Source organism: Pistacia vera, unplaced genomic scaffold (genome assembly GCF_008641045.1).
Source record: "Pistacia vera cultivar Batoury unplaced genomic scaffold, PisVer_v2 Contig1057, whole genome shotgun sequence".
Classification (NCBI taxonomy): Eukaryota; Viridiplantae; Streptophyta; class Magnoliopsida; order Sapindales; family Anacardiaceae; genus Pistacia; species Pistacia vera.
The window spans coordinates 18,465-90,553 of record NW_022195090.1 but is presented as its reverse complement, the minus strand read 5'-3'; the positions used below and the strand labels follow the sequence as shown (position 1 = coordinate 90,553).

Genomic DNA, 72,089 nt, shown 5'->3' with positions numbered 1-72,089 from the left:
GAAGTTTTAGGGTGACCATAAGGATTCTTTCACCATAATCGATGCTATCAAAAGTGTTTGAGAGATAAAGCTATGGCCTTAGGAATGTCACAGCATCCTACAGCAATAGGAAGTTGGCGAATGATTGGGGCCTCCTTAGATCTATTTTCAAAGACGTTCCTCAAGTTCTCAACACTGTTTGAAGATTGGATTACAGAGGGTTATGCAGAAGGTTTTTGCTTGGTTGTTTTGTCTCATTGGTAAAGAGTTTGATTTCGTGTTTTTCTTTAATGATCCTAACCTAGGGAGGTGTCCTATGGTAGATGGGATTTTTGGTGTTCTCTTTTCTTTATTCTTGGTGTTTATCTCCCTTGTGGTTTTAGAAAACGCCTAGAGTGGATGGCTGTTTGTAGGCTTGTTTCTTTGTTTCCTTTTTCGGGCATGTCCCAAAATAGGCTGGTCGCCTTTATTAGGCCTTTGTACATTCTTCTGTTTTTTTTAATATGATTACTTACTATCAAAAAAAAAAAAAAAAAAAACACCCGCATGAGATCGGAACTCGTCCACTAGTGGGACCTAGGGGTTTAAAGGCTTATTGCATACACTAAATGCAATTGTGTTTATCTCCCTTTGTGGTTTTAGATAAACGCCTAGAGTGGAGGCTGTTTGTAGGCTTGTTTCTTTGTTTCCTATTTTCGGGGCATGTCCCAAAATAGGCTGGTCGCCTTTTATTAGGCCTTTGTACATTCTTCCGTTTTTTTTAATGATTACTTACTTATCAAAAAAAAAAAAAAAAAACACCCGCATGAGATCGGAACTCGCCACTAGTGGGACCAGGGGTTTAAAGGCTTATTCATACACTAAATGCAATTGTTCAAACTATGGAAATGGTTTAGTTAGGATAGATTAGTTAGGATTAGATTTTATCGCTTTCATTGCTAGGGACTAGCAATAAGCTGGTTGAGGGTTGTGTTAAGTGATGAAAAGGCGGATATATTGTGATTTGGGTGAAAATTGTAAGGAATCAAGGTTTAATGCATTATTTAGGATAAGTTTCCTTAGTTGTTTGTTATCTTCTAGAATCACAGGTTTTGTTGTGTTTTCGGGTATTCAGGTGCAGAAAGATGGATTGTTCATGCTTGTGTTGGTGTTTGGACATCTTGGACCCGTCGAGTGCAGATAAATCAGGCGAGCGAAAAAAGAGTAAATTCCAAAATTACACTGTAGAACATTTTTCTAAGTCGTGGAGTGAAGACGACACACTCAGATTGTCCCCGGCATAGAAATCATGGCATTGCAACTCAACATTGGCAAAATCTACGTCACGGCTCAATTCAAACATGCCGTGGCATGATAAGGTTTTTGTGAAGCAAAAATCACCTGGAACCGTGCTGCAGCGCAAATCGTGATATTTAGAATACTTCGCATTCCAACCCTATTTTGGAGACGATATTTACAATTTTGGCTCATGTTGCCTAAAAACTATATAAAGGCAACTTTAGTCCGATTTTTTTGGAGTTTTTACATTTTCAAAACACATTTTGTAACGTTGGGAAGCTTGGGAAGGAGTGATTGATTGTTTGAGGATAAATCTTGATCATTGTGAGTGGATTTCGCATCCAAATATTTATAGGTGAGATCAAGGTTTGTTTCCTTGTTATTATGAGTAGCTAGACTCTTTCCTAGTGTATCCAATGTAATCTTATTAGACAACTTTATGTGTATTGTTTAATCTAATGTTTTATTGATCCAATGATATCTTAGTTTCATTCATTTATGCTTATTGAGTTGATTAATCATTATTATTGCGTGATTGCCTTTGACTTATGGTTGAATGGTTGTATGAGTCAAGGTTAGGCTATACGCCACTAGCTAACCTTGAATATCTTTTGATCTTTGATCGTTGTTGATATTTGATCGTGTTTAATAGTTGATTGATTGACTATATGAGTTGGGGTTAGGCTATACGCCACTAGCTAATCTCAAATTGCTCTACTGAATGATTAATTTATGTCTGTGCGATGCCCTCGACTAGTGTAAGTTGGTTTGTGTTCGTTTTTAGTACTTTTGTGCATAATGGGTTTTTGTTATTTAGACTAGGCTACACACCACTAGCTAGTTTGGATGATGAAAACACTAGATTGATCCAATTGGCCACTGCATGACCTTACCTTGGTAAGTATTGACCTTAAGATTTGGATCGAGAAACATCGGTTAGATTAATAACATAAAGTAGGATAATTATGGTGAAATTGGATACACTAGACCATTTCTCATTGTTTAAGCATTTGTTTAGATCTTTTTTTTATCTTAGTTGTTATTTTTAGTATTTTTGTTATTCTTACTTGAATTTTAGTTAATTTGGATTTTATTAAGTTGTTGGGTATTTTTATTATCTCATTTGATTTCATTATTTTAGTTGGTTTTGCACAATATTAGATTAATTGATATCTCTACTCTCTGTGGGATTGACCTTTGCTTGTGCACTTTACTGCAATAGTGACCTGTGCACTTGCAGAGGAATTAAAGTTGTTTTTAACCGAACAAGTTACTAAAGGATTTGGAGATACAAATAGGTAAACCCGTCATCTTACATTGTGATAGCAAAGCTAACAATGACATTGTAGCAAATCATGTATTCCATGAAAGGACAAAACATATCAAAATTGACTGTCACTTTGTCCGAGACAAAATTCAAAAAGGATTTATTAAGACTATGCATATCCGAACTTTAGAACAACTAGCAAACATTTTCACAAAGACATTGTGTAGTCGACAACATTCATATTTGTTTCACAAGCTTGGAGTTTTTGACATCTACAAACCACTAGCTTGAGGGGGAGTGATGCAAGATGGAATGAAATTGAATGACTACTGGAATTATGCATCCTGGAATCAAGCAGATTACAAGATATTCAGAAGTAACTTCAGCAATTGCTTTATTCAAATTATTGTGTAATTATAGCTTTGATTACATTCCTTGTATTGTTCTTTAATTTATTGCATAAATACAATACAAATATACAGACTATTGAGTCTTGTTCCATTCTGTTTCTTCTTCCATTCTTCAGCAACTTAGTTTGCTCATTTTTGCATCTTGCTGCTTAGTTTCTGAAAAATTTTGTTTGTGAAATCAAAATTTTATCTAGAAAATAACTTTTGAAAATGTCATTTTTTTTAAAATGTACAATTTTAACTGAGAAACGCATTTTTTTGGCTCCTCGAAAGCTCCCAAGCTCCTATGGATCTTGGCCACCAAATTCTCCTATGAAATCTATGCAGTTTTAAAACAATTTTTCCCAAATCAAACTTTAGCGCAAAGTTATCGCATTCTGAACTTTTCCTTCCATTCCAAACCTTTTAGGGCCTAATTAGAACTTTTTACATACTATAACTTTGCCCACGGGGGGCTAATTTAACAACTTTAGGTCTAGGGTCTCTTCCTTTCCTTTCACGCCTAACACAAACAACACTCTCTCCACTTGCACTAATCCAACTTTAGTGCAATGGTGGCCCCAGATCAAGGGACCCTTCCTTTCTTTTCAAGCTCCTTTGATGACGACAAAAGCCAAAAGGTAACGCACACTCCCCTCTTTTATTATTATTGCCTCATTTACAATTGAGAGAACAATATTTTCTCAACCAAGGTTTGGTGAAACGACACTTTTCCACCCATCAAGTTTCAAAACAACACTTTGCCACCCACCGTTATGTTTTGTTAGAAAAATCCATTACTATTTTACTGTAAAGACGAAAATACCTTTGGGTGCGCTTGTTTTATTTTTTCATACCCTGTTCTCAAAATACCTGTTTGTTTAATTATTTGGGAAATACTATTATATTTTTTAATTACTTTTAGATCCCTTAAGTTTATTTATTTAACACACCCCTAGAAAAAAAGTTTAAAAACTAACAAAAACACCCCCACCCACCCATAGTTGCCAGATTCCAGCAACCACCGAGTTGCCGAAATCTGTCACAACGGCGTAGTGGATCTGGCCGAAAAAGGCCAGATCTGGCCGTCAACGACAGCCAAAGATCCGTCAACGACGACCAAATCTTGGCCATTGTTGATCGACAACGACGGCCATATCTTTAGCCATTGCTAACGACCAAATCTGGCCTTTTGCGACCGTCGACGACTAGATCTGGTCGTAGATTTGGCCGGAAAGGGCCATGTCAACGCACGACCGGCCAGATCTGACTGGTCTGCGTCGTAACACCATTTTCTGGCCAGATTCTGCCGGTGGTGGCCAGAATCTGGCACTATGGGTGGGTGGGGATGTTTTTGTCATTTTACAAAAATTGTATATATTGGGGTGTTTAGTTAAATTAGCAAACCTAGGGGTTTTTTTTGTTAATTTTTAAATTTTACCTCGTAATAGTCACCCTATTCAACTACCCAATATTATTCCCAAAATCTTATCCAAAATAACAAAAAAAACGCACCCTTTGTTATTTGACTAAATAATTTTTTATTATTTGATGTCATGTCAACAATCAATTACCAATATACCCAATCTTTAATATGAAATTGTTTATAAGCCCTCAATTTTATATGGGAATGTAAATTAACAATTTATCCCTCTAGATTTTTATTAAAAATAATGTCCAGTTGTTTTGTTTCAGGCCCCATTAGCAGTGCTTCCTTTGTAGAACTTCGATCACTTCCAGTAATAGTTTTGGATCGGAATAATTTGTTGTTCTGGTTCTAGAATTTTTAGCTAAATTCATGAATTTGACCTCCTTATGTCTCATTTATTGTGGGTTATGTGGAACATTTCCACAAAAAAATCTTCTAGTTACCAACACTAGAGAATCTTGATTTATCAAAAAACGAATTAGGAGTGAGCACGGGTAGCAAGTAGAACCAAGACCTACAGGTAGAACTGGAACCAGAACCAGAACCTACGCGGAATTGACACTGTGCAGGTAGGTTCTTGTTCCATTTTTTTGGAACCGACACTGTGCGGTTCTGGCTCCGGTTCCTACATGTGGAGGAATCGGAATCGAACCTGGAAAAAAGAACCTGTAGTAGGGGTGGCTCGAAACCTACAACGAGTACCCTGTTTTGGAACCTGTGCTGAAATAAAATATCTGTGAAGAATGAGGGGTCTATTTTAATTTTACATATAAAAAATTTAGAATGGAAAAAGTTAAATTTTTACAATAACCTAATTAAATAAATATACAATTATACTTATTACATATAAACTACTCCATATAAAAAACTTTAATATATTAATATCAAAGTTTTGATTAATTAAGTGTATAATTGGACTAGGACCAATTAAAAATGTTTTAATGTTATTAAAATAATTATTTTTTAATAAAACAGTATATTTGATTGAATAATAATATAATATTTAGTTATTTACTTCAATTATCAAGTTCTAAGTACGTATATCTGTAGTAAATTAGAAATTAACTTAATTATATATAATAAATTGATAAACATAATACATTACTAGTTAAATAATACTTAATCAATTATAACATTACATTATAGTTAAATGATTACTTAATAATTATAAGTTTATAACATACATTAGTAATTTAGTATATCACTTAATTAAATAATTAGAAATTTAATTAATTATAACATCACATTATAGATTTATAATTAATTAATTATATAACATTACATATAAACAAATGATTACTTAATAATTATAACATTCCATTATAAACATTAGTATAATACTTAATTAAATATTAGAAATTTAATTAATTTTAATATTACATTAAAGATTTATAGTATGATTACTTAATTCATTAAACATTCTGTTATAGTATGATCACATAATTAATTATAAAATACATAATTAAATGATTAGAAATTTAATTAATTATAACATTCTATAACAAACATTAGTACAATACTTAATAAATGATTAGAAATTTAATTAATTATAATATTACATTAAAGATTTATAGTATGATTGCTTAATTCATTAAATATTACATTATAGTATGATAAATAATATATAACATTACATAATTAAATGATTACTTAATTAATTATGAAATATTATTATAAACATTAGTAATTTCACATTAGCACAATACTTAACTAATGATTAGAAATTTAATTAATTATAGCATATATTATAAATTTATAGTATGATTACTTAATTAATTATAACATACTATAAACAAATGATTAATAACTTAAATGTTACTTAATTAATTATAATATCTATTATAATATTAGTACAATACTTAATTAACTGATTAGAAATTTAATTAATTAAATAATTACATTATAATAAATAATTACTTAATTAACTTAATTAAATATTTATAATACTACTAATTAATTATAATATTAAATTATATAAATCACTTAATTATTATAAAATTACCTAGTAAATGTTACTATTAATTATAAATTTATAACATTAATTATAAACATTAGTAATTTACTACATTAGTACATTACCTAATTAAATGATTAAAAATTTAATTAATTTAAACATACATTATAGATTATATCGATTACAATTAATATAATATTCCATTAAAACATTAGTACAATATTAATAATTATTAGAATTATTAAATTATATATAAATTATAGATTTATAGTATGATTGTTTAATTAATTAATTAATTGTTTTGGTTTTGGTTTTGATTGAGGAATTTATGTGAAGTGTATGAATTGATTGAATCAAGTGTTGCCTAGAAATTAGAAGATTTATGAGTCACATTGAACACACATAAATAGTAATCAAAATTTTTTGGGGCTGAATTTGTAAACTTAAGGTATTTTTTCTTTTAAACTATAGGGGGGTAATTGATTTTATAGGGTACCCAGGAAAGGAATCGGAACCTGCATTTTAGGTTCCGGTCCTTGAATTAAGAACTGCACGTGCGATTCCGGTTTGTTCTTTTTTTTGGAAACTGCACTGTGCGTTCCGATCTGGTTCCTCTGAAAAATGTGGGTACCCGGAACCGCTCACCCCTAAAACGAATTACTTTAGGTTCTTTGCCACACTTCCCTAGAATCAATCACTTGGGAACCTATGCTCAATTCACACATTCTTGGGAACACTACCAAATCCATTGCCAATCTCAAAAATTTGTCAGAATAGAGATAGCAATCTGCAATTTTCAGAGAAATCCCACTTCGATGGTATTCTCACCCAAACAATTTATTTGGATCTGTCAATTAACAGTGTCATTGGTCCAATCCCATCTTTCACATGTCCGGAAACCTCCCTTACCTAGAACTCTCTCATAATATGTGACTGGTGTGATCCCATCATTAGGATAGCTCAGAATCTTGCCTGTGTTGACTTGAGGTTAACTCCTTAATGGTAGTATTCCCTCATCTCTGTTTGCAATCCTATCATTGCAGAAGCTTCAGCTTGCCAAAAACCAATTTGGGGCCCCGTTCCTAAATTTTCAGATGCTCCTCCCTTGATGGATACCCCTTGATTTGAGTGACAACGATTAGAGGGTTCTATTCCCGTGTCAACCTTTGAGCCAAAAATCTCAATATCCTACTTTTTCTTCTAACAAGTTCAGTGGCAGTTCAACTAATAAGATTCGAAGGCTTGACTTTCATACAAAAGCTGCAACGAATGGTGTTAGTAGTGGCTCTTTCCCTGCCCAGATTAGCTTAGAATTAATGATATTATTCAACTGACCAAAAAATAAAAAATTGAAGTTCTGCAAAGGAAGTTGTTGAGTGTTAGAAATGCGAATTTATATAGTGATTCGAGGGTGAAACTGTAAGGAATTTAAGGTTAATGATTGATTTATGATGTGATTTCTTGGATGTTTGTTATCTTTCGAATCATGGATGTTGTGTGTGTTTTCAGGTGCAAAAAGATGGATTATTGTGCTTGTGTTGGTGTTCGGAATCCTGGACTAGTTCGAGTGCAGATAAATTAAGGCATGAAGAAAAAGAGTAAATGCAAATCGCACCGCAAAACGACTTGCACCGTGGCACAAATCAGTGTGAACTAGTCAGCCGCAAGCGAAGATTGACACGCGAACACAAAACGGCGAAATCTGTGGCGCCACAGCGCTATTCAACTGCGCGCGGTGTGATACGGTTTTTGTCGAAGAAGAAATCGCCTAGAAACGCGTCGCGGTGCAATTCAACCACGCCGCGAACAAATCGCGTAGAATGTAAAAGTCGCATTTCCAACCTAATTTCGACAACCAATATTTAAAGTTTTCAATTTTGTCTAAAAACTATAAAGGCAGCTTTTGTCCGTTTTTAGAAGTTTTTGGGTTTTACAAATATACTTTGGGGAGATACAATTTAGGGCTTCTGGAAAGGTGGAGCTGGAGAGGAGAGGAGGTTCTCTCCTCTCCTCCTCCCTTGTTCTTCACGGTTATGGTTCCAGGTGAATTGTTTCTTTCCTGTGTTGCAGTTTGTTTTTTCTAGGGATTTGATGAATCTAATTGAAGGCTGTGTTTTATTGTTATTCATTTATTGATCCACTCTTTATGTTCTAGATTCATTCATTGCATTTAATTCAATCTTTAGTTGATATTAGGGCCTGATCAACCTTGATGTTTGTTAATTGATTGTATGAGACAAAAATGTGTATGGAATGACTGATTGTAGCCCTGCCCAGGTATAGATTGGTTTTTGTCTTTAGATTATCTTGCGCTAATGGGTTTTCGTGATTAGACTAGGCTATACACCATCACAGTTTAGTTGATGGAAATGCTAGGTTATTTCAAATGGTCGTGGTAATACCTTAGAAACAAGAAGCATGTGCCTACCTTGATTAGCTATGTGAATGGATGATTTGTGTCTATGCGAATTGGTCCTTTGTTATTTAGACTAGGCTATACGCCACTAGCTAGTTTGAATATTGAAAGTACAGGTTGAACCTGATGATGTATATCTAGAATGGAGTGGAGAGAACAATAGTTTGACGGTGAACTGTAGCCTGATGATTATGATGAAATTGGGTTAGTGTATGCCTAGGAACCAATCGTGTTGTCAGTTTCAGGACATTATATCTTGTAAATATATTAATAATAGAAAGTGTTCTTATTTCACTGTTGATTTACTGCTTCGTTTATATTATATTAATATGCATGTGAAATGTTGGATAACACAAATTCAGAAGATCAAATCATCGAAGAATTCCCTACGCAGTAATGTTAATTGGTAATAACATTGCATAGTGGCATGCTAAATCTTCATTGAAATCATGTGATTGTATTAGTGGTAGGTGTTAGTAAGAGTGATAGCCACTAAGACATTAGCATGGATAAAAGGTTAGTAAAAGTTTATCGAATATGACTGATTACGATGAATCACATGGATGTGGTCAATGATGCATCGTATCTGGTATGTGCTAGATACCACTGATCTTAGACCTGAGACATCACAGTTGGAATCAACATAGGATGCATATGGTTTATTGGTGTAGCCGAGACTAATCATGTCTTGTGTAATAAGCCGATTGGTCATATGTAATTCATTTGCGAGGACAAGTGATGGCAAGATAGGATCTGTTAACTCAAATAGTCAATTTCGAGTCTTAGACGAATGTCAAAAACATTGGAAAAGGGAAATCTCTGGCCAGAGTATAATGAATGTCAGATGAAATAGTTTCATGTTGACGTTCCATATCGATTGACAATTCGATTAAGAGAAGTTAAGGGTTTTGACTACTAGAACATTCTTAATTGGATAGATGACGGAGGGATTTTACTACACGGTACGTACGATCAGAAAAAGGTTCATTGGAGTTTACACTTCATTGTGGTTTAGGGTGTTAGGAAGAACCCGGTTGCGCAGCGGAAAACAAAAATTACAACCATGGATCGTTCCTTAGAACCCAAAATCAGGGCATAGAAAATTACAGTTATATTTTATAAGAATCTGCAGAAAAATAAATCCAAAGGTTTAGATTCATACCCACGTTTGGAGGGGTCACCAATGTTGTCCCTGAATGTGTTTGCTACCGATCCAAGTGTAGGATCGAACCGTAGAGGTCCACACGAAGACAATCAACAAGAACCAAGGAGGGATTTGCTAGATCCTCCTTGGCCTTAAGAAATCAAGAAGAAAAAAAAAATGTTTGTTTTCAATGGAATAGTGAAAGGGGCGTGGGAGTGAGTGTAAAAGGGGCTGCTGTGTGTTTTTATCAAAAGGCAAAAAAAATGAATTAATTTTTAAATCACACAAACACTATTCCTTTTATAGGCAAACCAAGTTGCCCTATTCCACATGGAATGGGCTTGGGCTCAACCCAAACACCCCATGTTGCCAAACACTCCAATTAGATATTTTAATTTAATTCATCATTATCTTAATTAAAATCATATATATATTTAATTAACATTTAACAGTAATGATGATTAACTAAATATGTGCGAACACACATTTAACCGTAATTTCACTTATTTAATTTTTTTTTAACAAATTAATAAAAAGGCTACGACCTCAGCAAATTTAATTGCACTGTAAAATTACCAAAATACCCCTTCGCCCAAAAAGACGAAAGACCTTCTTTCTCTTGGCTCTTAATATTCTTCTTGTGTGTGACCCATAGGCTCCTATCATACCGTAGTGTATAGTATGCGATTAACACCAATTAATCGTCTCACTAAAATAGACCAAGATTGGCCCCTAGCAAGGCATCAGGCCACCGATAGATTCAGATTCAGCAAAGTAGCTACCTGTCACGATAGGTTCCGTAATACACGATCCTTTCATCATACGTTATCTCGAGAGACGAAGGCATAGAAATAGTGTCAACCTTCGGTTACTCTCGATATTATATATTCAGTTTCGGACCAATGACCGTAATAATCTGGATAGAGCAACAACTCAATCCACTGTGGCCACAGTTTCAGTGTCATTGCCATATACGAATTACGCCGTGAGATAACTTCTCCCGTACCCGGGAGTGATGAATCCTTTGTCAATCCACCATAGTTTTGATACACTCCTTGATATAGCCAATCACCACCGTACTGACAGCTCTGAATAGAATTGCGTTAGGCTAGTATCAAACTGTACCAATCGGTGCACAGGCGCTCCGTGATCTCAAGTCTAAGGATCACATGCACCACCATTCGTTAGAGGTATGTTCCATAGACACTGGGGTTACCATCCATATGGAATCCTCTGGTGGGTCAGTCCAGTGAACTGCTTGGTATATCCGCCTACAACAAGCACCCATGTGTTGCACCAGGTTGTCACCAAACAACCTTGACAAATGAGATCAGTCCATGCCTTTCGACAGGGTCGTTCACACTAGATAGCCTTACCGTATTATCTGTGCCCTTACTTCAGATAATACTGGGGCTACGGACGTTTCTAGAATGGCCACCATATGTGCTCATAGGGTTCTCACTATCAAGATTGAAACACTTGATACCCTGTCACGGTTCTACCATTCTAAGGACATATATCATACATATTGCAATAATAATGATTTACGGATATAGAATAAAATGCCTTTTATTATTGATTAATGAACATTATTACAAAGAGTCAATTCCACAATAATTGATTGGCTCTAGGGCATCTACTCTAACAATCTCCACTTGCACTATAGCCAATCATTCATGTATTTAATACCAAATGATTGCAAGTGCCTTTCCATGCTTCTGCTGCGACAGAGGCTTTGTAGTGGATTTGCAAGATTGTCATCAGTATGCACTTTACTAATCTGCACGTCTTCTCTCAACTATCTCTCTGATGAGATGGAATCGTCTGAATATGTGTCTGGACTTTGATGAGACCGTGGTTCCTAGCTTGAGCAATTGCTCCATTGTTGTCACAATAGATGTCTATAGGATCAACAATCGTAGGAACCAACCAAGTTCAATGACGAACTCTAATCCAGACTGCCTCTTGGCCGCATCTGACAATGCAATATACTCAGCCTCCATTGTAGAGTCCGCTACAGTGCTTTGCTTGGAGCTCTTCCAGCTACTGCACTGCCCCTTGAGACAATAAAAACCCTGATTGGATCGATAATCATCTTTGTCCGTTTGGAAACTAGCATCACTGTATCATCTTACAGTGAGCTCATTTCCCCTCCATAAACCAAGAACATATCCTTATCCTCTTCAAGTACTAAGAATATTTGATGCGTGTTTACTACACATGCGAAAATAGCAAGTATACTAGTCGCAAAAAGTAATAAAGTGATGAGTGAGTATGTTCCCAAGAGGATAGTGTTACTAATTACCGATTTTCTAGTTTAAGTCCTAATTGAGAGCAACAATAAATTGGATTGATGGAAGATTAACAAGCTAAATAAATGCAAAACCCAACAACTTAACTAATTAAACAATTCTAAACAAATGCTAGGGTGTGAATTCACCTAATACGCTAACCCAAATCATAGAATCTATTACCCAAGTTCTACTTCCTTGATTGAAAATCGAATTCCCTAAGTTGTAAAACATACATTTCATCTACATTTCTCCTACTTATCCCTTTAAGCTTCCGCACCCCAAAATGAAGATTAATAGTTCAAAGGATTTTAAGCTTTGTGGAATTCTATCTAGATTTCATAGATCGCTAAACCTATCTCTAGCGTTTGCTAATCTGGTATTTATCCCAAGAGGCACAATCCAAATCACTTCTCAGTCTCATTGTGAACAACACACATTTGAATGATGATCAAGCATCCAAAAGACATTAAGCAAAGAGATAAACACTCAATCATGAAATTAAAACTCAAAGTAATTCAATCCATATAAATTTGAATCATTGTATCAAGATTACATAAACCCTAGCTAAAAAACTCAGTTCATACTCAAAAACGAAATAAAACAACAAAAACAAACTGAATCAAGATTCATCATTGACAAGCAAACAAAAGATGGAGAAATCTTCTCTAATTTGAAGCCCAAATCTCAATAATCTTCTCTCCATGAGCTGCCTCCCAAATCACGAACCAAGCCTCTTTTCTTCCTTTTCTCTCTTAATTTATACCTCTCTCACTTAAGGCGAAGCCCTAGCAAGCCAAAACGCGTCGTTTATTTTTTGCATCTGATGCAGGTTTCGCCGCGGCGAAGCTTTTTCCTCGCCGCGGCGAAGAATTACAGGCCCAATTTGAGCAGATATAGTTCGAATCTGAAAAGTGTTAAACATATGATTGTAGCCCTTTCAATTATACTTCTGGTAGTTCAAGAATCAGCATAATCCGAGGTCTAAAGCTCAAGTATGGCAGAATACTGAAGCACGTCCAAAGACGTTTTTCTTCAGTTCCCAGCGTCCTTTTCACGACTTCAAGCCAAGTTTTCACCTTTGTCCAGTCAGAATTAGGAAAAACCCAAAAATGAACGTTGTAGCTCTTCTTCTTAGCTTTCCAAAGCTTCTAAATTCAGGTCATTCCGAGTTTTCAAACTCAAGTTACACAATTTACGCTCAAAACTGTCATTTTGCTAAAAATCATCGTTTAGGCCTACAAAGACAAATTAATAGATTAGGTGCATTATGGCCCAAATTGTATGAAAAGTATCCTAAATCCTATCAAATTCAATGCAAAATCATAGTATAAAATACGCTTATCAATATTCTTGACAGCCATCCAGTGACGCTCACCTGGATCCGATTGAATCTACTACAAGTCAAAGCACATGAGACATCAATCCGAGTACATAGCATGGCATACAGATGGATCCAATTGCTGATGCATATGGGATCCTCTTCATCCTATCTCTCTCATCTTGTGTTTTAGGACACAATTCCTTAGAGAGATAAAAACCATGTGACATCGGAAGAAATCCTTTCTTGGATTCTTCCATACTGATCGTTTCAGTACTTGTCATATATGCACTCTGACTTAGGCCAAGCAACCTACGCGATCTATCACGATAGATCTTTATACCAAGGATGTAGGCTGCTTCCCCTAAGTCCTTCATGGAGAAGCACTTGGATAACCAAGTCTTTCGACTGCAAGTTCGGTATATCATTCCCGATATGAAGTATGTCATCGACATACCAACATAGGAGCTACTGCGCTCCCATCATTTTCTTGTAAAACAGGGCTCGTCTTCATTTTTGATAAAACCGAATTCTTTTACGGCGCTCATCAAACGAATGTTCCAGCTCCTTGAAGCTTACTTGAGTCCATAAATGGATCTCTGCAACTTGCATACCTATTATGACTTGACTATCAAGAACGAAACCACAGGTTGTGTCATTACACATCCTCCTCAAGGTTTCCGTTCAGGAAAGAGTTTTGACATCCATTTGCAAATCTCATAGTCATGATAGCAGCAATTGCAAGCATAATCGGATGGATTTAATCATGGCAACGGCGAAAAGGTTTCTTCATAGTCAATGCCAGAATTTGTTTGAAACCTTTGGCAACCAGCCGTGCTTTATAAGTATGCACGTTGCCATCCATGTCAGTCTTCTTCTTGAAGACCCATTACACCCTATGGGTTTTATCCCTTCAGGTGGTTCCCCGAGACCACACTTGGTTCTGGTACATGGAGTCCATCTCAGATTTCATGGCTTCAAGCCATTTAACGGAATCTGGATCCGATATAGCGTCTGCGTAGGTTCTGGGTTCATCGTCTTGATAGACTAGTACGTCACCATGTTGAGTCACGAGATAACATATCTCTCGGGCTCGGCGTACTCTTCCAGATCTACGAGCTCCTGTGCTACCTGAGGTGGTTCCACTTTGACCAAATTTGTGGAGTAACCTCCTCCTATGACGCTAACATTCCTTTGGTACATCATCCCGTCCCTTCGTCGTATATCTTGTGGTTCTAGAACTTCATCGAGTTCTACTTTTCCCACTAGTACTCTTAGAAAATGTTCATTTTCTAGGAAGACACCAGATCGAGCAACAAAGATTTTGCGCTCTTCTGGGTGGTAGAAATGGTATCCTTTGGTCTCCTTGGATACCCCACAAATAACATTTACAGGATTTTGGGGCCAGCTTGTTCGAAGTCATTTTTAACATAAGCTTCGACACCCAAATCCTTATATAAGACAAGTTGGGCTTTCGCCCACTCCATAGCTCATATGGAGTCTTATCTACAGACTTTGACGGCACACGGTTTAAAACGTGAGTCGCTAGTTCTAGGGCATAACCCCAGAACGATGCAGGTAAATCACTAAAACTCATCATGGACCTAACCATGTCAAGTAAGGTTCTATTCCTCCTTTCTGACACTCCATTGTGTTGGGGGGTATAAGGAGGGGTGAGTTGTGATACTATCCCACATTCCTTAGGTACTCAGAAAATCCCGAGCTTAAGTATTCACCTCCTCGATCCGACCGAAGAGCTTTAATACTTTTGCCCAACATATTCTGTACTTCATTCCTGAATTCCTTGAATTTATCAAAGGCTTCAGTTATTTCTCATAAGGTAGACATAACCATATCTACTGAAATCATCAGTAAATGTGATGAAGTAGAATATCCACCTCTGGCTTCAACTGTTAATGGACCACATACATCACTATGGATGATGCCTAACAGTTCAGTAGCCCTTTCACTTTGTCCTGTGAAAGGAGACTTGGTCATCTTGCCTAAAAGGCATGACTCGCATACCTCAAATGACTGGAAGTCAAAAGGGCCAAAACTCCATCCCTTGAAGTTTTGCAATGCAAGTCTTATTAACATGACACAATCTACAATGCCAGAGATATGTTTGGTTTTGATCGCTATGTTTAGCTTTCTTGGTTTCAATATTGAGAATATCTTTATTGTTTAAATCAAGAACATATAATCCATTATATAACCTTGCAATTCCAATAGAATACCATTCAAACTAAAGGAACAATCCATTAGATATCTCAAAATGATACCCCATATTATCCAAAATGGATACTGATAATATTTCTAGAAATAGAAGGTACGTGATAACAGTTATGTAGTTCCAACAATAAACCGTAGGCAAAGTAAACAAAGTCCCTACCGCTAATGAGCACATGTGCTCCATTTCCAACTCGTAGGTCCACCTCTCCCTTGGCGAGCACTCTACTCTGCCTTAGTCCCTGCACATCAGTACAAATGTGAGTACCACATCCTGTGTCCATGACCCAAGATGTTGAGGGAGAGAAGTTAATCTCAATCATGAAGTACCTGAAGTCGTAGCCTCTGACTTTTCTTGCTTGCGCGGAAGCCTTGCAGTGTTTTCCTCCAGTGGCCAGGCTTGCCACAAAAGAAGCAGACTACCTTGCCCTTTCCTATGCCACTCTCAGGACCAAGAGCAACCTGTCCTTTAGGCTTGGGCTTGGGTTTGGCCTTAGCCTTACCCTTGCCGTTACCCTTTGCTTTACTGGCAGCAACCAGTAAAACAGGCTTGGACTTTTTCAAGTCCTGCTCTGCAGTCCTCAGCATGTTCAGAAGTTCTGACAGGGTTTTCTCCATCGTGTTCATATTGAAATTCATTATGAACGGAGCATATAAGTCAGGCAAGGATTGCAAATTAAATCCATTTGTAATTCTGCGTCCAAGCCACATCCCAAAGTCTCAAGCCTCTCTATGTGCTCGATCATCTTGAGCACATGAGGACAACTTGGGCACCCTCAGTCGACGACTCCCAAACAGTGCTTTCGACACCTTGTACCTCTCATGTCGAGCATTTGTTTCGTAAAGCTCCTTGAGGTGTAGAATTATGGAAGAAGCATCCATATTCTCATGCTGCTTTTGCAGCATAGGTGTCATCGATGCTAACATCAAGCATGTACGCTATCAGCATCATAAGGAACTTTTGATAAGTTTCTCTAATTTCCTGAGTGGCATCAGGATCAGGCTCAGCCATGTATGGCTTTTCAAGGATATACAATTTCTTTTCTGACTTAAGTATATATCGAAGATTACGATACCAGTCTGAGAAATTGGATCCATCCACTTGTTTTTCTTTTCGATTATCGGTCGCAGGTTCATAATACTCATTTTCGGTGAATCTACAATTGCAAAAAGAATAAAGTTATATAAAGTTCATTATTATTTAATATGGTCTTTTATAAACGATACTCCCACTATTTTACTCAAGCCAATAGCCTCACTATTAACTGGGAAGCCCGTGGCTTTCCTAGTGGACCGAGATCCCATCCTGCCCATTTCAAACCTTCGCTTTGGCGAACAAGCCAAAATGGGTTGATTAGGTAGGGCAACAAACTTAATCCAACCAATTGATAGCTCCCCTATCAACCTCAAATGTGAAAAAGCAACAAGCCAATACACAATCAATGGCTCCAACCATTGTCCTCAGTGTGATTCTCAGTATCAGTGAGTGGACACTACATGTCACCATGTACACATAATATGTGTACTGCTCTACTATGCCTATGACGCGTTTAAACCTTCGCTTTGGCGAACAAGCAAAACCGTCATTTTAAGTCGACCCATCACCATTAAGGAAAACTCCAATGAATTTTAACCTCCACTGGTAGAAGTGTACCATTCGCTTTGGCGAACAAGGTTTCGACGAACAGTGGTTTGATTAAAATCATGGTGATGGAAGGCATTCATGATTAATATACTTAGTGAGGGGTTTGTTATTTTAATGTCTCATCAGATTATTATCTTATTAGAATGACATTGTTTGGCATGTTATTCAACATTCAACCTTAGCATGCATTCTAAGCAAAATATTAAACGTGCCGGTACATGGCCTAACTAAAACCGATCTCCTCGAGCCTAGAGGGATCGAGGGTCACCTAGGGATCCTGTAACAAATATCTTGAGTCTTCAAGTATGGTTGCCTCAACCTTCGCTCCGTCTCAAAGTACATTATAAAACATCATTCTAAATTTACAATAAATTAATATTAAACTAATTTTACATCAACAATTTAGAAACCTCGATTTATATTCGAGGGGATGAGATGAGAAAAGAATGTACATTAAGAAAAGAGAGAAGGCAGGACACGCAGGCCCTATTTAAAATATACAGCCATACATACCCAAAATAATTTAAAACATTCACCCTTAGGTCTAAGGCTCATGTACCGCGCACCATGCATATACAAACAAGTACAAAGCATACATTTCAAAAATAATCAATTTTGAATTGGGTGGGTTAATTAATTAATTACCCTCTAAATGTGCAGAATGTTCATTGGCTTTATAGGTTATTAAAACTGCAGATTAGTCCCTTTGCAAAAAAAGAAGAAGGAAAAGCTACAGCCTTCGCCGCGGCGAGGATTTACAGTATGCACTTCCCTGCTGCATACTTCGCCGCGGCGAAGGTTTTATCTTCGCCATGGCGAGGATTTAAATTAGGTCTAGCCGCCACAGACTTCGTCGCGGCGAAGGTTTTATCTTCGCCGCGGCAAAACTGTCCAGAGGCTCCTCGCCGCGGCGAAACCTGGAAATCCCCAATTCGTACAGTTCGCGTTTTTGCAGTTTTTTGTGTATAAACACAAATCCAAATCAAATCAAACGTGCATACGTTCAACCAGGATATTAACCAACCAATATAACATTCATCAACACATTGTTAAACCAGTTTATCATTTGAATCACTCATTCAAGATGGATTACAGATTTTTCAGTTTTAACAAAATCTGGGTTTTTCATGGCAGATTCATCAAGGCAGCATGTTATCAACAAATACATGTATCAACCATTCAATAACTGTAAATCTAGTACCCTAGGCTCTGATACCACTGTTAGGAAACGACCCGGTTGCGCAGCAGAAAACAAAAATTACAACCATGGATCGTTCCTTGAACCCAAAATCAGGGCATAGAAAATTACAGTTATATTTATAAGAATCTGCAGAAAAATAAATCCAAAGGTTTAGATTCATACCCACGTTTGAAGGCTCCACCAATGTTGTCCCTGAATGTGTTTGCTACCGATCCAAGTGTAGGATCGAACCGTAGAGGTCCATACGAAGACAATCAACAAGAACCAAGGAGGGATTTGCTAGATCCTCCTTGGCCTTAAGAAATCAAGAAGAAAAACAAAATGTTTGTTTTCAATGGAACAGTGAAAGGGGCGTGGGAGTGAGTGTAAAAGGGGCTGCTGTGTGTTTTTATCAAAAGGCAAAAAAATGAATTAATTTTAAATCACACAAACACTATTCCTTTATAGGCAAACCAAGTTGCCCTATTCCCACATGGAATGGGCTTGGGCTCCAACCCAAACACCCCATGTTGCCAAACACTCCCACATTAGATATTTTAATTTAATTCATCATTATCTTAATTAAAATCAATTAATATTTAATTAACATTTAACAGTAATGATGATTTAATTAAATATGTACGAACACACATTTAACCGTAATTTCACTTATTTAATTTTTTTTTTAACAAATTAAATAAAAAGGCTACGACCTCAGCAAATTTAATTGCACTGTAAAATTACCAAAATACCCCTTCGCCCAAAAGACGAAAAGCCCTTCTTTCTTCTTGGCTCTTAAATTATTTCTATGTGTGTGACCCATAGGCTCCTCATCATACGGTAGTGTATAGTATCGCGATTAACACCAATTAATCGTCTCACTAATACACAGACCAAGATTGGCCCTAGCAAGGCATCATGGCCCACCGATAGATTCGGATTCAGCAAAGTAGCTACCTGTCAACGATATGGTTACTGTACAATACGACCCTTTCATCATACGTTATCTCAACGAGACGAAGGCATAGAAATAGTGTCAACCTTCGGTTACTCTCGATATTTATATTCAGTTTCTGGACCAATGACCGTATTATAATCTGGATAGAGCAACAACTCAATCCCACTGTGGCCACAGTTTCAGTGTCATTGCCATATACTGAATTACGCCGTGAGATAACTTCTCCCGTACCCGGGAGTGATGAATCCTTTGTCAATCCACCATAGTCTTGATACACTCCTTGATATAGTCAATCCACACCGTACTGACAGCTTGCTAGAACTGCGTTAGGCTAGTATCAACTGTACCAATCGGTGCACAAGGCGCTCGGTGATCTCAAGTCTAAGGATCACATGCACCACCATTCGTTAGAGGATTTGTTCCATAGACACTGGGGTTACCATCCATATGGAATCCTCTGGTGGGTCAGTCCAGTGAATTGCTGTGGTATACCGCCTACAACAAGCACCCATGTGTTGCACCAGGTTGTCACCAACAACCTTGACAAGTGAGATCAGTCACTGCCTTTCGACAGGGTCGTTAACTATGATAGCCTTACCGTATTATCTGTGCCCTTACTTCAGAATAATACTGGGGCTACGGACGTTTTAAATGGCCACATATGTGCTCATAGGGTTCTCACTATAGATTGAAACACTTGATACCCTCGTCACGGTTCTACCATTCTAAGGACATATATCAATACATATTGCAATAATAATGATTTACGCGATATAGAATAAAATGCCTTTTATTATTGATTAATGAACATTATTACAAAGAGTCAATTCCACAATAATTGATTGGCTCTAGGGCATCTCTCTAACATGAGGGTTATGAAACATTGCTAGAAGTCTACCATAATCAGTGGAGTTTCGATTATAAAGAGTTATAATGAAACATATTGGAATCCGATATTGGGCCCACAGCTAGATCATAGTGAATCACAAATGGTCACACATAAAACCAAGCTCAAGAGAGAGAGTAATGCATATCATTATTGGATTAATGATGTTCGCACGTAACGGTTGCATCCGACTAAAGTATTGGATAGCTAACACTAACCAAGGGTAATAAGGATTTATTAAATATTATTATTGAATCGGATTCAATAATGGGGACAAAAGTGCATTGGTTTTATTCTAAAGAGTTAGAATATTTAATAGGATTTAAATTTGGGCTAATTATGAACTAACCATAAAACCAAGGACTTGACATAAATGCTCTTTTCCAAAATTTAATGTTTTGAAGACTTCCCAAGCAATTTAAAATTATACTTTGTGCCCATGGTATATAAACCAAGTGTTATACCATTTTCATTCAATTGAAAAATTGAAACAAAATCACTCTCTAATTTTCTCACTCTCATTGGCTCGCTCTTCCTTGGCTTGTGTGGATCACATTTCGAGATTCTTCAAGTTCAGTTGAAGAACTAAGACTCCAAGAAAGAAAATTCAAGTGTTGAATAGCAAAGAAGTAGGTAATATTTCATCCTTACCTTAAAATTTTTGGGCTTGTATGTTATGTTTGTGTTCTACCTTGCATCCATCATCTTGTTCATTATTTTTACACCATTTCTATGTTCAAATGCATGAATCCAACAATTAGAGCCCTAGGACCCTTTGCTATAGTTAGATTTAGGTTTACTTAATGTCGTTTTATGTTTTCTTTATTTCATTTCTTGTTACTTTCACCAAGACATAGTTTCTAGAGATCATGAGAGCACTTCTAGTCTTGTGGGATCGACCCTTACTCATGCACTTTGCTGCGATTGCAACTCGTGCCTTTGCGAAGGATTAAACTTTGTATTTGTCAGAAGTGCTAATCAAGTTTTGTAGTAATTTAACTAAAATAACAAAAATTATATACAACATAACTGTCAAACTAGAATTAACTGATATTATTCAATGAAATTCTATAAAAAAAAAAAATTAGAAACCCAAAAAACACAACAACATCCAGCAAACCCATTGGCGTTTTTTGATCTCTGCTCAAATTTAACAATTAAAATTCATATACGTCCTTTTCACAAATCAGCGCAACATTAAATCCAACAAATGCAAAACACCCTTTTCAAGAATAGAATCCTCAAATCCTCCAACCACTGAAAATCCACAAAAATCACAAACCCATAGACCATAAGATCCAAAAGAAAAAATGTGTGCACGAAAAGAAAGGGTTGCAGGTTACACCGACATCACAACCTCCAGCGTAAAAGGAAGAGATGATGGCGAAGAAAGGATAAGATAAAAAAATAATAATAATAAATAAATAAATAAGAAAAGGAAAAGAGAAGTGAAAGGGAAAGGGAAAGGGGAAAGCTACAGAGACTGAGATTTTAATTTTTACGTTTTGATTTCTAAGGCTTCATGTAAATTGACCATTCTACCATTTTTCAATATGGAATTTCCTAACAGAACATAACAGTGGGTGAGAAGTGTCATTTTGAAACTTCATCGGCGGAAAAGTGTCGTTTCGCCAAACCATGGGTGGGAAAATGTCAGCTCTCCCTTTATCATTTGATTAAATTATAATAATTGCCTGCATTGTAGAGGTGCTAATAGGTTTTTACTCGTTTCATTTCAGTAAGTGCTTTATCACTCTGAGAGCGGAAAGAATTTTAATATTTCAACATTCAAGATCAAAATTTCCTGACTCAAAATCAAAATATGAAATTTGGATTTGTCAAAATAGAGCAAAATTACATAAAAGATTCAAGGACCTTTTTAATATTAGTTGGCTTGCATATCAACCAAACGGGAGCACAGGATGCCCTCTTATGTGCCAAAAAATTAGAAAAAATATATATACAGCCCACTTTTCTTTTCTAAAGTATAGAAACAATTTACAACTTGTCTCCAAACTTTCTGCAAAAGTAAAACTGTGCGAAGGATGTGCTTTATTACTCTGTCACAATCAAACCACAGCTGCTGCATATAATTGCCATCTTTCAAAAGAGCACACCCAAACGGAGGAGCTTTTAGTGGGGTTGTGGCCGTGTCTGGACTATGTAGATATCTTTGCCAACCAGGCATCCTTCCACATCCTGTGGACACCCAAACTTCCTCTCGAGAAAAAAACCAACCGAAGACAGGCGCTGACCAAGCTGCTGACGGAAAATTGGTTCAGTTGTCAATGGTTTCTCGCTATAATCTACTGTCAAATGAATAACTTCTCCATCAGCAGAACCTGCACGAGATACCAGCAGCTCCTCACTGAAATTGGCAAATGCCAATGTTCTTACATGCCCATCAAACTTCCCAGAAGACATTCGCCATGGTGTGCCTCGAGTACCTGAAGCTAGGGTTTCACCAAGCCCAGGGGCAATCTCAGCCTCTACAGAACTATTGTCAGAGTCTGTTGGGCTGAGAGTGTGTAGCACAAATGAAAGTTCAGGGGAAAGCATTTCTTGCACCAGAATAGCCATCTCAGCCTCCTTCTGAAGTACACCAGCAGCTCGACGACTTAAAACTGCTCTGCGAGTGTAAAGTGAAGCCCAGACTCGAGCAATGGCATTTGCAAATACTGTCGGATTTGAAGGGCTAACATTTGGGATTGAATCATATAGTCCAGCAGCTGACATTCCAGCCAAATCCTCAACATTGGCACTTGAACGGACAATTAAACGAGCATCACTTGGAAATATTCTTTCAATGCTTTCCACGGTGTCTTTAGGGGGCTGTAGAGAACATATTATATCCTGAAGTTCACAACATAGTTTGTCAAGTTCACTTCCATCCACTCTTGCTGTTTCTATTCTTTCTAGAAGAGACATGAATTTTTCCATTGATTTGCTTTGTTCTAGAGCTAATTCCATAGAGCCAAAAGGTATAACTAATCCTGCAGGGACACTAAATGAAGCTGGCACCCCCTGTTCATTATAAACTGCCATCAAGAAAACAATACCCACAAAAATTTAATTAAAATTTAGCACTTCCAAATTGTACATGTACATCAGGACACAGGAAATATGCCCTTTAATATGTCAAAAGTTTTTCCTATAGCATAAGTTTAAAAGACATAGACAGTCACATCATAAATTTAAGAAAATAAGCTTCATTATACCCTTTAAGAGAGTCTTGAATTCATTCAGTACTTTACTTTTTTGTAAAATTAAAAGGAAATTCAGGTCTGTCAGGACAAAATGCTTGAAATATTGCAGTTCTTAAGCAACTATGATGGATATCCAACATACTTAACAAGCACAAGTAAGAAAAACAATAAAGCATTGCCTGAACATCATGTTCTATGAGACAGTTAAGCTTACACATATTTTCAAATGTTGATGTGAGGATAAGGATGTCATGTTGGCGTAAGATTTTATGATGATGGATTTAGAAGCCTTCATCGTGAAGGTGAAGATAGATTATGAACCAAATTCAATGTTTCTTGAAGAAAGGAATAAAAGGATAAACAAACTTTTTATTTAAGTGCGTGTTGGAACCCTCCTGCAACACAGAAACTCACGGCAACCAACACACACATACACAATGGCAATAGGCACAAGAATAACTAATGACAGATTGTATTAATGGATACTGAATGAAAGAACAGAACAAATGCAATTGGAAAACAGATAGCTCCCAGCAATTCGAGGAGCTGGGGACCTTCCACCCAATTTCCAGAATATAAACTTGATATCCTACTCTCCACACTCTCTCCCTTTTATAAGCTAGTTATTCTCTTTTGTAACAGAATTGACAGCCACCTGTCCAGCCACCTGTCCAGACTCATAACAGACTCCACAATCCTAACAGCTTTTATTGCACACCTCAACCCCTGAAAACAAACTCATACCCAACACCTCTTTATTCCTATTCCTTCCTTTGCCCTTGGATTTATAGACCTTATGTATGGGAGGTCTAACAGTGCGCATTCAACAGTAAACAAGCCTGTTTTCATCCAGACATATGTATGGCATAGATTTTGTTGAACAGACAAGTATCACAAAAAGATGATCTCACATATAGATCAGACACTTGGGTTTCGTTTGTTTGAAATGCTGAGATGCTCAAGTTGGTTCATTTTTTAACCATGTAATGTGCAAACAATTTATTATTTTGATGCTTGATGCAAGAGTCATATAAAAAAATGTTTAAAGAATAAAAATAAACTGTATATTTGTGGTAAGAAGGATACCAAACAAATTTAACCTAGGGTTTTCATGAATTATAGAAATTGAACAAAAACTATCAAACTAAAATCAAACAAAATAAAACAGCAGACAATCACGAAAGAGATAAATAGAGAAACTGGATGAGGTTTATTCACACACACTAGACATGAATATATAATAAAAACACTTTTAACTTTTTACCCTTATCACATAGCCAGAAAATACCAAACGTGATAAGTTCTATCTCTCCTTACTGAGGTTGGATTAGAAACGGTCAACTAATTCCCTATTTATAGATAACCTAGGATACAATCTCTAGATTCAAAGTAATAAAAGCATTAAGTTACGAGAGACCTACTGAATCAAGGCTAAACTCATACGGTCGGTGTTAGTTATCTTGAGTGATTACCCCCATGTATGCAGGCATACACTTACCACTAGTCATTTAGGTTAATAAAGCGATTTTGTACTAAACAACCTAAATTGGCATTAATAAATTAATCCTAACTATTGAATTGCGCACTTAAACAATTAAGACAATCTATCTAAACATATTCATAGAGAAATAATCACATAACCAAGAGGGATCAAAAGATAAATAGATGCAGATTTTATTAATCACAAGCATGTATGGGTTTTGAAATCACCTTAATCACAAAAGAATTAGTTCTTCATGAATAAATATGAGAAATCATTGTATTATTCATAACAAATAATAATAACAAGAAGAAGAAAAACTTAGTGAAACTTGGATTAATGAAGTTGATGATGACTCCTCCAATTCTTCTTCTCCAAGCCTTCTTTAATCTCCCTTTTTCTAGTTCTTGAATATCTTTGTTCTCCCTTTTTTTATCTCTAAAAGAATTCTCCCAAATAATGCTAAAAGATTTCTATTATATCCCACAAGGGTTAGGGTTTGTTTTCTTAATTCTAGTTAGTTAGGACTCTAAAACCCTATTTTCTTAGTCAAAAACGAAGAAAAGTTCCAGCGTTGTGACTGTGCTGCGGCACTATATGCAGCACAGTAGCTACTGAAAAGTGGCGGCCAGTAGCAAGTCTTCTTCCCGCATCATTCCACTATTCTTCAGAGATGGTGATTTTGAACTCGATAAAGACGGAATTTCGAAAAGTGGTAAACATATGAAATGTAACCTTTGAAAAATATTTCCAACGGTCTAAGAATCGTCTAATCCAGTTCTACAATTCAAGATATTCTCAAAATACCGAGGCATGCTCAAGCTGGAACGTAATCTAGAATCTTTCTTTACTTCAACTTCCATAACTTCTTCAATTCAACTCCGATTCTCATCCATTTGTTTCCGTCTCATAAATTCTCTCGCCAACATCATTCTCATCCAAATATTAATTTTGAGCCTCATTCCTTGAAAACACAACAAAAATACCTGTGATCCCTAAAAGTGCATTTATGAAACAATTAAGTTAATTCATGCGAATTAATTTAATTTCCAACAAATGATACCTATAAACCACTAAGTTAAGTATTTTCAAGCACTTCATGGGCCCACAGCTAGATCATAGTGAACCAAAATGGTCACACTAAAACCAAGCTCAAGAAGAGAGAGTAATGCATATCATTAATTGGATTATGATGTTCGACGTAAACGGTTGCATCCGACTTAATGTATTGTGAGCAATATTATCCATAGATAGCTAACACTAACAAGGGTAATAAGGTTTATTAAATATTTTACTGAATCGGATTCAATAAGGGGACAAAAGTGCATTGGTTTTATTCTAAACATTAGAATATTAATAGGATTGAAATTGGGCTAATTATAAACTAACCATAAAACCAAGGACTTGACATAAATGCTCTTTTCCAAATTAATTTTAAATTGTTTGAAGACTTCCCAAGACAATTAAAATTACACTTTGTGCATGGTATATAAACCAAGTGTTATACCATTTCATTCAATTGAAACATTGAAACAAAATCACTCTCTAATTTTCCCTTCACTCTCTTGGCCTCTCTTCCTTGGCTTGTGTGGATCACATTTCGAGATTCTTCAAGTTAGTTGAAGAACTAAGCTCAAGAAAGAAAATTCAAATGTTGAATAGCAAAGGAGTAGGTAATATTTCATCCTTACCTTAAAATTTTTGTTGGCTTGTATGTTATGTTTGTGTTCTACCATCATCTTGTTCATTATTTTTACACTATTTCCATGTCCAAAATGATGAATCCCAACAATTAGAGCCCTAGACCCTTTGCATATAGCTAGATTTAGGTATACTTTAATGTCGTTTTTGTTTTCTTTATTTCAATTCTGTGTACTTTCACCAAGACATAGTTTCTAGGATCATGAGAGCACTTTAGTCTTGTGGGGATCGACCTTACTCATGCACTTTGCTGTGATTGCAACTCGGCACTTGCAAAGGATTAAACTTTGTATCTGTCAAAGTGCTAATCAATATTTTGGTAGAATTTAACTAAAATAACAAAAATTTATATACAACATAACTGTCAAACTAAATTAATGATATTATTCAAGTGAAATTCATATAAAAAAAATTCAGAAACCCAAACAACACAACATCCAGCAAACCCATTGAAGTTTTTTGATCTCTGCTAAAATTTAACAATTAAATCATATACGTCCTTTTCACAAATCCGCACACATTAAATCCAACAAATGCAAAACACCTTTTCAAGAAGAATCCTCAAATCCTCCAACCACTGAAAATCCACAAAAATCACAAACCCATAGACCATAAGATCCAAAAGAAAAATGTGTGCACGAAAAGAAAGGGTTGCAGGTTACACCGACATCACAACCTCCACGTAAAAGGAAGAGATGATGGCGAAGAAAGGATAAGATAAAAAAAATAATAATAATAAAAAATAAATAAGAAAAGGAAAAGAGAAGTGAAAGGGAAGGGAAAGGGAAAGCTACAGAGACTGAGATTTTAATTTTTACGTTTTGATTTCTAAGGCTTCATGTAAATTGACCATTCTACCATTTTTCAATATGGAATTTCACAAGAACATAACAGTGGGTGAGAAGTGTCATTTGAAACTTCATCGGCGAGAAAGTGTGTTCGCCAAACCTGGGTGGGAAAATGTCGCTCTCCCTTTATATTTGATTAAATTATAATAATTGCCTGCATTGTAGAGGTGCTAATAGGTTTTACTCGTTTCATTCAGTAAGTGCTTTATCACTCTGAGAGCGGAAAGAATTTTAATATTTCAACATTCAAGATCAAAATTTCCTGACTCAAGTGTTTTCAGGCATTTAGGTGCAAAAAGATGGATTATTTGTGCTTGTGTTGGTGTTCGGACATCCTGGACTAGTTCGAGTGCATATAAATTAAAGCATGAAGAAAAAGAGTAAATGCAAATTGCACCGCAAAACATTTCTTGCGCCGTGGCACAAATCAGCGTAACCTAAGTCACGCCACAGCGAAGATTGACGACGTCGCAACACAAAACGGCGAAATCCCTGTGGCGCCACAACGCTATTCAACTGCGCCGCGGTGTGGTACTGTTTTTTTCGAAGAAAAAATCGCCTAGAAAAGCGTCGCGGTGCAATTCAACCATGTCGCGACACAAATCGCGTAGATGTAAAAATGTCGCATTTCCAACCCTAATTTCGACAACCAATATTTACAAGTTTTCAATTTTGTCTAAAAACTATATAAAGGCAGCTTTAGTCCGTTTTTAGAAGTTTTTGGGTTTTACAAACATACTTTGGGGAGAATACATTTAGGGCTTCTTGGAAAGGTGGAGCTTGGAGATGAGAAGAGGTTCTCTTCCTCTCCTCCTCCCTTGTTCTTCACGGTTATGGTTCCAGGTGTAACTGTTTCTTTTCCTTCTTGTTGTAGTTTGTTTTTCTAGGGATTTCATGTAATCTAATTGAAGGCTTGTGTTTTATTGTTATTTTATTTGTTTGATCCACTCTATTATGTTCTAGATTCATTCATTGCATTTAATTCAATCTTTAGTTGATATTAGGGCCTGATCAACCTTGATGTTAGTTAATTGATTGTATGAGACAAAAATGTGTATGGAATGACTGATTTGTAGCCCTGCCTAGGTATAGATTGGTTTTTGTCTTTAAGATCATCTTGCGCTTAATGGGTTTTCGTGATTAGACTAGGCTATACATCACTAGCTAGTTTAGTTGATGGAAACACTAGGTTATTCCAAATGCCGGTGGTAATACCTTAGAAACAAGAAGCATCGTGCCTACCTTGATTAGCTCTGTGAATGGATGATTTGTGTCTATGCGAATTGGTTCCTTTGTTATTTAGACTAGGCTATACGCCATTAGCTAGTTTGAATATTGAAAGTACTAGGTTAAACCTAATGATGTATGAACCCTAGAATGGAGTGGAGAGAACGATAGTTTGACGGTGAACATGTAGCCTGATGATTATGATGGAATTAGTGTTAGTGTATGCCCTAGGAACCAATCGTGTTGTCAGTTTCAGGACATTATATCTTGTAAATTTATTATGAATAGCAGAAAGTGTTCTTATTTCACATGTTGATTTACTACTTCGTTTATATTATATTTAATATTGCATGTGAAATGTCCGGATGACACAAATCTTCAAAAGATCAAATCATCGAAGTATTCCCTATGCAGGTAATGTTAATTAGGCAATAACATTGCATAGTAGGCATGCTAAATGTCTCCATTGAATATCATGTGATGGTATTAGCGTGGGTGATTATAAGAGGTATGCCACTAAGACATTAGCATGGATAAAAGGTTAGTAAACCGTTTATCGAATATGACCGATTACGATGAATCATATGAACGTGGTCAATGATGCATCGTAGGATCGTGCTAGTATACCACTGATCCTTAGACCTGAGATATCACAGTTGGAATCAACATAGGATGCATATGGTTTATATGGTGTACAAGCACGAGACTAGTCATGTCTTGTGTAATAAGTTGGTTTGGTCATATGTAATTCATTTGCGAGGACAAGTGATGGTCAAGATAGGATCCGTTAACTCAAAATAGTCCAATTTCGAGTTCTTAGACGAATGTCAATAAAAATTGGAAAAGGGAAATCTCTGGCCAGAGTATAATGAATGTCAGATGAAAAATAGTTTCATGTTGATGAGTTCCATATCGATTGACAATTCGATTAAAGATTAAGTTAAGGGTTTTGACATACCATGAACCATTCTTAATCAGGATTAGATGACGGAAGGATTTTACTACACAGTACGTACGATCAGAAAAGGGTTCATTGGAGTTTACACTTCATTGTGGTTTAGGGGTTATGGAACATTGCTAGACGTCTACCATAATCAGTGGGAGTTCCGATGATAAAGAGTTATAATGAAACATATCGAAATCCGATATTGGGCTGATGCGTGCAAATGCAACACCTAATTTTACCTCACTAAATTCTAATGCAAAGTCGTGTAGTAGCAAAGAGCAAGTAAGGGTCTTTCCCGCAGAGGATTTGTGAACTCAATTAATTATCTACTTCAAATAGGGTTTGCATTGAATTATAGAAATTGAACAAAAAACTATCAAACTAAAATCAAACAAAATAAAACAAGCAGACAATCACGAAAGAGATAAATAAGAGAAACTGGAGGAAGGTTTATTCACACAACTAGACATGAATATATAATAAAAACACTTTTAACTTTTACCCTATATCACATCGCCAGAAAATACCAAACGTTGATAAGTTCTACTCTCTACTGAGTCGTTGGATTAGACACGGTCAAACCTAATTCCCTATTTATGATAACCTAGGATACAATCTTAGATTCAAAGTAAATAAAAGCATTAAGTTACGAGAGAGACCTACTGAATCAAGGCTAAACTCATACGGTCGGTTTAGTTATCTTGAGTGATTACCCCCATGTATGCAGGCATACACTTACCACTAGTCATTTAGGTTAAAAAGCGATTTTGTACTAAACAACCTAAATTGGCATTAATAAATAATCCTAACTATTGAATTGCGCACTTAAACAATTAGACAAATCTATCTAAACATATTCATAGAGAAATAATCACATAACCAAGAGGGATCAAAAGATAAATAGATGCAGATTTTATTAATCACAAGACATGTCTGGTTTTGAAATCAACTTAATCACAAAAGAATTAGTTCTTCATGAATAAATATGAGATAATATTGTATTATTCATAACAAATAATAATAACAAGAAGAAGAAAAACTTAGTGAAATGGGTGGATTAATGAAGTTGATGATGACTCCTCCAATTCTTCTTATCCAGCCTTCTTAATCTCCCTTTTCTTAGTTCTTGATATCTTTGTTCTCCTTTTTTTATCTCTAAAAGAATTCTCCCAAATAATGCTAAAAGATTTTATATATATCCCACAAGGGTTAGGGTTTGTTTTCTTAATTCTAGTTAGTTAGGACTCTAAAACCCTATTTTCTTAGTCAAAAACGAAAGAAAAGTTCCAGCGTTGTGACTGTGCTGCGGCACTATATGCAGCACAGTAGCTACTGGAAAAGTGGCGGCAGTAGCTAAGTCTTCTTCCCGCATCATTCCCCTATTCTTCAAGATGGTGATTTTGAACTCGATAAAGACGGAATTTCGAAAAGTGGTAAACATATGAAATGTAAGCCTTTGAAAAATATTTCCAACGGTCTAAGAATCGTTAATCCAGTTCTACAATTCAAGATATTCTCAAAATACCGAGGCATCTCAAGCTGGAACGTAATCTAGAATCTTCTCTTTACTTCAACTTCCATAACTCTTCAATTCAACTCCGATTCTCAATCCATTTGTTTCCGGTCTCATAAATTCTCTCGCCAACATCATTCTCATCCAAATATAATTTGAGCCTCATTCCTTGAAAACACAACAAAAATACCGTGATCCCTAAAAGTGCATTTATGAAACAATTAAGTTAATTCATGCGAATTAATCTTAATTTCCAACAAATGATACCTATAAACCACTAAGTTAAGTATTTTCAAGCACTTACATGGGCCCACAGCTAGATCATAGGAACCAAAATGGTCACACTAAAACCAAGCTCAAGAAGAGAGAGTAATGCATATCATTAATTGGATTATGATGTTCGGACGTAAACGGTTGCATCCACTTAATGTATTGTAGACAATATTATCCATAGATAGCTAACACTAACAAGGTAATAAGGATTTATTAAATATTTTACTGAATCGGATTAATAAGGGGACAAAAGTGCATTGGTTTTATTCTGAACATTTAGAATATTAATAGGATTGAAATTGGGCTAATTATAAACTAACCATATAAAACCAAGGACTTGACATAAATGCTCTTTTCCAAATTAATTTTAAATTGTTTGAAGACTTCCCAAGACAATTAAAATTACACTTTTGCCATGGTATATAAACCAGTGTTATACCATTTCATTCAATTGAAACAATTGAAACAAAATCACTCTCTAATTTTCCCTCTCACTCTCTTGGCCTCTCTTCCTTGGCTTGTGTGGATCACATTTCGAGATTCTTCAAGTTAGTTGAAGAACTAAGACTCAAGAAAGAAAATTCAAATTTGAATAGCAAAGGAGTAGGTAATATTTCATCCTTACCTTAAAATTTTTTGGGCTTGTATGTTATGTTTGTGTCTCTACCATCATCTTGTTCATTATTTTTACAATATTTCCATGTCCAAAATGCATGAATCCCAACAATTAGAGCCCTAGACCCTTTGCATATAGCTAGATTTAGGTATACTTTAATGTCGTTTTTGTTTTCTTTATTTCAATTCTGTGTACTTTCACCAAGACATAGTTTCTAGGATCATGAGAGCACTTTAGTCTTGTGGGATCGACCTTACTCATGCACTTTGCTGGATTGCAACTCGGGCACTTGCAAAGGATTAAACTTTGTATCTGTCAAAGTGCTAATCAATATTTTGGTAGGAATTTAACTAAAAATAACAAAAATTTATATACAACATAACTGTCAAACTAAATTAACTGTATTATTCAAGTGAAATTCATATAAAAAAAATTCAGAAACCCAAACAACACAACATCCAGCAAACCCATTGAAGTTTTTTGATCTCTGCTAAAATTTAACAATTAAATCATATACGTCCTTTTCACAAATCCGCACACATTAAATCCAACAAATGCAAAACACCCTTTTCAAGAAGAATCCTCAAATCCTCCAACCACTGAAAATCCACAAAAATCACAAACCCATAGACCATAAGATCCAAAGAAAAATGTGCACGAAAAGAAAGGGTTGCAGGTTACACCGACATCACAACCTCCAACGTAAAAGGAGAGATGATGGCGAAGAAAGGATAAGAATAAAAAAAATAATAATAAAAAAAATAAAAAGAAAAGGAAAAGAGAGAAGTGAAAGGAAGGGAAAGGGAAAGCTACAGAGACTGAGATTTTAATTTTTACGTTTTGATTTCTAAGGCTTCATGTAAATTGACCATTCTACCATTTTTCAATATGGAATTTCCTAAGAACATAACAGTGGGTGAGAAGTGTCATTTGAAACTTCATCGGCGGAAAGTGTTTCGCCAAACCATGGTGGGAAAATGTCGCTCTCCCTTATATTTGATTAAATTATAATAATTGCCTGCATTGTAGAGGTGCTAATAGGTTTTACTCGTTTCATTCAGTAAGTGCTTTATCACTCTGAGAGCGGAAAGAATTTTAATATTTCAACATTCAAGATCAAAATTTCCTGACTCAAAATCAAAATATGAAATTTGGATTTGTCAAAATGAGCAAAATTACATAAAGATTCAAGGACCTTTTTAATATTAGTTGGCTGCTATCAACCAACGGGGCCCAGGATGCTCTTATGTGCCAAAAATTAGAAAATATATATACAGCCCACTTTCTTTTCTGAAGTATAGAAACATTTACAACTTGGCTCCAAACTTTCTGCAAAAGTAAAACCGTGCGAAGGATGTGCTTTATTACTCTGTCACAATCAAACCACAGCTGCTGCATATAATTGCCATCTTTCAAAGGAGCAGACCAACGGAGGAGCTTAGTGGGGTTGTGGCCGTGTCTGGACTATGTAGATTCTTGCCAACCAGGCATCCTTCCACACTGTGGACACCAAACTTCCTCTCGAGAAAAAAACCAACCGAAGACAGGCGCTGACCAAGCTGCTGACGAAAATTGGTTCAGTTGTCAATGGTTTCTCGCTATAATCTACTGTCAAATGAATAACTTCTCCATCAGCAGAACCTGCACGAGATACCAGCAGCTCCTCACTGAAATTGGCAAATGCCAATGTTCTTACCTGCCCATCAAACTTCCCAGAAGACATCGCCAAGGTGGGCCTCGAGTACCTGAAGCTGGGTTTCACCAAGCCCAGGGGCAATCTCAGCCTCTACAGAACTATTGTCAGAGTCTGTTGGGCTGAGGTGTGGAGCACAAATGAAAGTTCAGGGAAAGCATTTCTTGCACCAGAATAGCCATCGCAGCCTCCTTCTGAAGTACACCAGCAGCTCGAAGACTTAAAACTGTCTGCGAGTGTAAAGTGAAGCCCAGACTCGAGAATGGCATTTGCAAATACTGTCGGATTGAAGGGCTAACATTTGGGATGAATCATATAGTCCAGCAGCTGACATTCCAGCCAAATCCTCAACATTGGCACTTGAAGGACAATTAAACGAGCATCACTTGGAAATATTCTTCAATGCTTTCCACGGTGTCTTAGGGGGCTGTAGAGAACTATTATATCCTGAAGTTCACAACATAGTTGTCAAGTTACCTCCATCCCTCTGCTGTTTCTATTCTTTCTAGAAGAGACATGAATTTTTCCATTGATTTGCTTTGTTCTAGAGCTAATTCCATAGAGCCAAAAGGTATAACTAATCCTGCAGGGACACAAAATGAAGCTGGCACCCCCTGTTCATTATAAACTGCCATCAAGAAAACAACACCACAAAATTAATTAAAATTTAGCACTCAAAATTACATGTACATCAGGAACAGGAAATATGCCCTTAATATGTCAAAAGTTTTTCCTATAGCATAAGTTTAAAAGACATAGACAGTCACACATAAATTTAGAAAATAAGCTTCTTTTACCCTTTAGAGAGTCTTGAATTCATTCAGTACTTACTTTTTTGTAAAATTAAAGGAAATTCAGGTCTGTCAGGACAAATGCTTGAAATATTGCAGTTCTAAGCAACTATGATGGATACCAACCTATACTTAACAAGCACAAGTAAGAAAAAAATAAAGATTGCCTGAACATCATGTTTATGAGACAGTTAAGCTTAGCATATTTTCAAATGTTGATGTGAGGATAAGGATGTCATGTTGGCATGATTTATGATGATGGATTTAGAAGCCTTCATCTGAAGGTGAAGATAGATTATAACCAAATTCAATGTCTTGAAGAAGGAATAAAAGGATAAACAAACTTTTTATTAAGTGCGTGTTGGAACCCTCCTGCAACACAGAAACTCACGGCAACCAACACACACATACCACATGGCAATAGGCACAAGAATAACTAATGACAGATTGTATTAATGGATACTGAATGAAAGAACAGAACAAATGCAATTGGAAAAAACAGTAGCTCCAGCAATTGAGGAGCTGGGGACCTCCACCCAATTTCCAGAAATAAACTTGATATCCTACTCTCCACACTCTCTCCCTTTATAAGCTAGTTATTCTCTTTGTAACAGAATTGACAGCCACCTGTCCAGCCACCTGTCCAGACTCATAACAGACTCCACAATCCTAACCGCTTTTATTGCACACCTCAACCCCTGAAACAAACTCACACCAACACCTCTTTATTCCTATTCCTCCTTTGCCCTGGATTTATAGACCTTTGTATGGGAGGTCTAAAAGTGCGCATTCAACAGTAACAAGCCTGTTTTATCCAGACAATGATGGCATAGATTTTGTGAACAGACAGTATCACAAAAGATGATCTCACATATAGATCAGACACTTGGGTTTCGTTGTTGAAATATGCTGGGATGCTCAAGTTGGTTCATTTTTTTAACCATGTAATGTGCAAACAATTTATATTTTGATGCTTGATGCAAGAGTCATATAAAAAAATGTTTAAAGATAAAAATAAACTGTATATTTGTGGTAAGAAGGTACCAAACAATTAACCTTAACCAATTCTACTTTTTTAGTAATTAAAGAAACAAAAAAATTAAAATAAAAAATCAATTGCCCAATATTTAGTATATATTAACTGGTTGAGGTCATCCTTTCGTAACACAAGACACTAGGATCTTGCAAACAACAATTTTCATTTTAATATCTGTTTTCAAAATTCCAAATATTTCTGAAAAAAAAAAAAAAAAAAAAAAAAAATAGTTTACAAAAATCAATATCCTGCTTACTCAATAATATCAAAATTTGGATATTTAACTTTAAATAAGAGAAAATTTTACTTGGGGACTATTAAAGTTAAATAGATTATCTAGCCACAAGCAATTTATAACTATTGACAAAGTAATGAACAAAATGCTAACTAAAGGCAATGATCAATTGCTAAGAAAAGAAAAGAAAGTGGGAAATGTATCAAATTGCTAAGAAAAGAAAAGAAAAGTGGCAATGCTTCAGTAAATTAAAAATACTTGAAAGGGAACAAATTATAAGTCCTTATGTGGCCAGTTGAAATCATAAATATCCAAGCATAAGATTTCCTTGAAGAAACCCAAAATTACCCTATCAGATCTGCCGCCAAGGAAGCAAACAACCACATGCTGCAGCCTTTGCAGAATTTACAGCATCTGCATCTGCAAGTGTAAAACTCCTAGAGAACCACCCTGGATGAACACAAAACTTCTTATCAATTTGATGATCACAATTGTCAGTATGCCAAACTACAATGAAGAGATAGGAAAGCACAATCGTACATGACTCGATGAAAGGGCACTAATAGCAGACAAAGATGTGACATCAGCACTAGGGCTTCAGTAGTAGACAAACCAGTACCAGAAAGATTTTTCAAAACAGAATTGTTCCGCTATCACTGGTGAAGATGGTAATGTTACACCTGTTGAGATGCCTCCAATCTGAAAGACAAACAAATAAAAGCATCAAAACATCATCAATGAGAAAAAGCTTTTGAAAATCTAAAAGAAAAAGTTACAAACTAAATTTAGCACAAGATAAGGAAATAACAGATAAAATCACCTCACATATTTTCCAGCAAATTTTTTTATGTCAGCAATCTTATATCATCTTCACATGTCACAAAAACAACCTTCTCCTGCAAAGATAATTTAGAGTATCAATTTTTGGAGTTTCTACAGCGACATTAGTTCCTATTAATTCAAAGGAAAAGGAACTTACTTGCCGGCCCTAACACCAAGGTGGGATAAGTGAGGTGCTCCTGCAGAAGTATAACACCCAGTATGGTACTACCAGTAGCCGTCACCTGCCAACAAAATATATAACTGTTAAATTCATATGTACTTTATGCTATACAGATTTGAATCTAAAATACAGAAGGTAAGAAATATAAGTTTATAACGATTGAGACCTCTTCATCTCCATCAGCTTTGTTGACTACAAGAACAATAGGTCCTTCTACAGATTTGGGCAGCAATCCTGGGATGATTCTCTAACCTGAAGTAAAAGGAGGCCAAAATAATATTGAAGTAAAAACTAAAAAATATAAGAAAAGAATTGGAAAAAAAGGGCCAAAAAGTATGAGAGGGGGATAACCTACAAGAGTTGATCCTAAAAACATAAAGGACCACACTTATTATGCTAGCTAGTCAACTATATTTAATTAATGTGGGTCTGTCTTAAACTTTTTTTTTTTTTCCCTTCTTACGTCCAGAAGAAGAATGGAATAACAATGGACTTGTAGCACCATCAGCAAGAAGCACTATGATTGGTTTTTTTATCTGATTTTTGACTGGGAAAAAATATTTAGGCTCTGAGAAAGAGCTCATTTGAGAGGACTGGAAGGATCTTCCACTCCTCCCTCACTTCATAGAACATAAAAAGTAATTTAATACTTCACATGGTAATTCTATTGGCCCACAAAATCAAACTAAAGACATCCCTTTTAAAAAGTTTTAAAATACTATTTGTTTTCAAAACACCCCAAAATTCCATGATTACCTTCATTCAATTTTTTCTTTATAATCTTCACTCAAGCTATTTGCCCTGCACTATCATGTTCTTCCCAAATCAAAATCTCATGTATTCAATTTGAATGTTGAAAGGAAATTAAAGCTTATATATATATATCAGAAATAATTTACTCATATTATAGAAATTAACTCTTTTTTGTGTCTAAATGGACAGTTGTAGCCTTTCAAGAAAATTTATTGAAAATATAAGCCTAGAAATTGAGATATTTTGGGGATCGATGACAAAACTAAATATATAAATTAAATTAAAATAAATACATTGAGAAGCATTACGAGCTTAAAATTTTATATTGTTGGTAACAGAATATCTCTCATCACAAAACATCTTTCTAACTAAAACAACTACATTTTTAGTTCTCAAAGGCATTTTACTGAAGTAGGGATTGAATGAGAGTATACAAAACTAACGTATCAAAGAGGGGTGTCAAAAATGTTTATAGGTAAGAAGAAATTAATAGTAAATTTAGTAATATAAATTAAAAAAAAAAAATTCGTAAATATAAAAATATTAGAAATTGGGGCTTCTTTAACTTGATAATGGGGCCAACATAGCCACTCATATATAACTTCTTCTCTAAGTAATAAAATTTTGTCCTTTCCTAACAATATATTGTCATACAGTAATACGTGTGTACACACACAAACCTAATTTGTAACACACGTACAAACACAAACCTACTCCTCTCCTTTCTTCATTTCAATGTTGCAAAATTTTATCTAATCCAAAAAGTGCAAGCATTGTACCAAGTTACGTTCCGAACCTCCTTAATGTTTTTACTTGCTTTCATTTTTTACTTTATTTATTTTTTGATAAATTCCAAAATTAACATTTTAAATATCTCAAATTGTGTGGAAGTCGAACATCAAAAAAGTATCGAAGACAGGAAATAGAATTAACAAGAAATATATGTAACATGACCATAACCATAAAAATTCTTTTAGAGAACTACTAATACTTGCACAAATGTAACATCTATATGAATTTGCAATCATTTAATTTAGCAACCTAGCATNACTTATCATGGGCCCACAGCTAGATCATAGTGAACCAAAATGGTCACACATAAAACCAAGCTCAAGAAGAGAGAGTAATGCATATCATTAATTGGATTCATGATGTTCGGACGTAAACGGTTGCATCCGACTTAATGTATTGTGAGCAATAATTATCCATAGATAGCTAACACTAACTAAGGGTAATAAGGATTTATTAAATATTATTACTGAATCGGATTCAATAATGGGGACAAAAGTGCATTGGTTTTATTCTAAACAGTTAGAATATTTAATAGGATTGAAATTTGGGCTAATTATAAACTAACCATAAAACCAAGGACTTGACATAAATGCTCTTTTCCAAATTAATTTTAAATTGTTTGAAGACTTCCCAAGACAATTTAAAATTACACTTTGTGCCCATGGTATATAAACCAAGTGTTATACCATTTTCATTCAATTGAAACAATTGAAACAAAATCACTCTCTAATTTTCCCTCTCACTCTCTTGGCTCTCTCTTCCTTGGCTTGTGTGGATCACATTTCGAGATTCTTCAAGTTCAGTTGAAGAACTAAGACTCTAAGAAAGAAAATTCAAATGTTGAATAGCAAAGGAGTAGGTAATATTTCATCCTTACCTTAAAATTTTTTGGGCTTGTATGTTATGTTTGTGTTCTACCTTGCATCCATCATCTTGTTCATTATTTTTACACTATTTCCATGTCCAAAATGCATGAATCCCAACAATTAGAGCCCTAGGACCCTTTGCATATAGCTAGATTTAGGTATACTTTAATGTCGTTTTTATGTTTTCTTTATTTCAATTCTTGTTACTTTCACCAAGACATAGTTTCTAGGATCATGAGAGCACTTTTAGTCTTTGTGGGATCGACCCTTACTCATGCACTTTGCTGTGATTNCAGCGGTTCCTGGAACAAGAACATCCCAACCCTGAGAACCAAGTGCAGTTCTAACAGATTTCAGAAGAACAGTGCAGAGCTTTGAAACCTGAAAAATTATCCTGCAGATAAAATTTTCCATTTGAAAGTTAGATATAACTCATTATCTAAAGGATTAATCAAAAGAGTCTAAGCAACATAAGAAAGTCCCACTGCAATTTATATTCACAAAAGGACATAGGATTGACATTTTTTTGAATTAAAGCATACCCAGCTCGAATCTCAGCTTCAGTGTACGTCCTTACACTATTCTCAGGAATTCCAAAAGCTTTTCCTAGAATCTGAAACAGCCAGGGAATCCCTTTTAGTACCACAAACCTTTTAAATTAAAACATAGTAAATTAGCATGTGCTCTAAAAGTAGTCAATTGACCTTTGCACAAAGCAAAAAAGAAAAAAAAGTAAAAGCTAATAGATATTATTGTTTGATGACATACCATGATAGTATAAAAACTGTATTGCACAGCGCAGAAGAAAACAAAAATAAGGAAAAAAGAAAAAGAAAAACGGATGAATGGAAGGATCAACTATACCTCCACTTTTGGTGGAAATATTTGAAGAAGTACTTCCGAATACTCCTCTGTAAGTCTTCTTGCTCTGTCAAGGGTAGCTTTAAGCCTTAATAGCCAAATTATTTTGCCATCTTCACTCCCTTCACAAACAGAAAGAAACCATGGACATAAAGAAATGCTGATGCATGGTTTTGTAATTGATCATGTATTTTGAACGTTTGCAGTCAAAAAGATGAATTACATACCTTCCTTCACAGAAAGACCTGTCTCTTGCCAGGCAAGGAGTTCATTCCTAATAGCAGAACATTCTTCTGGCCTCCAACCAGATAAACCTAGCTGACTAACACCAACAACTAGGACACCAAGTGCGTCATTCCAAGAGCTTACATTTTTTGATTCCACATTCTCAGCAAGCCAGTGAGCTCCTCCTTTAGCTTCTACTGCATTCAGGAATCTACATTCAAAAACAAAAATGCATTAATCCCTAAACTAAAACAGTAAAATGGGACAAAAGAAAGTCCCTGTTTTCAAACAGTCATGTTTTCACATTTAGCTGTCCATTTGGTCGGCTGCTAAACCATTTGAAATAATTCATATTGAAATCATACTTTTTTGAGTTTAGGGCTCTTATTGGGTCATTTCCTATAACTTCAGCATTTGGGAAGAATAATTATTCCACATGATGTCACAGCCAAGTTGACCAAGAAATCTTTTTTGAATCCCCATTCTATTAATTACATATATAGTATAAAGCAGGTCAAGTAGCATTTTGATCTATAATAATTGCCTAATTAAATTCATTTTCTTGCTTTTTTTTTTTTTTTTTTTTTTTTTTTTTTTTTGTGCATGCATTTCAGATTCATGTAACAATTGCATAATTAAATTCAGGCATGAAAATGATTAGATTAAGTACCTGTGGGGCTTTGCCCTATAAATTTAAGCATTTGGAATAATGGCTACTTGACCAATTTGTGGAATAATACACAAAATTAGGGAATGTTTATGGCCCTCCTCGGTTTGATTTAATTACAATTGACCCCACTAGTTCGAAAAAAGAGGCAGGAACCATCCCTGAATTTGGAAACCATCATAAACCTCTGCCAATACATGAAAGATCTTCCCAGAAGTTTAAACGAAAACTCCTCAGCAGGGGAAGGTCTACCTTTTTCAAACAGGAATCTGCTTTTATAAAAGTCAAATTTCAGGGAAGTCTAAAAGAATTTACTGCAAGAATTATAACATAAGATATACAAGATACTGGACAAATTTATAACATTCACAAATAATTACTAGCTATTGCACTGGAAAATATATGTTTCATTTCAGTTTAGTTTAGTTTCATTCTGGAAATGTGGTTGCAATTTTATATCTTCAAAGACAGTTGTATTGTGCTGGCAGCAAAGCATAAGTCCCACTTCGTTGCTGTTGCCTATTGGTCTTTGCATGTGGTGCTTACTGGTCTTTTCTAGTTACAGTATTGGCCTATGTGATGTTTTAAATTCAATGAAGATCCTTTTCATAGGATTTATTAGACTTATTAGCACCAAACTGTAAGCTTAAGCTTTTGTTTATGTAATAATGCAGATACCACCAGAAACTGTCTCAAAGATGTTCAAGGAATCATACATACCTACTGAAAAGAACGAAAGAGTAGTCCTCAAGGCCAATCTCACAAAGACGCCACTGTAACAAGACCCACCAACAAAAGATAAATGAACAAACAGGAATTGTTAGTGGACATTGATGTGAAGCACATGCTGGAGAAAGTCAGACAAAACAACTCCACCTTTTGGCGCCTTGCCATTTGCCGCATCAGGAGCTCATTCCTTAGCCCGCTTTCAAGACCTTACAATTGTTGCTCTCAAAGCATTTAAAGATCGCATGGTTTTAATTAACTCATATATTACTTGATTCTTCCAAGCTGTCCAAATTCTGTAACACATATGCTTCATATCATTTGATGCAAATACAGAAGGACTAAAAGTAAAAATATTATCAAGCACCACAAAATACTATAACAGGAAACAGGAAAATGTTCCGTCTCTAAATCACAAATGTGATAGATCCAAAATCTATGTAATTGCTGATGAATTTATTTACAGATAAAAGAAATAATCATCTCAACATATTGCAATAAACAGCATAAAAAGTTAGCTTCAACAAATATGCGGTCACCAGTTTGGATGCCAGGAATGGTAACAGCAAGGTTTGGATCATAGGTTAATGGGTAAAGTGTTTGGGGAGGGCTGTGGTTAATGAGTTGGGTGAATTGGTGAACAGGCACTGTGTCTTTGACTTTAGGTCTGATGCTGGAGGAAGAACCTGCTCGGGAATTTGCGTGTTGATGGATGGCCTGGATAAAGGTTTGACAGTAGTCATGTGGAAGGGTATCCCAGGGTGGTTCTGTGGGATCATGTCTGGGCCAAAGAGATGGAGGGATATATTTGTTTATGTGGCACATGTGGGTTTGAAAGTGTTTAAGTTGAGGAAGGTGGAAGGACCAGTCTGTATGGAGAGAGAATGTGTGAAGACTATATTCTTTGAGGGTGCCAAGATGAATGAGCTCAGTAGTCATGTATGGAACTCGTTGAAAAGTGAAGATGATATGGGAGGTTGGAAGGTTGATCTTGGTGCAGAGAGTCTGTTTCCTTTGGAAAAGAGATTTCCAATAGGAAAGGGGGTGAAACCATTCAAGAAAGGTATGGAACAGATATTTAGGAAAACTGTCGGGATGTTGGAAGGGAATGTATGATTGGAAGTACGAAGCCATGTTTTGTATGGGGAATTCGATGGCTAGAATATGTTTGTAAAGGAGACACCACAGGAGGTATAAAAGGTGGGTGGAAAACATATGTGGGTCAGATATTTGGAAAAGGGTGAGGAAGGGGTAATGAGGGTGGTAATGCAGGCCACCAAGGGTTTGGAGTCCTGTAGCTTGAATAGATTGAAGCTGGTATTGTGATGTAAGGTTGGAAAGGTGTTGTTCCAGAGTATTATTTTCAAGGAGTGCTGGAACTTCGGGGGGTTGATCTGAAAATGGGTTCATCATGCATATTACAGGAATTGATGGTGGGTGGATATGGGTAATAAGGTGTATATAAAAGTTGGGCTAATTCTTGTTGGGCCAAAGCTAAATGTTCAGGATTCATACCAGGATGAGTGGCTTTAGTAGGGTTGATGTCTTCGTTTTTCTTGAAAGGAAGACTTGCAAAAAAGTCAGGGTTAAGCCGCAAAGAATGAGAACATTTAGTGAGGAATTCCGTATGGGAGTCAGCCGAACATTCTGAAACCAGTTGTTTGGTAATATCTGTGGAGAAAGGAGAGGGGATAGATAAAGTAGTGAAATAGTTTTGGGGCTGTTTATATGGTTGGAAATAGGACTTGTGTTTAAGGCCTTGGGGGGTAAAAGTAAATTTGGATTTAAGGAGTTGACTGAGAAGGTCCCATCCAACAACCATGTCTTTGTGAGGATGGTGGGATCCAAGGCATTCATGGGTAAGGATAAGGTTAGGGAAAAACTAGATCAGAATTGATTTACTGATAAGGTTGGTAGAAAAATGTTCTCCATTAGCAGCAGTGAACCAACGAATATGTGGATGCCAATATTCAGTAGGAAGGACATCAGGGTTAAGTATGGTTGACGTGGCACCAGTATCAAAAAGAGCCATGACCTTGATTGGTCGGTCAAACTTGGAGTTTAAGTAGAGTGTGAGCTCGACCATGGGGACTTGGACCGACAAGTTCATGGGAAAATAACCAAATTGGAAGGAACTGCTACTGGAATATTCATCCAGAGAAGAAGAATCGTCATCCATTACAGGTGGGATGGAAAAAAGATCAACAGCAAAAACTGTAGCAGGAGTCTGTTCTTCTGTCTCAGAATATAATGATTCGAGATCATGTTGATCAAGAGCAGGATCTGTGGCAATGAGTTGGTGTGCCAGCTTCTGTTTTTTGGGGCAGTTTTTGGCGAAGTGGCCAGGTTGCTTACAGAAGTAACAGCGACGGGTTTTAGGGGAACCAGATTGCTTTTTCTGAAAATAGGCTCGTCTTTTTGTTTTGAACCGGTGTTTGGGTTTTTTCCGAAAAGGTGGGTGGTCCTTAAAAAAGGACTGTTTCTGTTTGAATTTTCGGAAGTGTTTTTTCTTTTTGGTAGGACAATGGCAAGAAGAGCTTTTAGGGGAACATTTGAGAATGAGATCTGGCCGGTAGCACGACTTTTCAATCTTTTGACCAGTTTGTTTAAACTGGTGCATGAAGTTCCATTTGTTACAGAGACCTTGGAGGGCTTTTTCAATAAGTTGGCCAAGGTGGCCAAAAGTAACACTTTCCAAAGTAAGTCCATGCTGCTCTATTAAATGTTGTGTCTCTTGGGAAAGAGAGTCAGGAATAGAGCTTAGATAGGCTTGCTTAATATTTGGATCATCTGGACCGCCAATTTCATAAAACCGAAGAGAGGCCCGTTGGAAATGGGTCTGCAGGTCTTTGCGGTTAAAAGAGCAACACTTCAATTTAAAAAATTCTTCACGCAACTGATCAATCCGATTTTGACTGTCCCCAATAAATTCTTTGAGTATGAACCCAATAAATTGTTCAAGAGATTGGACCTCAATGACTTGCCGTTGTCTATATGGGCCAAGATTATTCCACCACTATTTGAGGATTCCCATAAATCTGGCGAGAATAGCTTCAAAAACATTAAGCAATGTGGCATTGGGCTTGATAAGTTCAGTTTGAGCCCAAGTGTATATCTCATGGATTTTCATGCGCCATTTAGAGGGATGGTGATCATCTAAATTGAACCAGGGACCAGAGGAGGGTGGAATATATTGGGGATAAAGAGGTGTGTACGGTGTGTATGGGGGTTCAGTGGTATCCATTGGGTCAGGTGGGTCTTCAACAACAGGTTCTGGTTGAGGAGCTGGTGGTGGTTGATGAGACCGGTTCATAAAAATGATTGGAGAATCTGATTCAGTAGATGAACTTTCATCTGATTCATCCGAAGAACTAGAGTCTGCGCCAACAGCAGAGTAGTGAATGGGGAGATTTTGGATTGGGATGGGATCCTGAAGAGTATGATGTGTAAGGAAATCAGTGATAGGGTTTGAGTCTGCCGAAGACATCATAAAATGGGTGGAGGCACCTGGTTGAGACGAAGAGGAAGGTCCTGCCTGAGGATCTGTAGTTCTAGGTTGCTTTGGAGGAGGAGGAACAGAGGTGAAAGGAGGTGTTTGTGGTGTCTGTGAAGGTGGAGATCTAGGCTTCCATGCCACGTGTCGGGTGGCTTGTCTAGAAGCCTGAGCAACTTGGGAGAAAACAGACATATTGGGTGAGCCATGGGAGAATAAGGGAGTACTTTGGAGTGGTTGAGTCACACGTGGACTGTGAAAAATGGAAGAGGGACCAACTGGTGGGGTCCATAAAGGACCAGATGAAGTTTCTCTGGGTGTTGGTTGTTGGGTTTGTTCAAGAGAGCTTAGCTGTGTTTTGAGAAAATTAATTTCTTGCTCTTGCCGAGAGAAATCCTCTTTTCGTTGAATACAAGAGAGAATTTCATGATGGAGAGAGGTTATGTGTCCACGTAATTCAGCTAGATTATCCTCATGGTTTTGTAGACAAGTATTTAATTGGGACTCAATTCGCTGAAGACAAGAGTTCTGTGCCACAGCATTCTGAGATTGCCAATTTAATACTGTCTCTGCAGGAGAAAGTCTAATGGGGGCCCCAGCGGGATCCACAGCAGTGGGATTTTTTACTTTCCAGGTATGGGAAGTCTAATGCCGCATTGCTCGAACCCAGGCACTCGGGTGGGAAGTTAGGCTCTGATACCATTTTTTCCTTATCAGTTTGCTAAATTGTTGAGAGCTAAAACTAATAACAATTGCAGACTGAAAAGCATCTCTTGTGATTGACTTGCAACATCAGATTATGACATCAAAATTTGAGTGCTGTAAGTTAATGGCCCCACTAATGAATGGTGTGCCCAAATGTAAGTCCAGTATTGATGAAACACACTTCAATCTCCTCAATNGTTGAGAGCTAAAACTAATAACAATTGCAGACTGAAAAGCATCTCTTGTGATTGACTTGCAACATCAGATTATGACATCAAAATTTGAGTGCTGTAAGTTAATGGCCCCACTAATGAATGGTGTGCCCAAATGTAAGTCCAGTATTGATGAAACACACTTCAATCTCCTCAATTTCAAATTAACATAAATGTAAAAACTCAAGCATTTGATCTTTGAAAAAGACAAGTTCTATTTTCTCAAAAATCGTCACTCACAGTACTATCCCCTACACCATTAAAGGAAGTGGACATTTTTAAAAAATTTACTACTCCCATATGTGAAGCTAATAGTAAAGGGTTAGCAAAAATATTCAAACTCTCACACACCCTTTGAGCTTGTGTTGGGATTCATCTGATCCCGACACACAAAAACAGTTGTGGATCTAAACACAAGCTCAACTTGTTCATATCTAATTAACAGAATTTGGGGATTTACAAGATTCAAACACAAGACACTTTGGTCAAATAGGATCTAAAAACATGCTTAAACAGCATAATCTAAAAGTCTAAGCTAAAAAACAAAAATCAAATAAGACTATTAAGACTCTAGCTGACAAAGATCTTCACAAAGCCTTACCACTCAAATAATAACAAAAACGTGTAATCTTTCACTACTTAGTAGCTGCCTTTCAATAAACACCAGATATAAGACAACCAGATATTCAACATCCATCCAACTCATGCAACATGAATTCATCATCCTTATCCATGATTCTTAGTACAAGATGGCTCATATTCAAAATGTAAATCTTTCAAAACTGATATAAAATGGTAACAGAAAGTTGTGTTCCAATCGTTTAGATAATTATCAGAAGGTTGAAGGAACAGAAAAATATGTGCAAGATCAACATTTCAGAGTCTAACAGATGGTTATGGTTTGCGATCAAAATATGGCTAGAAAACAAACTTTTCAGGCTCTTCCAGGATGTAGCAAACAGTCTTCCATGAACAGTAGATTGGTGGATTAAGGGGATTCAGGTTCTGAGTAAGAAAACTGAAGTAAAAGAAGTCAAAACCTAGCCAGCAACCTCAAAGCTTTGACATAGTCCAGCTGACCATCAGATTATTTAGAAGTAGTAATGGCACATTAAGCCACCGAATTTCATGTCTAAGCAAGAAAAATGGAAAATTTCCTCATTCATGGAAAAATCATAACCATTAGAAACAATCAAAAATTAGTGTAAAGCTGGAAATTCATAAGCAAGTGCAAAGTTAGCAATAATGTTTAGCTTTCGAATCAAGATCTAGTTGTAAGAATTATCTTTTAGAAATTCAGATTCATGTACGAAGAATAAAAATCATTGACCTACCTTTTTGCAATCCAAAAACAATGTGAGAGCAGAAATTCCTTGTGCGTCCAAAGATTTCTTAATTATTCCAGTTGTTCTGCAAGACTACAACAGCAAAAAATCATAAATGGATGCATATTCAATTAACTTAAAATTAGTCTATAAGATGTTCCACTCAATAGACACTTCTAATATTGGATTAACTTCTTCCCATCAAAGGTTTAAATGCTATTGTCACTAAAAGCCTATATATATTTATAAGTGAGTTACACATGCTTCTAACTTTTGGGATAATTTTTGACAACCGCAAAATTAGCCAACTAATACTTTGAATTCATGATAATGTTTTGCAAAAGTTCAATCTCAGTTTGGTTCAAATTCTTTAAGGCTGGTCCATAGCTGCTATGGTTCTTCCTAAGTTATTGGGAAACAGGGTTGGCCTGTGATAAAAGTTGCTTAAAGAAAAATCTTTTTCATGATAGGATCATAGCTGATCTCAATAATACCCAATTGACTTGGGTGGCTACATTAACCCTTCATCCAACAATTAGTCATTACTTCATTAAATCAGCACATCATCCTCACCAAACAAGGTGAAACTGAATGTTAGGATAACTTAAAACAAAGTTATTCATTGTGATTTCACAAGAGACTCAATAAACAAATCATAAATATGAACCAAGGATCAACAAGAATTTTAAGATTCTACAGAATAAAAATAAATAAATAAAAAATAATCTGAATTATTACACACTGAAATGTAATAAATATTAAAATTGCCAAGTGGAAAGGCGGATTGAGAGAATCATGAAACAGTAGTTTCTGGAGCTTAGCAGAAAAGTTCTGTTCAAATTCCAGAGGTAGTTCATTTAAAAGTTGAAATAAGACACGTTAAATTGCAGACAAATTTATGTCAACAGTTATATCCCTGATACAACTTCCTCGGGATGAAACCATGCATAAAAAATTAAACAACATAGGACAGAAATGATGCAAAAGAAGGTCAATCACAAAAAAAAAAAAAAAACACGACGTATGATAAAAATAGAATAAACCAAAAAATGTCAAGATGAACCAGTGTTTTAAGCGTTATAATCAACCTTCCAGCATTGAAGAATCTTTCAGTTCATGATGGAAAATCTTGAATTGCTCCACAATGCATACTATACTCTCAGGGTTCTTGGTAATTCTTGCAAGCATGGCTTCTGTAGCAACTAAAATGGGCCAGCATTACGATGAAGTTTGTTCTGTACTGTAGCTTGATTTCTTGCCGCAGTATGATTCAGAAATCTATTAAGTGCAACTTACCTGATTACAGCAAACCGAATGATAACAATGAAAATAAAATACAAGACAAACAAACAAACTGCTCCATGAAGTATTACCTTGAGATCATGAGGGATGTCATTCCGATGAGCAAGTCTCTAATCGAGTCAGAGGAACAGATGCAGTAAACTTGCTTAAAAGATGGTAAACGGATGGATCTTGCGAATAACAAGCACCTCCTAACATCATATGGAACAATATCATAAGGATAATAACAACAAAGAGATGCAATGACTACAGAACAGGTTGTAACAGATAAATAATAACACAAAAAAAATTTTCTTTATTCTTTTCCTTTACCCAATTAGGACAAAAAGTATGAACATATAATTAAAATTGAGGATGAAAAATGACACTTATAATTCAGATATTTGTTTAACAACTTGGTTCACTTTTTCTTAGCTCCAACATATGAGAATCCCACATTTTTTAATTTGCTCCCTTATTCTTTGTTTTTTAATTATGTAGTAAAAAATCCTATGATCCAAAGATCAGTGTTTAAAAGATTTTTTTTTTCCTTTTCCTTTTTTGGCTAGGAACAAGAATTTATCCAAAAGGAAGGAAACTTTGCCAACAAAAGTACAAGCTGTCCTAATCTATAGAAGGGTTCTAAAAACTATACAAAAAATATAAATCAGCTCTCACGATATAAAACAGTAAGCCCCAAAGAAAATAAATTACTTAATTAGGCTATCAAAGCTTCCTAGCAAAAAAAAATGTATTTGGAAAGGAATCTGTAGATGCTAACACTTTGCTCCACATAACTTCATAATTAGGAAAACAGCAATTAATTTCAAGAGAAAGTTTTCAGTAGCTTTTCATTTATCTGTGTTGAACAGAATTAATATCCCAGATTGATGATCAAAATAAAACCCGGCATCGAAACTAGCTAAGGAAATAAAAATTGAATTCTTGTTCAAAGTAAAGATTGGTTCAGTCTCTGATACATTTGACCCTATGACAGCTTTGTCTAACAAATTTAAATGCATGTGTTCTCATGTTAAAAATGAGTAATGCTACATAGAAAAGCCTTCCTACGAAGTATTTTATATGCAATGATGTAGTCACTAATGGATAATTGCAAAAACCATCTGTTTCGATTTGTTAATTTATTTTTAGCTTTTGTTCCTCCAATCATGTCATGGAACATCAGATTGCATAATTAGTTCATAGGTTTAGTATTATTCATCAAAGTTGCTGAATTCAAATCCCTTGCACAACCAAAATGAACCATGTTTGATCTTTAGAGTAAGAAAAGCAGAGAAAGTAAACCAAGTTACAGCTTTGATAGAAGCCAAAATGATTTTATTCGAGGATAAAACACATCATTTAAGTTTGTAACACTGATGACTAAACTCAATCTTACACTAAACACAAAACAACTGAAGTATAAAACCTTTGAGACAGGGTCAAAGAAAATTAAATTAATGTTGTTCACATTTGTATCAAAGGAAACAAGAGACTACCTGAGGTGAAGTATCTTTCCTACAGGAAATTCGTTCCAATTCAGGAATATAAGCCTTGAAATCTCAGCATGCCTATTCGGACGATGATGACCTCCATCTTCAAAGCAGGGGATTTGCCCAGTGTTTATCCACTGTATAAGAAGAATATGTAAGGAAAGGATACGTGAATAAAATCCCAGAAACAAACAGACAGAAAGTATCAGACACAACCTTCAGATATATAGCAGAGTATGTGAGAGCCTCCAACCGGTCCCCACTTTGCAGATTATCATCTAAAAGCCTACGCACTACTTCAAGCTTTCAACAAAGCAAAGACAGGACAAAGTTAATTTATGTTATTCTTTTATTCTACCTGACTTTTTGGTTGCTGCACCATGCAAAAGGGAAAAGCAATCCAATTAGCAAATGACAAAACATTTGAAAAACAAGTTTCCTCCTGCTAAGTAAAAAAGTTTAGTCCATCATAAACTTTGAAATCCACTATACAAAAGGAAAGCATCTAAGATATAAAACCATAGGAGGACAAGGCAAACAATATGAATCAAATATCCAACACACATATGCCAACAAAAGGAAAAAAAACGAAACAAACAACCATGCATACATGGCAACATACTCAATTTTCTCCTCCCCAGAATGACCAAAACTCAGAAAGATACGTACAATTAGGATACACTGGTTACCAGCATGTGGCTCCATAGAAGCCACAGAGCAACCAGGCAAAAAGCATTGTAGAACCAAGTCCCAAAAAGTTTCAGACTTCTGCTGCTCAATAGCAGCAACAATCTGCAGTGAGTGTGCAAAATCTTTGAACAAATGGTATATAAGCATTCTATTTTTCTGGAGGGAGTCAACAACCATTTCGTTAAAATGTCGTAATAGATCAATGGAAGCAATGAATTTTATTAGCAAGATAGCATCAATATTAAACAGCAATTTAAAATTTTCAGAAACTGTCACCTAGCAGTAATAACACAGAGAAAGAGAGTATCAAGAAATGTGGAGGAGAAGAGAATGACATTCAAATCACTGCCTCACTTCCAAGATGCATCTATCCGTTTAGGTGTACTCGTAATTCTCTTCAATTTCGCCCTTTTACCATTAAATCATTATGAGTGTGGTAGAAACATTTAAATTTGGAAGTACAGCTATGCATTTGATAAACAGGTCATATTTTTCCCTCTGCCTATCCTGCAAACACAGCGGATAACACAACCCAAAGAGCAAAATATGAAAATTGAATAGAATGAATAATATAAACTAGTGCAGATCACAAATACAAGAGCTAAGTGTGTGGGGTCTTGAAAATTTTCAATTCTGATGAAAAATGCAGGCAAAACAGGATACAGAAAGCATACCTTTCCACCAGTTTCTTGCATTCTGATCATTTTCAACTAACTTTAGAGCTAAACCCTCAAGATTTGAAGTGTCCCATTTTCTATCTGATTCTCGGTTCCAATTCTCATTTGAACGCATAAATGAGCAGCTTCCCCTGCCATTGCCCACAAAAGGAATGGTCTCCACCTCCAGAAGGGGTCTGCAGCAGAAACGGTTATGTAGATTTTATCTCACCAACATCTCTGGTATCCTCCTATTCTCCTGCACACTCAAAGGAACAGATCCACAGCCTCCCTGTCTCATTCCAGTGGTAGATTATCCAAAACTCCCTCCTACTGGCAGTTTCAAGATCCTGTTATCACCGCTTTCCCATACCATACTCTTATCCTTCCCAAACAATCACGAACTTATACTCAATACTCTCTTCCCCCTTCAGTTTCAAGTCACACACCCATCCACTTTCACTCCAATTCATCTTCACTGCCTTCTTCCATAACCCCAATTCTTTAACCGATCCCAAAATCGCAACACTCTCCCCAAATTCAACTTGATGATCTAACCTAACATTTAATCTCACATTGCCACTTCCTGACTTAGATTTCATTTTCATCTTCTTCTTCTCTTCCTCTCTGACACACATTAACCAAACTCATCATCTCATATTACCAATTCTCAAAGCCATAGTTATTTGTTGCAAATTTTTATAGTTTTACAATTTCAAGAAAGTAGATATTATTCATTTCATTGAAATAAAATTCAGGACCATAAAGAAAATTACAATTTAAAACTGATGCTTCCTAGTTAACATAATCACATCATAAACTTACAACAATTGCATAAAAACCAACAAATTCAAGAGAAGCCGTCATTTGACAAACCTTGTTTCAGTAGAAGAAACGCCACAAACAACACCAGAAAAGTGTTTGCGTGATTGGTGAAGATGAACAGGAGAAGAAATTCTTGGATTGAAGAATAATAAATTAGAGTGTACGAATTTGAGTGGTTTTGGATGATGGAGGAAAGTTGAAGGGCGGTTTAATGTACGGAGATGAAGAGAATCCATTTGGAATGGGAGAGAGAGAGCAGTGGAGTTGAGTTGAGTGAGATGTGATCAATTAGAGCTGGTTTAAGAAAATGGAAAATTACACGTGTAATGTACTCAATGTACATAAATTATCTAGCTTTGATCTTTTCTTTGTTTTGGAAACTAGTGAAGTGAAGATCCCTTGCTTTTCGTCAGAGTTTTGAATGTACATTACAATGTAGCTTTTTGAAGCACGAAGAAAGGCCTTCCCTTCATTTATGGATATTTACGTATACCCCACGTGACTCACCACTCTAAATATCATACAACCAAGTCTTCATTGGATTTTATGCTTTAATAAAATTCTTTATGGTTAATTTAAGGGCTATTATTTTACGTTTTTATTTTCAAAAATAAATTTGAGAATGAAAATAATAAGTTCTATTTTGGATTTTCAAATTTTGAAAATGTGTTTATTTTTTTTTAAAGTATTTGAAATTAAAAACAATAAAAATGTGTTTTTATTTGTTTCCTTATGATAAATATATTGTGGTATATGTATTAGAGAATGAAAATATAGGAACAATGATTTTATATTTGTGTGTTTTCAAACTTTTAGTTATATATGAGATTTTATGTTTTTCATATTTTCAAAATAATGAGTGAACAAGTATTATACCTATTACGAGATAAAATAGAGATTAGAGAATGAAAATAAAAACAAAATAAGCAAACCGTTACGTATTTCATAAATGTTTGATCAAAATGAATATATGACCTTAATTTTTAGGGTGTGTTTGGATCGTGGGCATATAAGATAACGGGAGTAATCTTCGTTTATTTTGCAAGATTTCAATGTTTGGTTAACAAGTAATAAAATATTACGAGAATCTTTTATTGCAAATAATGTTTACTGTTTAGTAATATGGAGGGAAAATTTTTCTAAGTGTTTTGCTCTCGACTCGTTCTCGCTATCGGAACTTTGCCGGCTTCTTCCGGGCGCGTCCGGTGTCGGAATTGGACGATCCACCCACCGTTGGAAAGAGTATTGAACGAGCTTTCTAGTTGTTCTATCACTGCTTGTGGTCTCTGCTTCGTTCGCTGGGATTTGGCCGTGAAAGTTCACGGAATCTACAGATCTGTTTGTTCTTGCTACCGGAACTTCGTCAGCTTGTTTCGAGCCCATCCAGTGTCGGAATCGGACGATCCACCCGTCGTTGGAAAGAGTTTTAAACAAGCTATCTAGTAGTTTGATCACTGCTTGTGTTTGCTGCTTCGTTTCACTGGGATTTGGCCGTGAAAGTTCATGGAATCTGCAGATTTGGAGTTGCTTTCGCAGTGGGTTTCTCGATCGAAAATTGCAATGGAGTGCCACAACTAACTCTTTTGGGCAGGATCTACAATCCCCACGGCTGTTTGCACCTTGTTGACCTCTGGTTCCTGGAAAAACTTGATGTTTTTTCCTAGGAACGTGCTGTTTTGGTTGGGTTTCTTTGCCCATTCGTGGACTTGTTTTTGGTGTGTGTTTTGGTGTGATTTTCTACAGTTTTCTTTTTTTTTTTTTTTTTTTTTTTTTTTTTGTGGTTTGTTGCTGGTTTTGATTGTTGCAGATTCCTGAAAAACGTGGTTGCATTTGGTTCGATAAAAGTCCTTTGCAAGCCTTGCGCGCCCCCCAACGCTCAGCACACCAACACACACGCCTGATGCTGCCTTCCCACTCCTTGGCCCTCCGGACCACCTTCCCCTTTCCAACACCAAAACCTCTTCACCTTTGGCATTTTTTTTCACAAATCCTCGCTGTTTTGAACTTTTAAACTCACTTAAATCACACATTTTTTTCCTGCCACCAAGTGTTCGACAAAATGTCCGAACCAAATCCCTCACTCCCAAATAACCCCATGCCGCACCCAACCCAAGCCAAAACTTTAAACACTGCCTCCATCAGCTCCTAGCAGCCACAAACTTCTGGAAATTTGGGGAAATCTTTATGGATTGGAGATTTGGAGCCATGGATGGATGATAAGTATTTGTTATCCGCTTTCTCAAATGTGGTGATTCAAGGAGCCAAGGTTTTTCATCACAAAAACTCTTCCTTTGGTTTTCTTGAGTTTGAATCTAATGATATTGCAGGTTCGTCATTACAATCTTTTAATGGCTTAAAAATGTCGAAGTCTAAGCATCTTTTCAAGCTCAATTGGGCGTCTTCTGAGCCCCCGTGAAAAAAAGCCAATCTCTAAGCCAGTTTTAGAGAAGAAAAGTATAGGTAAAAGCACATCAAAAGTGTCCTCCTCTTGGGCGGATAAGGTTAGAGTGACAGAGGTCGGGTCCCACTTCACCCTTGAAGCTTTGGACCTTGATATTAAGGATGGCATTTTACATATCCCGGATGATGTTATTAATGACAATGATGTTGAATGGCTTTGCTGTATTGTGGGTTATTTCCCAGGGTATTCTATGTCATTTCATGCTACCCGCTTAATTGCTTTCTGTCCATGGGAAGCTGCGGGGTTGGAAGATGTTATGTCCACTGGTATTGGTTTTTTCATCTTCAGATTTAAGGATGAGGATGCAGTGCATTCAATCCTAGAGAGAGGGCAGTGGATGTTTGGGGCAAGTCTATTGTTCTGCAACAATGGCATGCTCAATTTTCTTTTGATAAAAGTCGCATCTCCAAGGTTCCGATATGGGCTCATTTGCATGGGTTGCCTTATCCTTTGTGGTCTCACAAAAGACTATGCATGGTTTCTTCTATGTTGGGTCTGCCGTTGTCAAGTGATAAGACAACTTCTGAACGGACCCGTTTAGATTATGCTCAGGTATGCGTTGAGATAGATGCAGCAAAGCCTCTAAAGCGTCATTTTGAATTTCAATGCCGGTTATCTACTGAACCCATTCAGATTACAGTGGAATATGAGTGGACCCTCAAGAGGTACCCCAAATGTTGTGTTTTTGGTCATGTTTGTCACCAACCAGAAGTACCTACTACAACTATGGCTCAGGGTAAGAGTAAGATAGTTACTAGCTTCCAGAAAGGCACCAGGGAAAGCTATTGCACTGCGATCTAAGGACAGCGAGCCTTTGAGGCAGCCAGCTAGCCACTACTGATCCCATTAGGGAGAGGGAGAGGGAGCAGGAGCGGGAGAGGGAGAGGGATGTTCCCGCACCAGCTAGAGTTTCAATTCCGAGTACAGTTAGAGATGGGGATGCTTCTTTGGCTCTAGTCCCGTATCAGTAGACTGTTCGTGCTAGCAGAGGTGAATTTTCTAGCTTTGAATGGGGGTCGGAACATGATTCACCTTTTCCTATTGAGGATGAGTAGGACCGCATTATGGGTTTCACAAATTGCACGCTAAACACTCAGGTTTCCTTTATGAGTTCTGGGAGTAGGTAATCTACTTCCTCCAACAGGTTTGCCTCGCTTGTTCTGCATAGGGATGATCTCCAGACACCAGATGTTACCTTATCTGGATCAGTTTCCTTGCCACCCCTAGTAAAGGGGAAAGGTTGGGGAAAGCAGGGGCTTCAGCTCAAGTGATTTTTTAGCTTGTTTCTATCCCAATTCCAATGATAGGGAGTTGGAATATTAGAGGCCTTAACGACTTCTCGAAACAGTGCGTAGTGAGGAATTGGATTTCTACCTCTTCTTTGGGTTTGATTGGTTTGTTGGAGACTAAGGTTGAGTAGTCTCATCTACAGTCCGTGGTTTCAGCAGTTTGTCCTTCATGGTGGTTTTTGCCAAATGCGACGGATTCTATTGCCTGCCGAGTTCTGGTATGTTGGGATCCTTCTCTTTACTCTGTAAATAGCCTTCATTGCTCTTTTCAGGAGATTACTTACAGGGTTACTCATGTTTTCGAGAGGTTCTCCTTTGGGATTACTTTTATGTATGGTTCTAATGACCCTGGGAATCGCCGCAATTTGTGGGATTTCCTTAGGGATCAGTCGACAGAGTTTGATTTGGAGGGGCTCCCGTGGCTTGTGTTGGGTGATTTTAATGCCATCTTGGGAGCCTCTGACAAAGTGGGTGGTGATCCTGCATGGTATGGTTATATGGATGATTTTGGCCAATGTATCCATGATACTGAGTTGATTGGGGTTCCTTTTACTGGGCTTCGGTATACTTGGCATAACAGTCAGCAAGGCGATAGGATTATTTTACGGAAGCTCGATTAGATTTTTGTATCGCTTTCTTAGTTCCTTGATCGATCGAACACAGTTTCAGAGTTTCGACCTCTGGATGTCTCAAATCATAGCTCTATGGTTGTCCGGTTTGGTCCCTGCCGTGGCAAGGTACCATCCCCTTTTAAATTTCTAAATTTTATGGATATTGTTCAGGCAGTTTGGGACGAGCCTATTGTAGGAAATCCTATGTTTCATCTTACGCAGAAATTAGGGTTATTGAAACGGAAGCTCAAATCTTTACATAGGGTTTCCAGCCATATCTCCAACAGGGTAATTGAGGCCTAGGCTCAATGGCAACAGCCCAAGAAAATTTGGACCGGGACCCCCTTTCTACTAAGTGTATCTTTAAGGAGAGGAACCTTGCCAACCAGTATTTCAGTCTTTGTCGAGATGAGGAGGCTTTTTTTAAGCAGCGGTCTCGTGTTCAGTGGCTGAATTTAGGGGATTAGAATTCTAAGTTCTTTCATAAGTCGTTGATCCATAGGCAGGTTCGGAACCACATCCACGGTTTGACTGATGGGAATGGTACCCATATTAGTAACAGTCAGGGTTTAGGGTGTTTGGCGGTGGGTTTTTTTTAGGATCTTCTTACTGCCCCTACTGAACCTCAGATCGCAAAGGCTTCCAGGTATTTTTCTGGGCGCATTTCTCCTGATATGATTTCTCCCTTGAATGCTCCTATCACTGATAATGAGATTAGGATTGCTTTATTATCTATCCCGGATGATAAAGCCCCTGGTCCGGATGGATACACTTCTTTATTTTTTAAGCGGGAATGGGATATTATTAGTACAGATTTTAGAGATGCAGTGAGACATTTTTTTGCTACTAATGAAATGCCAAGATGTGTTAATGCCACCAAGATTGCTTTGGTTCCTAAGGTGTAGAGCCCGAGTCATATGACAGACTTTAGACCGATATCTTGTTGTAATGTACTTTACAAGTGCATTTCTAAGGTGAGAGTGAATCGGTTTAAAGTAGTGCTTCCGGATGTTATTGGGAGTTCCCAGTCAGCTTTTGTCCCAGGTCGAAGGATTTCTGATAATATTCTGCTGACTCAAGAGCTTTTGCGGAATTATCATCTTGGGGGTACTTCACCTCGATGTGCCCTTAAAGTTGATATTCAGAAAGCTTTTGATACTGTGAGTTAGGATTTCATCATTTTGGGACTGCGTACTATGGTGTTTCCTAAGCGTATGGTGAGGTGGATCATGACATGTATCTCTACACCGTATTTCTCCATTGCCCTAAATGGAGAGCTTCACGGTTTTTTTAGGTCCCCCGGAGTGTTCGGCAGAGGGACCCTCTTTCTCCTTACCTATTATGTTGGCTATGGAGGGGTTAGCTGGTATCTTTCGGGAAACCTCTCACAGCCCTGGTTTTCATTATCATTGGAGGTGTAGGCAAGCAACTATTACTCATTTGTGTTTTGCGGATGATTTGATGGTGTTTTGTCGAGCAGATGCTTCCTCTGTTAGCCTGATCAAATCGGCCTTGGATTATTTTTGCCAAGGTTTCTGGGTTGGTGACTAATGCAGAGAAGAGCCAGTTGTTTCTTTCTGGGGTTACAGATGAGAAGCAGATTGGGTTACAGTCTATCATGGGTTTCCAGTTGGGTCAGTTACCGATCAGATATCTAGAGGTTCCTCTGATCTCTACCCGGCTTCGACATTCTGATTATAGGCCTCTGTTAGAGTGAATTTTGTCTCAGATTAGGCTATGGACGTCGGCATCTTTGACCTATGCAGGCCGACTACAACTGATCAAGTCGGTGCTATTCTCCATACAGGTATATTGGTCATCCATGTTTCTTTTGTGGGTAGCTACAGTTAGACGGATTGAGAGTATTTTGGCATCATTTCTTTGGAGGGGTACTTCTTCGTCCCTTTCTGGTGCCAAGGTTGCATGGTCTTCTGTTTGTTATCCATTGAGAGAGGGTGGGTTGGGGATTAAGAGGATCTAAGATTGGAATAGAGCAACTATTCTTAAACACGTGTGGAGACTACTTAATGATAGGTCTTCTGTATGGTCCTCTTGGGCCCATTTGGTTCTCCTCCGTGGTCAGTCCTTTTGGCATATTCGAGTTACGTCTGGGGCTTCATGGGCTTGGAGGAAGATTTTACTTAGCAGGTTTGGTGTCGGGATCTTATTGTGACTTGTATCGATGATGGTAGGGACACCATGTTATGGCGAGATTACTGGCTACCACAAGGACCTTTGTATGACTTACTCCCTTTTAGAACTTTGACTTCCACTGGTTTGCCATGGGATGGTCGGGTTTCAGACATTATTCGAGATGGTTTGTGAGATTTTCCTTCAGGCAGTGCCGACCTTCAACATATCTGGGACTCCATTACAATGCAGCCTTCAACGAGTCTTCCTAACCATCTTGTGTGGAAGGGCCACCCGTCTGGGCATTTTTCTATTGATTCAGCCTGGAATGTGTTGCGAGACAAACGAGATGTGAACTCGATTCATCATCTCTTGTGGTTTCCAGGGCATATTCCATGCCAGGGATGTACACAAGCCAAGCTGAGCCAAGTATCTCGATACTCGAGCTCCGATCGTGATGAACAGTACCGAGCTCGAGCTCAATCGAGCTTTAGTATTTGTGTTTGAGCTCGAGCTCGGTACTGTGAAAGTGTACTCGAGCTCGAGCTCGCTTAATCGAGCTCAAACGAGCTCGAGCTCGCTTAATCGAGCTCAAACGAGCTCGAGCCTGATCGAGCTCAATACTAAAATTTTGTATTTTCTCTCTCCCCTTATTTTCTCTTTCGTCCTTTCATAGGCTATCACCTCTTTTTTTTTTTCTCTTTCTCCCCTCATTTTCTCTTTCTTCTTTTCACCTATCACCTCATTTTGTCACCTCATCTTTTTTTTTTCTCTCATTCTCCCCGTCCTCTTCTCTTTCTGCCTTATTCCCTTGTCTTTTCTTACTTCTTCAAACCTTCTCCTTCGTCTTTTTTTCTTTTCTTTCTCCCCATTCTCTTCTCTTTCTTCTTCTACTCCTTCAAATTTTCTCCTTCATTATTTTTCTTTCACATTCTAAGCTTGAATGGAACCAAGGATGAATGAAGGTGAAAGAGAAGATGAATGAAGTTGGATTTTTGAAGCCGAAAGAAAAAATCCCAAATGGGTTTTGAGTTTTTGTTTGAGCTTTGAAATGGGTTTATTGTTTTTGTCTGGGAATGGGTCATGGGTGTTGTTTGTAATGTTGACAACTTAAAAATAAAACTTTTAAAATCTTACAAATTGGCCCCCAAAGCTCGTTTAAGCTCGCGAGCTCGACGAGCCGAGCTCAACTCATATCGAACTCGGCTCGTTACTGTTCACGAGCTGCTCGAGCTCGAGCTTGACTTGACTGGTTTCAAGTCGAACTCGTGCTTACGACGAGCCAAGCTCGAGTAGCTCGCAAGCTACTCGGCTCGTGTCTCATCCCTATTCCACGCCACTCTTTCATTCTTTGGCTCGCTTCTCTTGGTCGGCTTCACACCATGGATCGGCTCAACTCTCATGGTGTCATTATGTCCTCCCTGTGTGTTTTGTGCAGTTCAGCTACAGAGACCCATGACCCTTTGTTTTTCAGTTGTGACTTCTCAAGTTATGTTTGGTGGGAGGTCACTACTAAGACGCTCACTACATGGCCTACTCTCTCTTGGCTCCCTCTACTCCAGTGGGCTAGCTTGCATCTTAGACACAATTGTGACTTCAGACACCTTCTTTCCCGGTTGGTCCTCTCAGCCACTGTTCATTTCCTATGGTTTGAACGGAATAATAGAGTGTTTCGTCAGCACTGTAGCTCTCGCAGAGATACTGTTTTAGTTATTTGTGATCTAGTCCAGGCCAAGATTTTGGGTTTAGCACCTAAGTACGAGATCTCGACCCAGCTCCGTGCGATTTGGCATCTTCCTGTTTAGCTTTGTAAGGAGCATGCATGCTCTTTTATGCCGGTTTGTGATTTATGGAATCTTCTTGTTTTGTTTTGTGGGGAGCCTGCGTGCTCTTTTTACGCCGTTTGTGGCTTTGTGGGTTTTCCCATGTGTTTTTTTGACTGAGAATTATCAGTCATCCTCTTGGGGTATGCCCCTCGCTTTTGTACATTTTTTGTCCCTTCTATAAAATACTTACCTTTTCCAAAAAAAGGGTAATTTGATACCCTCCCCCACCCTTGGATTAAAACATTACAGAAGTAATCTAATTTTTATGATTTTGCCCTTAATTAAAAACTATTTCGACACAATTGTCCTCAAATGTCTATCAAATAATAGTTACCTAGCCCCCTTACATTTGAGAAATTATCTAGAACACCTCAGCCACAAAAAAGTTTAAAAGTTAACAAAGTTTTTGCCCAAGGGGGGCCTCTACGACTTCGCCATTGTTTACTAAACAACAGGTGAAAACTTTTAAAAAACCACTAAACCATAAGCAAAACTTTGAGCAAATGTGTGGAAAATAACATCTAATTCACAAGGAAACACAATTTCTGCTGGAATTTTCTTTAATCTCTTGAAATAATTGGATATCATAACTATCAAGTAAAAAAAGATAGTATAATACATATAAAGAAAGACTAGTGAAACTTTAATTAATAAAATTACAAAGACCGACTTATCAAGTTTTTAGATATAACAATTAGATCTAATTAAAAGATTATTTTATTAATTAATTAATCATTTTATTGTGTTAATTTTCTTATATTTAAAATCATTTTAGTGAAATTTAAAAACTTTTATAATTTGCTAATCAATTTCCGGACATTTAAATTATTGGCATAGATCAACTAGATTTAATCTAATTATTATTAAAACATACTTAGCCAACTAATCACATTATAAAATAGTAAAAATATTATTATTAATATATTAATGATTAGTGCAAATCAAATTGTCCTTTAATCATATAAAAAATTAATTTTATAAATGTATTTGTGATATCTAAAATCAAATTGATAATAATGTTTTCAATCAATTACAAAATCAAACAAACACAAAACAAACTCATAAGATTCATGTCTTTTTTCATTAGAATAAAAAACCTAAAAAAAATTAAACAAGATTCAATCTTAAAATAAAACTAAATTAAAATAATTAATATACATACCTAAAACTAATAAAGCAGAAAATAGTGTGACACCTTGAATATTCAAAGGTTGAACTATTTGGGTCTTCAAAAGTTAACTCCAACTGAGCGATGAAGACAAAGAGACATACTCACTAAATAAAATTAGGGATACAAAAAGCTGTGGAGATTAATTAGATGTATATATAAATATATTTATAATAATGAAACTATTATGCCAGCATAGTAGCAATATTTATGATTGGTGGGTCTAACATTAACCTCTTATAACAATTACTTTGATTGTGCGCCATTTATATTTATACTATTTTGATATAAAAACAATTAATTATAAATATTTACAATTTTGTTTTTCAAAATCTGAGGATAGGGCCTACCCGCAATGATGCTGGATCCGCACCTGCTATGATCCATGGCCAAAAACAACCAGATCTAGCCATTTCTATAGCGTTTCATGGCCAAATATCTAGCCGTTTCACAGCCACTTCTTTGGCCATGGATTTATGATCCACGGCCAGAAATGGCTTTGCTGGCGCACTACCGGCCATATATAACCAATCGTGCACCATTTCATCAACTACCAGTGGCGATTGGCAATGGTGGTTGGCTGCCGGCAGTGGCTTCAGGTGGGTGGGGATGATTTTGCTACAAATTAAACTTTTATATGATTGGGGTATTTTAGCAAAATTTCAAGTCACAAAAAATAATTAAAAAAATAATATTATATTAATTTTAAATAGAAGGGCAATTTAGTAATCTATATAATATACCTACCCATTTATCCTTCCAACCAAACATATTATTCGATTCAAAAGTCTAAACGATTGGTTCTTGGGCATTGAACAAATAATTAGATAGTTGATTCTTGGGACTATTCCTCAAAAGGGCAAGACAGTTGATTCTCAGGTTACCAAATATAAGTCCACCCTTTTTTTAGGCTCTAGTGTTACTATGGATGTAAGACCACCCTTTCTTAAGGCTTTGGCATTACTACAGATGTAATCCATTTCACTATAAGTTTCCTATTATTTATTATTTTGCATTAAATACAAAAAGACCACCAACAACCATTCATTATCAAAATTTTATGGTGCCCTCGTTAACCAAAATTCCTACATCTGCCACTAATGGGCATGCATTTAACCTAACATCTTAAGCTTTGCTTGGCAAGACTCTAGCCAAACTCAAGAACTTTGCCACAATATATATCTAACAGAAATAATCATATTAAGCTCTATTTGGTAGAGGTGAGCACGGGTAGCAGGTAGAACCGGAACCTACGGATAGAACCAGAACCTGTAGGTAGAACCGGAACCAGAACCTACCTGGAACTGACACTATGCAGGTAAGTTCCGGTTCCATTTTTTGGAACCGAAACCGAAACCAAAACTTAGAAAAAAAGAACCTACAACGAGTACCTGGCTTGGAACCTGCAGCAGGTACCCTGTTTTGGAACCTGGGCTGAAATGAAATATCTGTGAAGAATGGGGTCTATTGAAATTTTACATATAAAAAAATTAAAATGGAAAAAGTTAAATTTTTACAATAACCTAATTAAATAAATATACAATTATACTTATTACATATAAACTACACCATATAAAAAACTTTAATATATTATAATATATTAATATTAAAGTTTTGATTAATTAAGTGTATAATTGAAATTAAAACCAATTAAAAGTATTTTAATGTGATTAAAAGAATTATTTTTGAATAGAATATTATATTTGATTGAATAATAATATAATATTTAGTTATTTATTTCAATTATCAAGTTCTAAGTATATATGTAATTAATTTGTAATTAATTAATTATATAAAATAAATTGATAAACATTAATACATTACTAGTTAAATGATTAATTAATCAATTATAACATTACATTATAATCATATAAAAAATAATTTTATAAATGTATTTGTGATATCTAAAATCAAATTGAAATAATGTTTTCAATCAATTACAAACAAAAACAAACACAAAACAAACTAAGATTCGTGTCTTTTTTCATCAGAATAAAAAACCTAAAAAAAGTTAAACAAGATTCAATCTTAAAATAAACTATTAAAATAATAATATACATACCAAAACTAATAAAGCAGAAATAGTGTGACCCCTTGAATATTCAAAGTTGACTATTTGGGTCTTCAAAAGTTAACTCCAACGAGCGATGAAGACAAAGAGACACACTCACTAAATAAAATTAGGGATACAAAAAAGTGTGGAGATTAATTAGCTGTATATATAATATATTTATAATAAGAAACTGTTAGGCCAGCATAGTCGCAATATTATGATGGTGGGGTCTAACATTAACTATTATAACAATTACTTTGATTGTGGGCCATATATTTATACCATTTTGATATAAAAACAATTAATTATAAATATTGTTATGCCTAAAGAATGCATTCACGTGTGTCTTCTGAGCCAGCTCAGCATTTCAACACTGCGTCGTGGTGTCAAAATCACGCATCCATAGTTTGGCGCTAAAAGGAAGGCTGATTTAGTGTTTATCCTTCATTAGGAGAATCTTAACTTACTGGTCCTACAATAGCAAATGACCCGCCAACCTGAAATGAGCGAACCAACCAGGGTGTTAAAGGGATACCCAAGCAGGAGGACACTCTTCCGAAATACCTTCGGTTTCGCAAAATGCCACAGGGGATATCCCATCAAGTTCACAACTTGACCCTGTCATTAGAAGCTACCTAGAGAGGTTCGACAATACTCTCCAGATGGTCAATGAAGGGGGACCATTTGGACAAGCGTGCCACCCAAATCAGCTGAGGCGGTACAATCGCCAAAAAGGCCTGTAGGTTGTGAAAGCGCGGTAAAGGGAGATAGCCTGTGCCGCGAGCACTGTAGTGCGTCAACTAAAGGGTAAGCAAGTGGCAAAAAAGGGCCTACGGGTTCCAAAGGGCCAGCGAACACCAACCGCGTCCCGAGCAGAAGAATGGTGAGTGAAAGGACGCAGCTCGAGCGTCCCATGCACGTCGCTGGTACCCCCATAAAAGTGCTGGGCGGGGCAATTCTATCACCGCTAGCAAAACGATATGATCGCATCGTGCAGGAGGTTCCCAACTTCGCGGGGAAGTTCGGACCACCGTAAAGGTCGTGAAAATACCCTCATCATTCATCGCCATCACAAACCTCTAGCCAGCGTGGTCGAGAGCGGCGAGGCCGTCGACCGAGGCAAAGAGGAATCCAACCTCCGGACTCTCCTCAACCGTAATCGCGAGAGTCAAACTGATGGTGTGAAAGCAATCCCAAGTGGCTCCATTGCCTCAGATTGAAGAACTGCAGCGAGCTCAGACCGACTAAAAGCTCAGCAAAATGGCAAGGGCAGGTCGCGTCTGTGTCCCCTTCTCCCAAGTGCTAGCCGCTCCACCCCATTAAGATTCAGGATGTTCGACATGCGGGCGTTTGATGGAAATTCTGTACAGCGGATCATTCATATGAAATCAACGACTGATGAAGCTTTACCAGGTCTCGGATTTGCAAAATGTCGTGTTTGCTGAGTGACTTTAACCTTTATGCCAAACGGTGGTTCAGGTCGCTCCCAACGGGATCGATCAGTTCTGTGGCCTCAGATGAGCGCGACGTTCCTAAGGCATTTCAAGCGAAATGAAAGTTTAATGCCTTTGAGCTACCTCAGCAATATAAGGCAAGAAAGGGACGAATCCCTCAATCACATCGATCGATTTCACAGAGAACTCAACAAGGTAGCTATACTCCTGAAGAGTCTGTTCAGACTCTATTATAGCGAGAGTTCGTCCACAAACAGACTTGTGGAAAGAGCTACAGGCTGAGGACGATGTTTCCCTCACCTAATTCATAACCTTGAGGAGAAGTACTCCGGATTGAAAATTAGTGGCGGCACTCACACGCTGCAACCCGGCGCCTCAGACAGTACATCTGGTCTGGGGGAAAGTAGGAGAACTGATCGCAGATGGGCTACTGATGATCAGCGAAAAGGAAAGAAACCTCGCTACAAGCCCAAAGAGTCTTATGCTCTTGTCCTCGTCGCGATCGCAACAGAGTCATATATGCCTTGAATGCATCTGTATCGGCTATTCTGACAAATCATAAGAAGCCAGCCTGTTCGGAGAGCCTGAGCCCCTGAAAACTCCCGCGTCAGTCAGAAATAGTAAAATTCTGTCGCTTTCATCGGGATAACGGGCATACACATGATGAGTGCCGAGCTCTCAAAACATGCAATCGAAGAACTCATCAAGAAGGGGCATTTCAAGGAATATATTGAAAACTCTACTCCGTGCAAGAGAAAAGTCAAGGGGAACAAGGAAAGAAGCGTCGTGATGCAAAGGCATATGCAGTGTCAACATGTCTTTGGAGGGCCGCACCTCGCAGGGAGCACGCGAGGTGCCTAGGAAATGTATGCTCGCGCGGCTCATCATGACCCTATCAGTGTGATGAGCACGATACAATGACCACAAAAGGTTCGCAGGGAGGGGGAAAACCTTCTCCGAAAAGGATGCAACCCATTTGCATCATCCCTATAAACGTCCACAGAATGTTGGTGGATAACGGAAGTATTGTGAACATCCTGTTCTTGATTGTTTTGAAAGAATGAACTTGGACAAGGCCGACCAAAGCCCGCCTCGATCCCCCTATATGGTTTACAGGGGACCACCTGATCCCCAAAGAGACAATTTACTTCCAGTCACTGGGTGACTTTGACGAAGTGACCAAGGTTACTGAATCTTGGTAGTAGATTGCCCATCTGCTTTTAATGGAATCCTGGGGTGCCTCACTGAGAAACTTCAAGGCAGTCACTTCGATACCATCTGAAGATGAAGTTCCCCACCCGATAGGGATAGGGGAAGTTAGCGGATCTTAAAGCGCATCTCGCGACTGTTACGTAAAAGTAGTGTAGATGGCGTGCAAAGGGAAGGATATCTCGCGTGGCATTCCCGATAAGCTATGGCGATCAGCCGGATCGAGCCACAGCTAGTCAAGCCGAGAATATGGATCCTCGAATTCAGGAAAACCCTTCCAGTGGGCCAATTGAGGATCTGTCCGAAGTGTCGGTCGACCTGGTGAACCAAGCAAGTGTTAAGGATTGGGAGCAATCTCAACCCCTAGCGCCTTCGAGCTGATCAACTTCTCAGGAAAATATCGATGGTTGTGCGCCTGGTCGCACGTAGATAGGTCGAAATCAGCCCGGATATCATCTGCCATGCATTGAACATCGACAGCGAAGCAAGCCAATTCACCAAAAAAGAAGAGCGATGGATCGGAGTGATATGTCGCCTTAAAGCTAAGAGTGTGATAACCTCCTTCGAAACGATCCATCGGGAGACAGACCTCTACCAACCTGGGTTGCCAACCCGGTTGGTAAGGCCCAATGGCAAATGGCGAACCTGTGTTGACTTCACCGACCTAACAAAGCATGCCGAAAGATAGTTTTCCCTACCAGAATCGACCAGCTCGTGATGCCACCTTAGGACACGAGCTGCTAAGTTTTATGGACATGTACTCGAGATATAATCAAATTCCGATGTATACGTCGGACGAAGAGCATACATCCTTTGTTACAGATCGGGGATTGTACTGCTACAAAGTTATGCCCTCGGCCTAAAAAACACTAGCGTGACCTACCAGCGTTGGTTAAACGGATGTTCTCGAACAGATTGGTAAGTAATGGAGGTTAGTAGATGACATGCTGGTCAAATCCCATGTTGCTTCAGATCACATAGTGCATCTGCTGAGATGTTTGATATCCTCCGAATATACAAAATGAAGCTAAACCCCCTCAAGTGCGTCGGGAGTATTCTCGGGAAAATTCTTCGGATACATGGTTAACCAACGGGGAATAGAGATCAACCCTGAGAAAATTCAAGCTTTCCTGATATGGCAAGCCGCTCCAGCAAAACACAGCGAGCTTAATGGGCGAATAGCGGCGAAGTCACTTCATATCGAGGTTAACAGATCGCTATTTGTCGTTCTTTAATGTTCTGAGGCCATAAAAAGTTCGAGTGGACTCCGAGTGCGAACAGGCATTCAAAGTATTAAAGAGCACATTGGGAAGCCACATCTCCTGTCCAAGCCTCTTCCACAAGAGATCTCCTCTGTTATGTCCGTCTCTCAGTTCGCGGTCAGTGCAACCTTAGTTCGGGAAGAGGAAAAGGTCAATGGCCAGTGTATTACGCAAGCAAGATCTGTTGGATGCGAGACATGGTATCCAAAATGGAACGATTAGCCTATGCCCTATTGATCGCTTCTAGAAAGTTGCGACCTTACTTCCACGCCCATACGATCCATGTAATGACTAATTACCGCTTAGACAGGTCCTCCAGAAGCCAGAGACATCGGGTAAATTGCTTAAATGGGCCATGGAATTTAGTCGGTTCGATCTGAAGTACAAAACAAGATCGACTATCAAAAGGCAGGCTGTTGCCGACTTCATATCAAAATTTTCATATCTTCCAAGTGAGTCGGAGCAACAGCCAGCGAAGCCATTCAGGAAACTGTTCAGAATCCGTCGACTGGAGCCTTTACATCGATGGATCATAGACAGAAAGAGGCCGATGCAGGTCTTTCCTTTTGAGTCCCGAACGGGCTCACGTTCACGGCATTTCCGGTTTGGATTTAAGGCAACCAATATGGGCCGAGTATGAAGTTTTGTCGCTGGGTTGCGATTGGCCAGAGAAATGGGCGAACCACGGATCAGTATCCACAGCGACTCCTGCTGGTCATCAACCAGATTTAGGAGAGTACCAAGCAAGGAAGAAAATATGATCCGCTATTTGAAGAAAGCTAAGGCCACACTCGAGCCGTTCAAGCACTTCACGATCACTCAGATCCCAGAGATAGAACTCTATGGCAGACGCCTTGGCAAGGATAGCCTCATCGTTGGACTCAGAAGCACCGGATAGCTTCCTGTTTTATTATCGAGCCCACATATCAGCCCGATTGAACAGGCATGAACGTAACAGAATCAGATCCTTAGATGACTCTTATTACAGTGCCCAAGGACGAGACATTGCTTGATGATAAGGTCGAGGCGAGGGTTTGCGAACAGATCTGTCGTTACACCCTCATCGGAGACCAGCTGTACACGCAAAGTTTAGCGCCCCTCTCCTCCGATGTGTAACCAGCGAAGAGGTGGGTTACATCATGAGGGAAATACATGAGGATCTGCGGTAATCACATCGTCGCACGATCTCTGCCAACAAAGTTGTTCGTCAAGGGTACTATTGGCCGAATCCAAGAAGACACTATAACTTTGTCAAGAGGTGTGACAAGTGCCCGCGGTTCACAAACAACCGCAAGCTCCTTCAACCAACTGATAACATTACCAGCCCCTGGCCATTTTCTATGTGGGGAATCGATCTCATTGGCCCCATGCTAGTCGGTAAAGGGGGAGTCAAATATGTCGTGGTCACAGTAGATTACTTCACAAATTGGTAGAAGCTGAGCCGCTCGCTGCGATCACGACCAAAAAGCTCAAGGACTTCGTTTCAAGAATATTATGTGCCGCTACGGATTCCTCATACACTCATCTCAGATAATGGAACAGTTCAACAACGAGAAGTTCAAACAGTTTGTGCAACGAGCTAGGCATCCATAAAAAATTTGCCTCGGTCGCGAGACCACAAGAAATGGTCAAGTTGAAGTTGTCAACAAAACCACAAGCACACCCTAAAGGCAAACATGGCGCAGCCAAAGGGAATTGGGCCGACGACCTTCCAGAAGTCTATGGGCGTACAGGATAACTCGAGAACTCTACCCGGAAACCCCTTTTTCGTAGCATATGGTTGCGAAGCGATGACCCTGTTGAGGTAGGAACGGTTCACTTCAGAGGCACTGTACAGCGAAGCCGATAACGAAGCGCTATACGAGCAAGTTTGGACCTTATTGAAAAACATCACAGCAAGGCTTCGCTAAGAATAGCAGCCATCAGCAACGCGCCAAAAGGTTCTTTGATTCTAAGGTCAAACGAAGAGTCCAGGTCGGGATTGTATTGAAGGAAGTTCTCCTCGGTACTAGAGAGTCAAGTGCGGGAGTGTTGGGACCGAACTGGGAAGGCCCATACCGATCGCTAAAGTGATAGGCCGGGACTTACCACCTAAAAAGGCTAATGGTTCCATAGTATCGCGAGCTTGGAATGCTAAACACCTTCGACCTTATATCAGTAATTCAACTCAGTTTTCCTTGTAAGATTATTTTTTTACTTTTGTAAATGTAAATAAGTATTATTCTGTTTGCTTGTAATAATCTTCGCATGTAATTTGTTCGTATAAACGTGTTATCATGTTCGCATGACTGTTCCAATATTATAAGCACTTAGAATGTGAACCAGTATAATAAAGCGAATAGAAATTGTAAAAGAAAAAATATATCATTAATATGAAGAGTACAGAGGCAGACGGTACAACTGTTAGCCACCTCTCTCTGATGGATATCTCGGGCGGCTGCCGCTTCATCATCCTGTCGCGCCTCGGATGAGAGTTCCCGCTAGTCTCCGAGAGGTTGGACATATCAATAAGCGGATTCTTCTGCCGCAAGGCATAGATGGACCGATCGCCCATTCGGCAACCTTCTCCTCGACCTCGCTGCCTGATTTGCATCTCTTCGGTCAGGAAAGCAACTTTTCCCTAACTTACTTGGAGTTCAGCCTCGAGAGCTTTCCTTTACTTCTCGGAGGCATCCCTTCTTGTTCTGCTTGCAAGGCCACAGAGAGGGCATTTTGAGCTGCTGGTCCCTCTCTCCAACCTTTTGGAGAGTCTGGCTATGGTTCTTTGGAGCTCCTTACTTCCTCCTATGCTTCTCGAGCTCGGCTTTTTGGAAGTTCACCGTGCGAAGAACCGGTCCCTTTCGCTCAAGTATCGATTGCTGACTCAGAGGATAGGTCCTTTCTGCTTCGGCGGGTTCAGGCCTCGCTTGAGCTGTTTGTTCTCTTCCTTCAGTGGACTCCCCCCTTTGTAACTCCCAGCCGAACCTTCTGCAGGGAACATTGCTGGAAAGCAGGGCCTGCGAATAAGAAAAAATAGCAAGTTGTTTATCCAAAGGAACTAAGGGAAGTCCTCGCCGAGGAAAGTTTCGTTTACCTTCTTAAGTGGTAGAGTGATGTGGACATTAGGTCCACGTCGTGGAACCTACGAACTCCGATGCTTCTGAGAGTCTGTACTCCAGCAAATGTAGACTATCGGCGCAAGTGCTTGGAGGTTCCCCAGCTAGTCCAGCACTGGAGTTTCCTTCTTCGTGCCTTCAGTAGAGGTCGTGTTGCTCATCGGTTCCTTACCTGACCTCCTCCCGATGTCTGATTGCGACTCCAGGTTGATCACCCTGGATTCGATCTGACTCTTCGACCTGAATTTGCCGCTCTTCTTCTTTGCGCTGAGCCGTTGTCTTTAGCCTCGGCGAAATGCCGATGGCTGGGAGGCCCTCGCAGGTCGTATTGGTGCGTCCTCGGAGGTTGAGGTGAGAAGTTCCAGAAGGGCGCGCGAGGGGCCCGATGTGGCACATCCGCCAAGGGATTAGTAGGAGCCGCATCGGTCGCCTGGCAGTCTTGCACACGAAAAATTGAATTGCCTGTGCAACGGCTCTGACTCCTTCGGAGGCATGGTCGTGCATACGAGTATCGTTAGCAAAAGTAATTCATTGCACGACCAGAAAAGGCCCAGTTAGCAAGACTTACGCAATGGGGGCTCTAAGGACGCGTTTGGTTGAATAAACGTATTTCCGTAGATTCGCGGTCGTCACGAGCTTCTTCGCGTCGCGACTATCGTTGGGTAGGAAGCCGAAAGCTACAATCCTGTCTGGATCAAAGAGCAGCCCTAATTCGGTCGACTTGTTAACTGCCAAAAAGAAACAGGTCGTTAGGAAAAGAATGCACTTCAAATTTAATGAATTCACCAAGGGAAAAGAACCTACTTGGGTCTTGAAAGCGGAATGGCTGTCTAATGAAGAAGAAAAACTTCGTTTGGTTGGCCCTCGCGTTGTAGGGTGCTGGTATCCCTGCGGTTATAGTAGGTCGCTTGGACAGGTAAAAGAATCCTGTCCTTGCTCTTTTTCAAGTAATAAGAGCAACCAAGTCCACTGTGGTTAGCTCACCCAGCCATTCTCACGACATGCGATGTAATGACAACAACAATCA

The 72,089-nt window shown here is 37.7% G+C and overlaps 1 protein-coding gene across 1 annotated transcript; it reads right to left on the bottom strand.

The window, feature by feature from the left end:
• Positions 1-22,499: 22,499 nt before the first annotated feature.
• On the bottom strand, positions 22,500-52,931 carry LOC116129119 (phosphoglucan, water dikinase, chloroplastic). Its single transcript, XM_031414879.1, is given in 36 exon segments — positions 22,500-23,390; positions 33,732-33,872; positions 33,922-33,991; positions 34,097-34,228; positions 34,347-34,497; positions 36,313-36,490; positions 36,612-36,630; positions 36,752-36,794; positions 36,797-36,824; positions 36,907-36,947; positions 36,950-36,995; positions 37,101-37,181; positions 37,290-37,300; positions 39,618-39,739; positions 39,888-39,958; positions 40,210-40,328; positions 40,434-40,642; positions 41,819-41,871; positions 41,975-42,032; positions 42,034-42,087; positions 42,089-42,120; positions 47,569-47,625; positions 48,623-48,666; positions 48,669-48,767; positions 48,770-48,805; positions 48,911-48,969; positions 48,971-49,019; positions 49,022-49,052; positions 50,340-50,383; positions 50,386-50,470; positions 50,550-50,641; positions 51,701-51,825; positions 51,827-51,998; positions 52,001-52,070; positions 52,072-52,306; positions 52,556-52,931. Coding segments are annotated over 36 exon segments (3,933 nt in total). The 5' UTR covers positions 52,741-52,931.
• Positions 52,932-72,089: the final 19,158 nt, after the last annotated feature.